Genomic DNA, 72089 nt, shown 5'->3' with positions numbered 1-72089 from the left:
ACAGGAATCGCAATGCCCGTTATACATTATGCTATACACTGCAATGCCCCTGATACATTATAGCACATACAATGCCTGTGACACATTATGACACACACCGCAATGACCTTGTGACATTATACCACAATGCCCGTGATATAGTATACCATACACCGTAATGCCTGTGACACATACCGCAATGCCCTGCCCGTTATACCCTATGCCACACACCGCAATGCCCGTTATGTATTATGCCACACTGCAATGACCCTGAGACATTATACCACATACCACAATGCCCGTGATATAGTATACCACACACCGTAATGCCTGACACATTATGACACACACCGCAATGTCCGTGATACATTATGCCACACACTGCAATGACCCTGAGACATTATACCACATATCACAATGCCCGCAATATAGTATACCATACACCGTAATGCCTGTGACACATTATGACACACACCGCAATGTCCGTGATACATTATGCCACACACCGTAATGCCCATTACACATTAAGTCCTACAGTAAGGCTTCTAATTACTTTTCAATTACCTTCTCGTTGTCAGGGGTTTCATGCACTGGGTGTCATGCTCGTTGCCAGGTGTTTCATGCACTGGGTGTCATGCTCGTTGTCAGGTGTTTCATGCACTGGGTGTCATGCTCGTTGCTAGGAGGTAGTCCTTGTTGCTAGGGCTGTGCTCCCAGTGCCACATATGACCCCAGTGCCAGATATTCCCCCACGGTGCCAGGTACTCACATGCCCCCGGTGCCAAATATAGCCCCCCCCATGTGCCAGGTACACATATACCCCCCCCAGTGCCACATATGCCCCCAGTGCCAGATATTCCCCCCCAGTGCCACATATGCCCCCAGTGCCAGATATGCCGCCAGTGCCATATATTCCCCCCCAGTGCCACATATGCCCCCGGTGCCAGATATTCCCCCAGTGCCAGATATCCCCCCTAGTGCCAGACATCCCCCCCAGTGCCATATATGCCCCAGTGCCAGACATCCCCCCCCCAGTGCCAGACATCCCCCCCAGTGCCATATATGCCCCCCAGTGCCAGACATCCCCCCCAGTGCCATATATGCCCCAGTGCCAGACATCCCCCCCAGTGCCATATATGCCCCAGTGCCAGACACCCCCCCCAGTGCCAGATATCCCCCCCAGTGCCAGATATCCCCCCCCCAGTGCCATATATGCCCCAGTGCCAGATATCCCCCCTAGTGCCAGACATCTCCCCCCCCCAGTGCCAGATATCCCCCCCCAGTGCCATATATGCCCCAGTGCCAGATACCCCCCCCAGTGCCATATATGCACCAGTGCCAGACATCCCCCCCCAGTGCCAGATATTACACACCATAATGTCTGGCACCCCAGTGCCAGACATCCCCCCCCCAGTGCCATATATGCCCCAGTGCCAGATATCCCCCCTAGTGCCAGACATCCCCCCCCCAGTGCCAGACATCCCCCCCCCAGTGCCATATATGCCCCAGTGCCAGATATCCCCCCTAGTGCCAGACATCTCCCCCCCAGTGCCATATATGCCCCAGCGCCAGACATCCCCCCCAGTGCCAGATATCCCCCCCAGTGCCAGACATCCCCCCCCAGTGCCAGACATCCCCCCCAGTGCCATATATGCCCCAGTGCCAGATATCCCCCCTAGTGCCAGACATCCCCCCCCCAGTGCCAGACATCCCCCCCCCAGTGCCAGACATCCCCCCCCCAGTGCCATATATGCCCCAGTGCCAGATATCCCCCCTAGTGCCAGACATCTCCCCCCAGTGCCATATATGCCCCAGTGCCAGATATCCCCCCCAGTGCCAGACATACCCCCCCCCCAGTGCCAGACATCCCCCCCCCAGTGCCATATATGCCCCAGTGCCAGACATCCCCCCCCAGTGCCAGATATTCCCCCCAGTGCCAGATATTCCCCCCAGTGCCGCCGCCGCTTGTTGGAGGGACACAGACGGCACAGCCTCTCCTGTGTCCCTCCTGCATCATCTCCGGCGGCCGCGGGTCTAATAGGGGGAAGTGCCGTCCGTGAGCCAATTAGAGCTCACGGACGGCACTTCCCCCTATTAGACCCGCGGCCGCCGGAGATGATGCAGCAGGAGGGACACAGGAGAGGCTGTGCCGTCCGTGTCCCTCCAACAAGCGGCGGCGGGAAGGAGAAAGCAGACTGACATGCGGGCACTCGTCCGCATGTCAGTCTGCTGTAATCAGTGGCGCCCCCGCAGCCCCTCGCCCCCAAGCCACCGCGAGGACTGCGGGGGCAGGAGTTACGCCACTGTGTGTAATAGGCATTACGGTGTGTAATAATGTGTAATGGGTATAACACTGTGTAATAATGTGTAATGGGCATACGGTGTGTAATAATGTGTAATGAGCATTACTGTGTGTAATAATGTGTAACGGGTATTACGGATGTGTAATAATGTGTAATGGGCATTACGGTGTGTAATAATGTGTAATGGGCATACGATGTGTAATAATGTGTAATGGGCATTAGAGTGTATAATAATGTGTAATGGGTATTACGGTGTGTAATAATGTATAATGGGCATTATGGTGTGTAATAATGTGTAATGGGCATTATGGTGTGTAATAATGTGTAATGGGCATTACGGTGTGTAATAATGTGTAATGGGCATTATGGTGTGTAATAATGTGTAATGGGCATTCCGGTGTGTAATAATGTGTAATGGGCATTATGGTGTGTAATAATGTGTAATGGGCATACAGTGTGTAATAATGTGTAATGGGCATTCCGGTGTGTAATAATGTGGAATGGGCATTATGGTGTGTAATAATGTGTAATGGGCATTCCGGTGTGTAATAATGTGTAATGGGCATTCCGGTGTGTAATAATGTGGAATGGGCATTACAGTGTGTAATAATGTGTAATGGACATTACGGTGTGTAATAATGTGTAATGGACATTACGGTGTGTAATAATGTGTAATGGACATTACGGTGTGTAATAATGTATAATGGGCATTATGGTGTGTAATAATGTGTAATGGGCATTATGGTGTGTAATAATGTGTAATGGGCATTACGGTGTGTAATAATGCGTAATGGGCATTACGGTGTGTAATAATGTGTAATGGGCATTACAGTGTGTAATAATGTGTAATGGGCATTACGTTGTGTAATAATGTAAAATGGGCATTATGGTGTGTAATAATGTGTAATGGGCATACAGTGTGTAATAATGAGTAATGGGCATTACGGTGTGTAATAATGTGTAATGGGCATTACGTTGTGTAATAATGTAAAATGGGCATTATTGTGTGTAATAATGTGTAATGGGCATACAGTGTGTAATAATGAGTAATGGGCATTATGGTGTGTAATAATGTGTAATGGGCATTACGGTGTGTAATAATGTGTAATGGGCATTACGGATGTGTAATAATGTGTAATGGGCATAACGGTGTGTAATAATGTGTAATGGGCATTACGGTGTGTAATAATGTAAAATGGGCATTATGGTGTGTAATAATGTGTAATGGGCATACAGTGTGTAATAATGAGTAATGGGCATTACGGTGTGTAATAATGTGTAATGGGCATTACGTTGTGTAATAATGTAAAATGGGCATTATTGTGTGTAATAATGTGTAATGGGCATACAGTGTGTAATAATGAGTAATGGGCATTATGGTGTGTAATAATGTGTAATGGGCATTACGGTGTGTAATAATGTGTAATGGGCATTACGCTGTGTAATAATGTGTAATGGGCATTACGGTGTGTAATAATGTGTAATGGGCATTACGGATGTGTAATAATGTGTAATGGGCATTACGGTGTGTAATAATGTGTAATGGGCATTACGGTGTGTAATAATGTGTAATGGGCATTCCGGATGTGTAATAATGTATAAGGGCATTATGGTGTGTAATTATGTGTAATGTGCACAATGGTGTGTAATAATGTGTAACGGTGCTGGATATGGGTCAGCTGGGAGCTCATAATTCAAGTTGCTGTTTGTGTGTTACTATACAGGTTGTATGACACAGGTGTGTACATTACACTTGTACTTTGTAGTTAAATTGTGTTGAGTATTTTTCCCACAGATATGTCAGCAGAGGAAAATCACAAATTTTGGTCTGGATTCATTGAATTGTATCACGAGAATGAGTGTCTGTGGTGTGTAATAAGCGTGGACTATGCCAACAGGAATCGGGCATAAGAACAGATTATCAGATACAGTAGAGCCAGGAACAGTGAACAGCGTTTTTATAGGAGCAGAATAAGTACATGGAATCACAACATTCTGGAGCTGGGACAGATGAGGGTTACAAGCCAAAGCTGTGGTATTATGACCTCATGAAAATCACTTTGGAGCAAGAGCCAAGGATAAGGTCACGGTGTAATCTGGATCCGGATTCTCCCACTCTTGTGGAAGAGGAGGCATTGTAGAGTCTGGATCTGTTAAGTACACACACATTTGTATTGTATTGTACACACACATTTTTACATGGAGTTCATTTTTGTTTTATATTGCAGGATATTACACCGGAGCTGGAAGTGGAGCCTTCCATGAGCGAGGTAACTGAAGTGGACGACCCAACCCCACAGCCACGACCCCCGACACAGCAGAGGTCATCCGGAAACCCACTTCTGCCCCGCCCAGCTCACAACAGTTTTTTACTCTCGCCGAGGAGGTTCTTAATAGGCCCCCGGACTTGGAGCAATCGTTTGGCAATTACATCGTGGTGGAAATGTGACAGATGGAGGAGGATCAAAAGAAGATCTACAAGCGTCTGGTTCTTGATGCTACCTCATGCACATGACGACTCTCTTGTTGAGGTGCGTGAGATAACACTTGGGGTAAGGTTGGTTTATTATCCTCCCTGCGCTATCGCCCCTCGGTGTCTGATGCCGGTACTCTGGCTTGTTAAAGCCTTTGTTGTGTAATGAATGACGTCTGCCAATGAAATGCAATATCCTGAACCGGTTCTGGAACCTTTACTTATGATGATATGAAATGGAGTAGGCATACATATACAGTGCATTAATGCAGAAATCAATATTGTATGAATCAAATATATAGGGGTATATGCAATCACGGACGAATTGCGCCTTTTTTTCGTCCATTTTAAAATTCGCCTGCACTCGACAGCTGCAGCCCTGCCGCCGGGAACATGAATTCACCATATGCAATGCAAAACGGATTCGACGCACCCCTTGGCGGATAACGGCCAATCGGCGAGTAGTGGGCGTCCCGAATTCGACTTCCCGCCGTTTGCAGCCCTTTATTAGGGCTTGTTTGCTGCATGCTCTGCAGCCATTTTGTGAACCTGCAGAGAGGTGTGAGAGGAGGTTCAGAGCTAGCAAATTGGTTGTTTGCTGTGGTATCGTTTGGACACCCCAGCAGGCTTTATTCCAGGACAGTCAGGAGGATACCTGTTACCAGGGCCGGCGCTTCCATTAGGCAGCTTTAGGCAGCTGCCTATGGGCGGGGGATCTAAAGGGGCGGCCCGCTGAGTCTGCCTGGAGAAAACACTGCATAATTGACAGTAGAGGGTGATCCGCGGCCATGGGACAGAATGGTGTCATAACAAGGTTGGGACAGCATTGGGGGTGTAGGGGGCACAGCTCGGAGTGCACTGTGTCTGTGCATAGTCATACCGATCGCCCACGACTCCTGTGATGCAGCATAGAACCCGCTGTCAGGCAAACCCGAGTCTCCGTTCAGCCAAGCTCATGTGGCTGGTCCCTCCCTCAAGAGCAGCCACCAATGAGCTGAATCTCTTTCTAGCAGACCTGCCCCCCTCAACCCCTTGTAAACGTTCTTCCTCCTAAACGACGTGCAAGCCGCCAAGCCTGAAACACCAACTGCCCCGGGCCAGAGACTGATGTATATCTGGTGCTGGTCTAGCCGCGGATCCCTTGTGCATTATAGTGATGTGATGTGAGTTACAGTATGCTGCAGGATGAGGGTAAAGTTGATGTGTGACAGTGTGATTCCCCCCCACACACTGGGTTAGACTGTAAATTCCTCTGATCGAGTCTCATTCTGCTGCTGCCACTGTCTCCTTATCTGTACTCACCCCTCAGGCGCCTTTCATGTAAGGACAGATCAGCTCATTTTCATGATTAAGCTGCTGTTCTGTGAACGGAGATCAGAGGTCAGAGGTGGTGCAGACGGCTGCAGTATCTGGAGAGTTATTTCTACTGTGAAGCCAGCTCCGATCCTAAAACTACTGAGCTAAGAGCACACCAGGGACGTGCAGTCAGGGGAGGCAGGGGAGGCAGTGCCTCCCCTGTCAATAATGAATAAAATAATACAAAGAACATACTTTAGCCATAGTATTATTTTATTCAAATTTTACCTACTAGAAACTATTTTAAATGTGTTTTGGAGGCACCGCTCTCGGTGCCTCCCGCTATCAATGAACTAAGGCCGGAAGAGGGGGGTGGGGTCAGGCATCGGGCAGCAATAGCCCATTAAAAAAACTACCATAAGTGGCACCTCTAGAAGTGCCGCTTCGCATGCTGACAGCAGTGGCGTAACGCGGGTGGGTGGGGCTAGTAGGGTGCGTGCACTCGTGCAGGTCCCTCCTCCAGCACATCCAGCATGTCATCAAGGCCACAGGAGTCCCAACGCTCTCCCTCCTCCAGCAGCCGATATGCCCCCGGCGCTCTCCCTCCTCCAGCGGACGATGTCTCCGCGGCGCCCTCCCTCCTCCAGCAGCCTCTGACCCCCGGCGCCCTCCATCCTCCAACAGCTGATGTCTCCGCGGCGCCCTCTCTCCTCCAGCAGCCTCTGACCCCCGGCGCCCTCCATCCTCCAACAGCTGATGTCTCCGCGGCGCCCTCTCTCCTCCAGCAGCCTCTGACCCCCGGCGCCCTCCCTCCTCCAGCGGACGATATCCCCCCCGGCGCTCTCCCTCCTCCAGCGGACGATGTCTCCGCGGTGCCCTCCCTCCTCCAGCAGCCCATGCTCCTGTGGCCTTGGCGACGTGCTGGAGGAGGGAGGGCATTGAGGGTCACTGGCTGCTAGAGGATGGTGGGCGCCGCGGCTCCTGTGGCCTTGGCGAGGGTCGCAGCTTTCCAGCTCACCAGACCTGTCCCTGTATGTCCCCATGGCAGGCAGGGCTGTTTCTTTTGGAGGACGTTTAGAGGAAGCAGGGCTCTGCCTCCTGTAGCATAGTACAGTTCCCCGTGGTGTCTCGCCATTAGCCAGTGAAGGCCCGTACCTGGTTCCGCGGGTCCCCCTCTTACCCTTCAGCTCACCTGAGGTGGATTGGAGCTCAAGTGGTGAGTGCCCGAGGAGCCCTGTACCCCCCTACCCATGTGTGTGTGACACCCTGTACCTCCCCGATCTGCGTATGTGACACCCTGTGCACCCTTCCTACCCATGTGTGTGTGTCTGACACCCTGTACTACCTTACCTCTGTGTGTGTGCGTGTTTGTGTCACCCTTTACCCCCATACCCGTGTATGTGTGACACCCTGTACTCCCCCCTACCCATGTGTGTGTGAGAGACACCCTGTACTCCCTTACCCCTATGTGTGTGTGTTTGTGACACCCTTTACCCCCATACCCGTGTGTGTGTGTGTGTGTGTGTGTGTGTGACACTCTGTACCCCCCCTACTCCTGTGTTTGTGGGTGTGACTCATTGTATCCCCCTACCCCTGTGTGATTGTGAAACACCCTGTACCCCTCTACCTTTGTGTGCATTACACCTAGTGTCCCTTTCCCCAGTGCATGGCAACCTGTATCCCCTACCGCTGTGTGTTTGACACACTGTACACACCTATCCCCTGTGTATGACACACTGTACACACCTTCCCTCTGTGTATTACACACTGTACACACCTTCCCTCTGTGTATTACACACTGTACACACCTTCCCCCTGTGTATGACACACTGTTCACCCCTTAACCCTGTGTATGTCTCCTTGTAGCTCCCTGCTGCTGACCTGGTGGACACTGGTTTGAATTCAGAGGACCCTTTAGCTTCAGGGAGCCACACGCAGCTGACCCGACGGTGGATGCACAATATCAGAGAGAGATACTGCTTCCATACACTCAGCTGCTCCGGTTCACGGTAACCCCGCAGCTAATATTTTTTTGTATATATTTATATTGAGTATATACTCATTTTTATTGATAAATCTAAATGTGATTTATTAATAAATGTAATATATTTTTATGACTCCCCCCCCCCTTCTCCCCCTCTCTCCTTCTCTTCCTCCCTCTCTTCCTCTTGTCATTTCTCTTTCTTCTCTTATTCCTCTCTTCTCCTCCTTTCTCTTTCTTTTATTCCTCTCTCCTCCTCCCTCTCTTACTCTTCTCCTCTCCTCCTTTCTCTTTCTTATCTTATTCCTCTCTCCTCCCTCTCTCCCTATTTCTTCTTATCCTCCTCCCTCCTCCCTCCTCCTTCCTTCTCTTCAGCCTCTTCCGCCTCCTCTTCCCTCCTTATCCTCCTCTTCCTCCTCCTCTACCCTCTTTATCCTCTTCCTCCTCCTCATCCCTCCTTATCCTCCTCCTCTTCCCTCCTTGTCCTCCTCCTCCTCTTCCCTCCTTGTCCTCCTCCTCCTCTTCCCTCCTTGTCCTCCTCCTCCTCTTCCCTCCTTGTCCTCCTCCTCCTCCTCTTCCCTCCTTGTCGTCCTCCTCCTCCTCTTCCCTCCTTGTCCTCCTCCTCCTCCTCTTCCCTCCTTATCCTCCTCCATCTCTTCCCTCCTTATCCTCCTCCCTCCTCTTCCCTCCTTATCCTCCTCCATCTCTTCCCTCCTTATCCTCCTCCATCTCTTCCCTCCTTATCCTCCTCCAGCTCTTCCCTCCTTATCCCCCTCCTCCATCTCTTCCCTCCTTGTCCTCCTCCTCCTCTTCCCTCCTTGTCCTCCTCCTCCTCCTCTTCCCTCCTTGTCCTCCTCCTCCTCCTCCTCCTCTTCCCTCCTTGTCGTCCTCCTCCTCTTCTTCCCTCCTTGTCCTCCTCCTCCTCCTCTTCCCTCCTTGTCCTCCTCCTCCTCCTCCTCTTCCCTCCTTATCCTCCTCCTCCTCTTCCCTCCTTATCCTCCTCCTCCTCCTCCTCTTCCCTCCTTATCCTCCTCCTCCTCTTCCCTCCTTATCCTCCTCCATCTCTTCCCTCCTTATCCTCCTCCCTCCTCTAACCTCCTTATCCTCCTCCCTCCTCATCCTCCTCCATCTCTTCCCTCCTTATCCTCCTCCATCTCTTCCCTCCTTATCCTCCTCCATCTCTTCCCTCCTTATCCTCCTCCTCCTCTTCCCTCCTTATCCTCCCCCTCTCTCTCTTCTCCTCTTGCCCTGGGTGCCAAAAACCCTTGTTATGCCTCTAGCTGTCAGTCCAAATGCAAGCACGCTCCTGTCACTGAGTCTTATGTGATTGGGCGGCGGGGGTCTGCACAAAGTATATTTTTTAATAATTGGACTGAGATGCGAATTAGCAGTAGGGCTGTCAGGGTGGCTGATGGTGGCAATTTGTAGGACATTGGTCGGGGCGGCCATTGGCGTGAGCAGCAGCCATTAGTTGCGGTGGTAGTGGGCATTAGCTTGGGGGTGGTAGCAGGCATCGGCTCCGCTGTGTTAGGGGTCATCGGTGGGACTCGATGGACATTATGGCTGCAGTGCCTCACCAGCCACTGACCTCACCGCACGCCACTGGAGCACACAGCTCCTGTACAATGCAGAGTTAGATATGTAATAGCAGCATCAGACATGACCCTGTCCCCTCTCCCTGGTCACGCTACATCTTTGCTAATCTGCACACACCACCAGGCAGCATGTACTCCCTGCCCTGCCTCACCCAGGTAAGTGGCTGGAGAATTGGGTACCAGGTTGTGCCTGGCACATGGCTATTGGCACCTTACTGTACCAACTTTCTGCATGGTCTGGCGCTGTTTGACCCAAGCATTGTGCAGGGTGAACTGTCTGCATGTTTGTTGGAGGCAGATGACAAGAAATGGGTGCCTTACAATTCACCAGGCACCGCAGCTCTAGTCTCATCAGGTGGTATTCATGAGATCGACGGTCAGGAGACCGACGGTCACATGACCTCCCCCAACATCCCACCCCCTCACTATCCCAATGGTCAGCATGCCGACCAACAGGGACTATTTCCACTCATGGGAATAGAACCCAGGGTGACCACAAGGGGCTTGCTGCACTCCCCCCCCCCCCTTCGCCGGGATCCAGGGAAACTAAAGGGGAGGAGTCAGGATACACCCTTAAATCACCCCCTCCCCCTTAAAGAAAAGTCTCCTGCTGAGGGTATAGCAGGTTTGTGATTAAGAAAGGGGGTGGATGATCTGCGCACTGTGGTAAATTAAATTGTCGGGATAAGCTGCTAGTTAAGGGTTGTCCAAACCCTTTTTGTTTAAATAGAATTGTAGGTACCTACCTTACAACTGCGCTCAACCCCTGTATATCGTGATGCATTTGTTTGTACCACCTGTATTCTCTGAAGAGTAACACTAGAATGCCGTATTCCTTCTATATGCTTAACTTGTTTTTGCAACCTTCTATGATAGTTTTTGTTTAATAAACTAGAGTAAAATGCAGGATATGCTTTATATTGTGCAGAATTAGCGAAATTAGCACAAAACGGAGAAAGGAAAACAAGAAAAAGATACGTGAAATAAATTTGCAACAAATGTAACTTTGTAACAAACTCCACTTGGATAAGTCCTTCTTAGCATCTCTGTGCAATGAATGAGATCTAGTGGAATTAGTTGCTGGATGGTAAGTCTTATTTCAAAATAATCTCTCTGGACGAAAGTATATTGATACAGTACCAGATTGCGGTGTCCCGCACTTCTGTGTAGTGAGCGTTCTAACTTTGAGAGTTTGGAATGGGATTGGCGTGGGGACCTTCACGGTGTCTGCTCGTGTATGCTGCAAGGAGTAGACAAAGTTGGGGGCTCCGGACTTGTCCTCTTTCCCTTACACTGTCCTACAGTGGTGCGTCCGGGTTCAGACGCTCCCCTGAAGGCCAAAACCTTACCATCCAGGAACTAATTCCACTAGATCTCATTCATTGCACAGAGATGCTAAGAAGGACTTATCCAAGTGGAGTTTGTTACAAAGTTATATTTGTTGCATATTTATTTCATGTATCTTTTTCTTTTTACTTTTCTCCCTGTTTTGTGCTAATTTTGCTAATTCTGCACAATATAAAGCATATGTTTAACACTGCATTTTACTCTAGTTTATTAAACAAACAATAACTATCATAAAGGTTGCAAAAACAAGTTAAGCATATAGAAGGAATACGGCATTCTAGTGTTACTCTTCAGGTTGGTGATTATAATCCCACCCCATCACTGTTTACATGAGGGCTCTTCCTCATCTCTAGGTCTGCCAATCCTATTGCTTGTTCTCATCATTCTAGATTGAAAGCTTTTATGTTTACAATCTTATTTTTCAGTTCACTGCAGGGAAGAGGGTGTTGGGGGTGGTGCTGGCATAATGTGTAAGGGGCACTTCTGTGTGGTATAATGTGTAAAAGGGGCTCTAGTGTGAATGTTAATGTGAGCAACGGACACTACTGTGAGGTGTGATGTAAATAACGGACACTACTGTAGCAGTGATGGGGAAGCCGTCTTCTCTCCCGGGTACAAGTTACACTTCCCCACTGAGCTCTCCCTGTGCCACAGGCGACGTTCAGCACGGTCTTGCAGTCATGCCTCTGCAGCAGGGACAAGATCCACTTGGGATACTTATCGATGCAACTTCGCTTGTCTCCGATGTAGTAATGCCAGACCGAGCTGCTCGGCCATCCACGTCCTGATCGGGAGCCCCTTGGCTGCCATCCCCGGGGAGCCGGTCCAGTACAAACTATCCACCATGGTCCCCTGCTACGCATCTGGAATTAGAGTCATCAGCAGCTGCGCCCACTGTACACACTGCACCCTGCAGATACACTGACCAATGACAGTGTCAGCAGCTGCGGGAGGTCCCGAACTGTGCACAGGAACAAGTTCACCATCCGGCCAAATACAGGTCACCATGCAGTGCCAGCATGGTGCGGTGGTGCTAAACCCTAACACAGATCTATCTCCTTCACGATTTTTCACCTTAGAGGGAGGTGTATGTGTATGGGGGGAGGGGGCCTAAGTTTTGACTAGGGTGCCAAATTGCCTTGCACCGGCCCTGCCTGTTACCCTGAAGGAGAGACATTTTTGGAGCTTTTACTACATTTGTAAGTAAGTACCACATGTGGGTCTGGTGTTGCATGTATGTGTTTGTGTAGTGGGGGTTGCCATGAGGTGTACATGGGGTGTTTGGGTATGTGTGCAGGTATGTGTATAGCTCCTGCTTGTTTTGCTGCATTTTTTTTGTGGAGTTTTGTGTTTTGGGGTAGTTTTTCACATTTTTTTTATCTTCTTAAAATTACTTTTTGGGTCATGCTTTTGCATTGGTGTGCCTCTAGAGTGTGCAGGGATGCTTTTTGGCTAGTTTGGGGTGTTTTGGAGCAAGTTTGTGTCTTACATGTGGTCGACATGTGGTGTTGGTTGTTTACCAAACATGTTTTTTCCCTCCTATTTTAGCACTGGTGTACCTCCAGAGTGTGCAGGGATGCTTTTTGGCTAGTTTGGGGTGATTTTAGTGTGTGTCTGTATCAATGTGGTCGACATGTGGTGTCGGTTGTTTACCAAACATGTTTTTTCCCTCCTATTTTAGCACTGGTGTGCCTCCAGAGTGTGCAGGGATGCTTTTTGGCTAGTTTGGGCTGATTTTAGTGTGTGTCGGTATCAATGCGGTCGACATGTGGTGTCGGTTGTTTGACAAACATGTTTTTCCCTCCTATTTTAGCACTGGTGTGCCTCCAGAGTGTGCAGGGATGCTTTTTGGCTAGTTTGGGGTGTTTTGGAGCAAGTTTGTGTCTTACATGTGGTCGACATGTGGTGTTGGTTGTTTGCCAAACATATGTTTTTTCCCTCCTATTTTAGCATTGGTGTACCTCCAGAGTGTGCAGGGATGCTTTTTGGCTAGTTTGGGGTGATTTTGAGCCAGTTTGTGTGTATCAGCCATTTTGTGTGTCAGCCATTTTGTGTGTGTCAGCCATGGTTAATTTCCAGTATGTGCAGGGATGCTTGAACGGGGTTTTTTTTTATTTATTTTTTATTTTTTTTTGTTTTGTGTTTGGTCCTGCTTGAGAACTGGGGTCCCAGCAGCATGACATGTGATTGCATGTAATTATGTAATGTGTGTTAAATTTGTAAATATATATTTATATATTTTTTTTGTTCTTTTTAAACAGAGATGTCCAGGGACAAGCGGACCCAATCCCCCCCCTTCCCCCACCCACTCAGAACTATCCCTGCGTAACAACGAGGAGTGGGAGCCGACCCAGGAGGAGGATACGACCGACCAGGCATGCAGTGACCAGCCGCGGTCGTCAAGGGCCCATGAGAAGTCTAAGAAAAAGCCTAGTAGAAAGGTACTGACAACACCTGCAGACACAAATAGAATCCAACTTGACACACCCTAGTTTGCGCACTGCCATGCACACCTACAGGTATATGTGCGCAATGCCAGGAATACTGACACTCACAGGTACATACCGATCTTATTAAATGCATGGTTTTTTTTAATCCCTAAAGGCAAGAAGCCAGCCAGAGGAGCAGTCGGAGGAGGAAGCCTCTGGTGAAGATGCAGGACAGAAAAAGCTGCGTGGACCCAGATACACTGAAGCGGAAAACTGTACCCTAGCCTAGTGGATGGCGTCGACAGGTCCTACGACATTCTGTATGGACCAAGGGCACAGACCACAGCAGCTAAAACAAAGCGAAGCATCTGGGATGCCATTGCGAGCCAAGTCACTGCAGTATCTGGAAACCGCCGGAGCACCAGAAACTACATGAAGCGGTACAGTGATTGCCGCAGACAGACCAAAAAGAAGATGGGGATTCAGCGCCGACATGAGACAGCTACAGGAGGTGGCCCGGCTCTCAATCTGAAGTGTCTACCCTGGGAGAACGTTATTAGAAGGCGCATGAACCCTGCCATGGTCGAAGGAGTTCGCGGAGGTGTGGACTCCAGCCATCCGATGGCTTTCCCGAGGAGGAAGAACCGCCAAGAAGACGGAAGAAGGCGGGAGACAAGCAGTCCAAAAGGAGGCCTGATGGTAAGAATACATTCAGATGAGCTGTACTAACGAAAAAAATTTTTTGTATTTGCTAATGTGATTTTTTTTTTCAGACAGGCCTGCCCAGAGGACATCACCTGTGCGCAGGACATCGCCAGCGCGCGGACCAACACCTGTGCAGCAGGCATCGACAGAAGCACGCGGACTGTCACCTGCGCAGCAAGCATCAGGAGCACGCAGATCGTCACCTGTGCGCCACAGATCATCATCGCGCAGTTTGTCACCTGTGCACCAGACGACGTCGGCGCGCAGACTATCACCTGTGCGCTAGACATCAGCGCACAGAACTTCACCTGTGCACCAGACACCGTCGGCGACCACACCACAAGATGGGCGCCAAACTACAGCTCCTGCGCGCAGGCCATCACCAGATCGTCGTCTCTCCAGGAGCTCTGAGACTGTGACTGAAGAGCCACAAGACACTACCCTTGTGGACCCATCACCCGATCTGTTTGAGTCTACAGGGTTAACGGACAAGACTTTTCTTGGGTTTGAAGACAGCCGTGCAGACGTATCCAGCCAGACCCTTGAGAAGTCTCCAGAAATGAGGACAAGTGAAGCTCCTGGAGCAGCGGCACCACAGGATGGAGAAGGTTTGTATTTAATTTTTGGGGGTGTGGGGGGGGGGGGGTGCAGCAGTTTTGTATAGTTTATTAACTTAATTTTTTTTTCTTTTGCAAACAGTGGTGCCACAGACCAGCAGCGGACTAGCTTCGGGGATTGGTTCCTACTACAGGCCGGATCTCCTCCTACAGGAGTCGTCAGAGGATGACGAGGTGCAAGTGCAGCAGCCTGCAGTTGCTACATCCCTGTGTGAGTAAATATAGAATTGTGAGCCTTCAAACAAATGTATGATGAATGTGTATAATATTTTCTAATTTTCTTTTCAGCTGCCCAAATGCAAGTGGTGGCAGACGTCCAGGAAGGGCAGAATCCCTCAAATGTTCAGAGGGTTCACACCCTGGCATCCGAGATTACTTCCCGCCAGGATACTTACACAAATGTCGTTGGAAGCAGACTGGACGCCATTGAGAGGACAATGGATAACATGTTAAACAGTCTGCTTGAAATGCAGAAGGCTCATGCCGACAGCACGGCCAAAATGCTACAGGCCAGAATAGACAATCATAGGGAGACGATGGACATCCTTCACATTCTGGCCCAATCTATGAACCGGCTCGTGGAGAACACATCATGCCTGGCATACAGCAATAACAACATGTCTGAGAGCCATCGACAATCCTCATCCAGCCAACAGCTCATCGCAACAACACTGCAGATGATCTATGATAAGCTCCCAGAACCAGCTCATCAACACGCTGGTGATCCACTATTTCCGCCATCACAAGCCACAAGGACGCCTCGTTCCCTTCCTCCACTACCATCCCGGTATAGACAGTCACAGATGTACCAGGGATATACAGGGATGTACCCCACCCACCAGATGCCTCCACCACCGGCCGCAACATCTACAGCCGCACGGGCACAGAGGCCCAGTCAACACACTACCCAGCCTCCCAGGACATCGACGTCCCATCAGGAGGAAGCAGAGGATCCGGACAGACTTCCACCATAAGCCAGGTCGTATTGTTTTATTTACTATATATGTTTTTCATGTATCCCTTTCTTCCCCTCCCATTAGTTTTTTTTTTTCTTCTTACTATTGTTTTATCTGTGTTGGGCTTCCCCACCCGTGACCGGGTACTACCAAGAAGCTTTGTGTAGGCATACATGCGCGGGCATGTATGCGGGCGCGTGTGGTAACGGATGAAAGCTCCTTGTGGCTACATGTATGATGGGCCAAAGAGCTATTCTGATACCACTTTTTTACCCAAAAAATCCTTTTTGTAATGGTGTACAATAGGCTTTCACTGTTGTGTGAATTTACTATTCACTAGTGTTTGTTTTTGTTATGCACACCAGTGCCTGCAGGAAAGTACTGGTGTCAGAACTGTTATGCACTCCAGTGTCTGCAGGAATGTACTGGTGTTTGAACTGTTATGCAAAACAAATGGACTTACAGACAAACTGGGGAATATGACATAACGTACACAGGAGGTAATAGGGTAACAAAATACACACAAAGTGAACAGAGAAGCCCAGAGGCTAAGGAACTGGGTATCTCCCTTGTATTAGAACTGCACAGATGGAAAAAGCAAGATGTTGTGTTTTAATACGTAGAGAACCCGAAATGCTGTTGCTAAGGGCAACAGCAAAACCCTAAAGGGTTACCAACGGGTGTGGCAGTAAACTCCTTGGTCAGAGATGGAATGATAGACACAAGGAGAGTCTCCACAATCCTATTTCTCACTTGCAGTGCACAGGTTTTAGCTTACTGCCACTAAACTGACCCCTGACACCTAGCACAGTGAGACAGGATTAGACAGGCAAGTCTTAGAATACAGCCGCAAACTTGCTAAGTTCACAGAGTGGTAACAGAACACCAGCAAGCTACACGACTGACTCCAGTCTTACTGCTAGGTCTGGATTGGCAGAGTGTAATACCAAATCCCCAGGCCTATTTGCAGTAAGCAACAAACAAATACAAAGCTACACAGTACTGGCTAACTTTCATGAACTGACTAACCAACAAAGATTCAGCAGCATCTGCTTACCCTGAGAAGAGGCCTTATAAAGTAGGTGCTGTCCACGCCCCACTCAGACCTCACAGACTGTGAGCACAAAAACCAGCACCGGATCCCCTGCCGTGCACAGAGCCTATAACCACTGCACAGCAAAAGACCCGAACCGGAGTATCAGCTGCGCTCAGGTTACTCCACTAGCACTTGTCTCCCTGTTGCCATGATGACGTGGCAGCACAGGGCAGGAGACCCTAACAGTACCCCCCCTCTGACGAGGGGTCAAAGAACCCCTACCACCGGGTTTATCGGGGAACTGCGAGAAGAAAGAGCGTATCAGTCTGGGGGCATGAAGATCACAACTGCGCACCCACGACCGCTCCTCCGGGCCATACCCCTTCCAGTGCACCAAAAATGACAGCCGACCCCGAACCACCTTGGAGTCAAGAATCCTTTCAACAACAAACTCCCTCTGGCCACGTATCAGAAGAGGGGAAGGTCTTCCACTGGAAGAAGGATTACTAATCGCCCGTTTTAAAAGGGAACAATGAAATGTTTTATTGATACCCAAAGAACGGGGCAGATCTAACTGAAATGCCACCGGATTGATAACCCTGGTGATCTTATAAGGGCCGATGAACCGGGGCCCTAACTTATGAGATGGCTGTCTCAACTTCAAATTCTTGGTAGACAACCAGACGAAGTCTTCTAATTTGAAGCTGCGGGGTCTTTTCCGCTTATCAAAAACCCTTTTTGTCACTAATGACACAGACACAAGGGCTTTCTTCACTTTCCGCCAAATACCTCTAAGGACCGAAACCACAGAGGAACCACCAGGCGTGGAGTCCAGGGGGTCAAAAGAATTGGCCTTAGGATGATGCCCATACACACAAAGGAAGGGAGAGATCCCTGTAGCAGAGTGAGCCGCGTTGTTATAGGCAAACTCCGCCATGGACAGATGAGCAACCCAGTCAGTCTGACACTTGGAGACATAACACCTGAGGAACTGCTCCAAGGACTGGTTCACCCTTTCAGTCTGCCCATTAGACTGCGGATGGTAACCTGATGACAAGCTGACAGAAATCTGGAGATCGGAACAAAATGCCCTCCAGAATTTGGCCACAAACTGGGATCCGCGGTCAGAGACCACATCAAGTGGCAACCCGTGGAGACGCACAACATGCAGCATAAATAATTCAGACAGGCGTCTGGCTGATGGCAGCCCAACCAGTGGAACGAAGTGCGCCATCTTCGAAAACCTGTCAACGACAACCCAGATGGCTGTCATCCCCGAGGATTTGGGCAAGTCCACCACAAAATCCATTGAAATGTGGGTCCATGGCTTAGATGGGATAGAGAGTGGATGTAATGGCCCAACAGGAACCCCTCTAGGAGTCTTATTTCGGGCACAGATGTCACATGCCCGAACCCACTGATCCACATCCTTAGCCACCGAGGGCCACCACACCGCCCTAGATAGCAACTCCCGAGTTCTGGCAATACCCGGGTGACCTGCCGACTTCTTGGCATGGAATTCCAGGAACACTCGCTGTCTTAACCTAGGAGGCACAAACAAAAGACCTACCGGAAGGTCTGGAGGAGCCTGCTCCTGTGCTCTAAGGACTAATGATAATAGGTCCTGGGTAATGCCCACTTTAATACATGATGGGGAAACAATGGGCAACGGCTCCTCGGTGGTCTCCTGGATTGGAGCAAAACTCCGCGAGAGCGCATCAGCCTTGATGTTTTTTGACCCAGGGCGATATGTTATCAAAAAATTAAAGCGAGCAAAAAACAAAGCCCATCGTGCCTGCCTGGCATTGAGACGCTTCGCTGACTCTAAATATGCCAGATTCTTATGGTCAGTGAGAATTGAGACCACAAACTTAGCCCCCTCAAGCCAGTGTCTCCACTCCTCGAGTGCATCCTTAATAGCCAACAATTCCCGGTTACCCACGTCATAATTCATCTCGGCAGGCGAAAATTTACGGGAAAAGTAAGCACAGGGATGAAGGCGATTATCAGACACTCCCATCTGAGAAAGCACTGCCCCAATACCCATCTCAGAGGCATCCACCTCCACCACAAAAGGACGCTCTGGATCTGGGTGTCGCAGCACCTTGGCCGAAACAAATGCCCTTTTGAGACGGGCAAAAGCCGCTTTAGCCTCACAAGACCAGTGAGCAACATCCGCCCCTTTCTTAGTGAGTGCCACCAAGGGCGCCACTATAGACGAAAATCCAGCGATAAATCGTCTATAAAAATTCGCAAAGCCCAGGAAACGCTGAAGCGCCTTCAAACTAGTGGGCTGCACCCAATCCAGGACTGCCTGTACCTTGGAACCCTCCATTTGGAAACCTTCTGGGGAGATAATATATCCTAGAAATGCGATTTGCTGAACTTCAAATTCGCACTTCTCCAGCTTCGCCCCAAGCCGGTGGTCTCTGAGTTTCTGGAGGACTAAGCGTACATGCTTCCGATGTTCCTCCAGGGAATGGGAGAAGATTAGGATGTCATCTAAGTATACAACTAAGAATCTATCCAAATATTCCCTGAGCACATCATTCATGAAATCCTGGAAGACTGCCAAGGCATTACAGAGCCCAAAAGGCATCACCAAATATTCATAATGATCTGAGTGGGTATTAAAGGCAGTCTTCCATTCATCCCCCTCTCTTATTCGGATTAGATTGTACGCACCGCGTAGGTCAATCTTAGAAAAAATGGTGGCAGTACGAAGCTGGTCAAACAAGACCGAAATGAGAGGCAGTGGGTATGAGTTTTTAATCGTGATACGGTTCAATTCCCTGAAGTCGATGCAGGGTCGCAACGAACCGTCCTTTTTACCCACGAAAAAGAACCCCGACCCAACTGGAGACTGTGAAGGTCTGATAAATCCCTTAGCCAAGTTCTCCTGAATGTACTCTGCCATAGCCTGAGTCTCAGGACGTGACAGGGAGTACAACCTGCTCTTGGGAAGCTTAGCATTTGGCAACAAATCAATGGCACAGTCATAGGGGCGATGGGGAGGTAGTACCTCTGCAATTTTTTTGGAGAACACGTCCGCAAAATCTGCATAATACCCTGGCAATCCTGGCAAACTTAGCTGCGAGAGCCTGACTGGAAGGCTCAAGCAACTCCTGAAACAATCAGTACCCCAACTAAGAATCTCCCCAGAGACCCAGTCAAATTGAGGATTGTGGGCCCTTAACCAGGGTAACCCCAACACCAATGGGGCAAAAGTACAGACAGTCACATAAAAGGACAATTTTTCAGAGTGTGTGGCTCCAATAAACAAAGAAATCTGGCTAGTGCAAGAGGTAATTTTACCTTGGGATAATGGTTCCCCGTTTAACCCACAAATCTCAATTTCCGATGCCAATGGTACTAAGGGAACAGAGTGTTTCAGGGCGAATTGGCGGTCCATAAAAACCCCGTCGGCCCCACTGTCCACAAAGGCCTCAGTCTTGACAGTTTGACCGAGGATCTTCAAGGTCACCGGAATGATAAAAGTCTTCTTGGGAAATTCTGACTTCTGGCCTGACAGGATATTTCCCATCACCCTCAGGCCCTGAAGTTTTCCGGCTTTTCTGGGCATGATACTACCACATGACCTTTATTCCCACAGTACAAACACAACCCCTGCTGTCTCCTCCGCGTCTTCTCACGCGAGGAGAGGCGGGTAGCCCCAATCTGCATAGGCTCCTCAGAAAATTCCTCAGAGTCTGAGGTTCCCTTGGGAAGGAAGGAAATCTCAGTCTCCCTTTCAAGCCTACGCTCTCTCAGCCGTCTATCCACCCGGATGGATAACTGCATGAGCTGATCCAAGCTATCAGGCAAGGGATATTGTACCAGTTGGTCCTTTATCTGGTTAGAAAGACCTCTTCGGTACTGGTGTCTCAGGGCTGGGTCATTCCACTGGGTATCATGGGCCAACCTCCGAAACTCCGTACAGTAAACCTCAACTGGCCTTCGCCCTTGCTTAAGGATCGAAATCTGAGCCTCGGCTGAGGCCGTCTTGTCAGGGTCATCATACAACAAGCCCAGTGCCGTAAAAAAAGCATCAACACTTTTAAGCGACGGACAGTCAGGCTGCAACCCATATGCCCAGACCTGTGGGTCTCCTTGTAGCAAGGAAATCACTATGCCCACCCGCTGAATCTCCGACCCAGAAGACTGAGGCCTAAGCCGGAAGTATAGCTTGCAGCTCTCCTTGAAAGAAAAGAACTGCGAGCGATCTCCAGAAAAACGATCCGGGAGATTTACTTTCGGCTCCTTAACCCCTGCAGGTGCTGCTGCTGCGGGAGCTCCGCCAGCAGCCTGGGAGGTGTGCATTTTAATGGACAAATCATTAAATTGTCGAGTCAGGACCTGCACCTGATCGACCACCTGTTGCAACGTATTTTGAGGGGTATGCTCCATATTCCCACAAAATTTCAACAGGAGTATTAGGCTGCTGAATATGTTATGCACACCAGTGCCTGCAGGAAAGTACTGGTGTCAGAACTGTTATGCACTCCAGTGTCTGCAGGAATGTACTGGTGTTTGAACTGTTATGCAAAACAAATGGACTTACAGACAAACTGGGGAATATGACATAACGTACACAGGAGGTAATAGGGTAACAAAATACACACAAAGTGAACAGAGAAGCCCAGAGGCTAAGGAACTGGGTATCTCCCTTGTATTAGAACTGCACAGATGGAAAAAGCAAGATGTTGTGTTTTAATACGTAGAGAACCCGAAATGCTGTTGCTAAGGGCAACAGCAAAACCCTAAAGGGTTACCAACGGGTGTGGCAGTAAACTCCTTGGTCAGAGATGGAATGATAGACACAAGGAGAGTCTCCACAATCCTATTTCTCACTTGCAGTGCACAGGTTTTAGCTTACTGCCACTAAACTGACCCCTGACACCTAGCACAGTGAGACAGGATTAGACAGGCAAGTCTTAGAATACAGCCGCAAACTTGCTAAGTTCACAGAGTGGTAACAGAACACCAGCAAGCTACACGACTGACTCCAGTCTTACTGCTAGGTCTGGATTGGCAGAGTGTAATACCAAATCCCCAGGCCTATTTGCAGTAAGCAACAAACAAATACAAAGCTACACAGTACTGGCTAACTTTCATGAACTGACTAACCAACAAAGATTCAGCAGCATCTGCTTACCCTGAGAAGAGGCCTTATAAAGTAGGTGCTGTCCACGCCCCACTCAGACCTCACAGACTGTGAGCACAAAAACCAGCACCGGATCCCCTGCCGTGCACAGAGCCTATAACCACTGCACAGCAAAAGACCCGAACCGGAGTATCAGCTGCGCTCAGGTTACTCCACTAGCACTTGTCTCCCGGTTGCCATGACGACGTGGCAGCACAGGGCAGGAGACCCTAACAGTTTTTGGCTTATTCATAGGATTGGGTGGAAAATTGAAGTGGACGGCATAAGTTCGTGTTGTGCGTACCAAGGTGAGTAGAGCCATGTTTCAATGTATATATTCAAGAAACTTTGGACCGCCAGCCTTTGTGGAACCACACAGCCCAGCAATGGGTCATGCTGGGCTGTGTGGTTCCACAAATGTTAGCGTGCCAAAGTGCTGACCACTGACACCACTATTGCACTTTGGACTGCCAGCCTTTGTGGAACCACACAGCCCAGCAATGGCTCATGCTGGGCTGTGTGGTTCCACAAATGTTAGTGTGTCAAAGTGCTGACCACTGACACCACTATTCCACTTTGGACCGCATGCCTTTGTGGAACCACACAGCCCAGCAATGGGTCATGCTGGGCTGTGTGGTTCCACAAATGTTCTTGGGAAAGAAATTAACATGACTTTAGTGTCTTTACTTAATATAGTTTTCTTTTCCCCACAGATATCTATCTACACAAGAAAAGAATGTAAAGAAGAACAAACTACTTTTTTGTTTTATTAACTTTCAATTTTTATTTCAAAAATAAAATACAATTTTTCTTCAATTAATTTTTAAAAATAGAAGTTTTCTGTGGTTTTTATTAAAATTATTTGATATGCAGTTGAATTGTACACAAGTAGGTCGCCCATGGAACATCAGGAGAAATGGCGTGTCTCTTCACATCCACGCCACTTGGGAAGGATACACCGCAAGACTCGTGGAAGAGAACAGTATGAGGTTCCAGCTATTGGTAATAGTGTCACCCTGGTACTGAAAAGAAGAGGTACAATCAACACGACACAAGCGGGGTACAGTGGGCCCAAATGTAACCCTCCGGCACTTGCGTAACTACACATCCAAACATTCCCTGACAAGCATTGGTGTATCAGGGAAAGTTTGGATGTGCAGTTTTGCAAATGCCGGAGGGCTGCACTTTGGGCATGCCGGGGTGACTTGGACAAAAGGGAGTTTTGGGCAATACATCTCACCTGAGGGGGGTTGTCTGCTACATGGCGGAGGGTCAGGTCCACATCACAAGTAGGTCGCCCATGGTAGAGTTGGATAAAAGGGTCCAATATTTGCGGAAACCCAACAGGAGAAAACGGGGTAACGAGTCGTCAACTGGACTAAACTTTAAAAACAGGCCTGGGAAGGTACATCAACAGGACGTAAAACTGTGAAATACATGAAAAATATTTTTTTTTTTGAATATTACAATGTCTGTTTACACGATAATACAAATGTTATAAGTATACTCACAGGCAACAGAAAAAAGTTTTGGATCACTGTCCGCCGGGAATCATCTCCTTCGTCCATACCCACTGGTAGAGCAGAAGAACAGTTCCCGCATCGGAAAGCACTGCAACAAAGAGTCACCGGCAAACGGTTTGCGACACATATGTTGTGTAAAATACAACATGCATTTACCATGCCGCAAACCTTCGCCGGGTGACCTCACCGCTAACCGCAAAGTTCCCACCATTGAATATAATGGAGAGGCTTTGTGATGCGCTGTCTGACAGCTCAGAAGTGCAGCAAATCAGCAGGACATTGTGCTCGCTGATTGGCTTAAGAGACCTTTCAGTGACAGCAGTCACGAAGGGGTCTCTCTGCATTCGGGGAAAGGGGTCCCATGTGTAAACATGGGTCCGCTTTCAGTCTGCTGGTCCGGGTTTGTCGTGTTATTCTTTTGCCAAGTACATGGATTTATCTCTGGACACTGGATCAGGTGAGTGTAATTTTTTTCACAGGTACCCTTGATCGACGGAGACTGTGGCAGTCGGCGGGTCAACATAGGTAAGTATGTGTGTGTTGGCAGTTGTGTAATAAAGTTTTACTATCAAGGTGTGTGTCTCCTGTTTTTATTTGGGTATTTTTTTTTCAGTAGAACTACAGGTACCAGCGGGCCCGTTTTTCTCCCACATGCTGGTACTTGTGGTTCTCCAAGTACCAGCTTGATTGAAGGGGTCCCCACTCCCCCAGGGTACCCCGGCCAGGGGTGACTAGTTGGATATTTAATGCCACGGCCGCAGGGCACTGTATAAAAGTGACCCCCGGCTGTGGCATTATCTGCCCAGCTAGTGGAGCCCGATGCTGGTGTAAAAAATACGGGGGATCCCTACTCTTTTTGGCCCCGTATTTTGTGCACCAGCACCAGGCGCAGAGCCCGTTGCAGGTTTTAAAAATACGGGGGATCCCCTGTCCAATTTTTCCCCGGATTTTTAGAACCAGGACCAGCTCGAAGAGCCCGGGGCTGGTTATGCTTTGGAGGGGGGACCCCACGCCATTTTTTTTTTCATTTTACCATTCCATCTAAAAATATATAAATAAATATTATTTTAAAAAATATATAAATAATACTTGTGCCTCCAAAACAGACAAACCAAGTACCTAATCCCTTCTAATATAAATAGATATGCTATTACCAAAAAAAAAAAAAACACCAAAAAAAACATGTTTGAATTTTTTTTTATTAGTTTCACCCACAAAAGTGTGGCGGATTGAAAATGACGAATTTACTGTCTAAAAGCACTGTTGTCGAATTTCCAAACTTGAATTGAATGTACTTTTGTCAAATTGCAGCATTTGTACTATTGCAGAAAAGTCGAATTTGACAAAAGTCGAATTTCAAAAAGTCGAATTTTGAATGTCCGTTTTTTTGACGGAAAGTACTGTATTGCATTGTCGATTTTTTTTTGGGGGGGGGGCGAAAAAGTCCCAAAATTCGACAATTTCGGGAATTCAACCGCAATTGCATATACCCCATAAAGTACCGTGGTGCAAAAATCATTCAGTTCTTGTGAAAGTTCTGTGCACTCAACATCTAATGCGGAGATGAATGAGATATCCAATGATCACTATCGGTGATAGAGACTGGCGTCCCGTATCTCTACAGTGGCTACAAGTCTGTGTAGTTTTGAGCGCTACCGTTGCGGCCATTCATCTCAGACGGTGAGACTCGGGCATTGTTCAGGATGAACACAGGGGCTCCGGGCTGACTCCGCTCTGGCTGCCGTGCCTGCGTCCTTGGTTGGTCTTGTTCCAGACTTCCCTGGGAGCTTGTGTCCTACACCTGGCTCGTCATTGCCTGGGGAGGGAATGTCCTGGCTCAGGCTCTGCAGAACCTTTTGCCGGACACCCCCCCCCCCCCTCACTTGCAGAGACTCACCTTTTGTTCTCCTTTGGATGCCACCCATCTGTCCTTTCCGCTTGCGATGTTCCTTGCTGTCCTGGTTCCATTTTTATGCACCTGGCACCAGGGCTTCTTGGGCGTATCAGTGTCCTTAATATCTGTTCTTCTGGGTGACTTTGTGTCTGTATCCCCAACGTGTTTCAGCTTGCTGGCCTTCCTCTGGGGGTCTGTGTGAGTCACTGATCTCTGGCATAAGTGGGGTTAAGTAGCCATCTTGTGGGTGGGAGAATTTACTGTTGGTAGTTCATACTTAGATTGTGATTGGTTTTTCTAAGTGTCAATCAATGGTTCAAACTGTTTGCTACTAGATGTCACATGTTAAACATAAATCCCTGGTGTTCTTGCAGTCTGGGTTGAACATTGCATGTGACTATGTAACAGAAGACTATATTATGTTCCTCCAATAAATGTGAATTGAATAAAATAGTCTCATATTGTGCCTGTATTCTGTATAAATGTATTATTCCTATCAGAAAGGTGTTACCTAGTTGTTATAAATATATTTACTTGCATACTAGTGGGCTTAGAGAGAGTGTTTGATCCCAGGATGTAAATATATTGGCCCTCATTCCGAGTTGTTCGCTCGGTATTTTTCATCGCATCGCAGTGAAATTCTGCTTAGTGCGCATGCGCAATTTTCGCACTGCGACTGCGCCAAGTATCTTTGCTATGAAGAAAGTATTTTTACTCACGGCTTTTTCTTCGCTCCGGCGATCGTAGTGTGATTGACAGGAAATGGGTGTTACTGGGCGGAAACACGGCGTTTTAGGGGCGTGTGGCTGAAAACGCTACCGTTTCCGGAAAAAACGCAGGAGTGGCCGGAGAAACGGGGGAGTGGTTGGGCGAACGCTGGGTGTGTTTGTGACGTCAAACCAGGAACGACAGGCACTGAACTGATCGCACAGGCAGAGTAAGGTTGAAGTTACTCAGAAACTGCAAAGTAGTTTGTAATCGCAATATTGCGAATACATCGGTCGCAATTTTAAGAAGCTAAGATACACTCCCAGTAGGCGTAGGCTTAGCGTGTGTAACTCTGCTAAATTCGCCTTGCGACCGATCAACTCGGAATGAGGGCCATTATCTTCATATACAAATTATGGATCGTACTTCATTGTCCTGGTTGAGGCCTTTGGGTGTTCGGGTCACCATGTGGATTATCATAAGCAGTTCCTCCCTGTTGATGGTGTATATGTAGTCACCCTCTCCAGAGGCAAACGCAGGATTTGCAAGGGGGGGTTTCCAGAACTGGGTGGAGCCACTCACGGGGTTGGGGACTGAGGTGACCCAGTATATGCTGGGTCCGTAAAACTAGTGTGTCTGTGTGTGTGTGTGTATATATATATATATATATATATATATACATACATATATCTACACATATATATATATATATATATATATACATACACACACACATACATATACATGGGTGGTCTTCAGTATGCCGGTGGTCGGGCTCCCGGCGACCAGCATACCGGCGCCGGGAGCCCGACCGCCGGCATACCGACACTTATTCTCCCTCGTGGGGGTCCACGACCCCCTTGGAGGGAGAATAGAATAGTGTAGCGCGTAGCGCGCCACCGTGCCTGTAGCGTGGCGAGCCCGCAAGGGGCTCATTTGCGCTCGCCACACTGTCGGTAAGCCGGCGGCCGGCCTCCCGGCGCAGGTATGCTGGTCGCCGGGAGATCGTAGTGAACCCATATACACATATACATAGCATATTAAACATGCATACATATATATATATATATATATATATATACACACACATACAGTACACATATATACACATGTATATATATATGTATATATGTATATCATGTGTGTTTATATGTATGTATGTATGTATGTATGTGTATATATGTATGCACATGGATATATATGTACTATAATTAAAATAAAGTAAACTTTTATTAAGCACTTACAAGTGACACCAGGAAGAAGACAGCAGGCTGCAGAGGACGCTAGACAGTCATTAATAATACTCATGCAGCTATAAAAAAAAAATACCGGCTTCTTCTTAATGTCTGGTGCGTTCAGGAACACTACTTTTGGTTTTGGAGGTATGATATCTGCTAGTGTGTCAACTTGAAGTATCGGCAAGTGTTTATCTTTTTAATCTGATTTTCTTGTTTTGTGTATTGTGTTATGAAAAGGATCTCTTCTTTGTCTGTTTTCTGTTCTGGTCTTTTTGTATTGTAGGGGGGGAGGTCTATCATTTCCCTTAACCATGGTATATGCTGTCTGTACCTTTTCTGTATCGTACTGTTTCTCTCTAAATTTTAAACTTAGTTCTTGTCCTTGTGTCTCATAATCGCTGACTCGGGAGCAGTTCCTTCTGAGTCTTTTGAATTGGCCTACTGGGAACTGTTCAACCAGTTTGGGTGGTGGCAGCTGGAGGTTAGTATGAAGCTACGGACGTCCACTGGTTTGTTGAACGTGTTAGTATGTATTTTGTTAACTGTGATGAATATGTAAATATGTCATTAGTACCACAGCGTTGGTTTCTTGACCTCATTGTCCCAGACTTCTGATCATTGTGATCTATGCACTTATGTTCCTTCTAAAATCTGCACTTTATCTGCTAAAAAGGCTCTTGTTCTCGTGATAGAGTCAATGAGTCCAGACCTGAATTGGTGATTTTCTTCTATTTTTTTTATATATGTTTTTTGTAAAAAAAATAAAAAAAATTCTTGTTTAATTAATGGTTGTTAATGCAAAAGTCATTTTGTGTAACATGTTTGTAAAAATCAGAGGGTCAGCGAGATGCTATGGAGCCAATGTATCATTTACTATTTGCTGCTAATTCCCCCAAAACAACCGGACCTCCCAAATGTAAGTAGAAGGGACTGCAGCAGGTATCTCCCATACCTTCATACATGGACGTTTCCAGGCAAAGGTCAGGCAAGTTTATTTATTTTTTTCAAATACAACAACCCTAATTCACCTACAAGTGAAAACAACATTTGAACAGACATCATTTATTTAAAACCAACAAATAATAACACAGAAAGAGACCCTGCCCCAGTAATATCATACCACCATTCAAATGCGCTGTCAAAATCAGACATAGCCAAAATCACACCAGAAATCTTTTGCTTTTAAACTGCTTTATTTCATATCTTTAATACACGTATTTTATCTATATTTTAAACTTAAAAAATACTCTACTCTGCACAACAGCCTATGGGGTTCATTCAGACCCAGCCGCAATAGCGGCCCGCAGCAGTTTGCTGGTGGTGACAAAATGCACATGCGCAGCGGCAGCGTGGACACACATTTCGGCGGCATCCCTGAGGGAGAACGCGGGCGGGCCGGGACCATTTTCCAGGGGCTGTGTGATGTAACATCTGCCTTTTTCTGATTAACCCCCTATAAGCTTCATATCTCATCTTTTCCAAGTTACTACAAATGATGAGATCGGTAGCAGCACTACTTTCAGGATTATTACACAGAACACACATAAAGGCTGACACAGCAAATAACAGTAACACATACAAGGGATTAATTAGAAATAAGGAAGCATAATCATCATTAAGTCTAATTAGCAACTGGTTCTGTGCGGGACCCATACAATTTTTTACTGTCTCCAGCAGCCCCTGGTACTGCACTACTGCCACCGCCCTGACTCTCCCCACTGCCACCCACCTGTCTCCCGACATCCAAGCACTAGTTGGGGATTTATGGTACTATGAACAGTCCTTCATCTGCAGATGGAAGTAACCAGAGCAGTAAGGAGGCAGAAGCTACTTCTGGTACATGGACCCTGGTCATGTAGGGCTGGGAGAGTCAGTAAGATTCTGTAATAGGGGCCTACAGTAAGTCAGTAAGGAGGCAGAAGCTGCTTCTGGTACATGGACCCTGGTCATGTAGGGCTGGGAGAGTCAGTAAGATTCTGTAATAGGGGCCTACAGTAAGTCAGTAAGGAGGCAGAAGCTGCTTCTGGTACATGGACCCTGGTCATGTAGGGCTGGGAGAGTCAGTAAGATTATGTAATAGGATGCCTACAGTAAGTCAGTAAGGAGGCAGAAGCTGCTTCTGGTACATGGATCCTGGTCATGTAGGGCTGGGAGAGTTGGTAAGATTCTGTAATAGGGGACTACAGTAAGTCAGTAAGATTATGTAATAGGGGCCTACAGTAGTCAGTAAGGAGGCAAAAGCTGCTTCTGGTACATGGACCCTGGTCATGTAGGGCAGGGAGAGTCAGTAAGAGTGTGTAATAGGGGCCTACAGTAAGTCAGTAAGGAGGCATAAGCTAATTCTGGTACATGGACCCTGGTCATGTAGGGCTGGGAGAGTCAGTAAGATTCTGTAATAGGGGCCTACAGTAAGTCAGTAAGGAGGCAGAAGCTGCTTCTGGTACATGGACCCTGGTCATGTAGGGCTGGGAGAGTCAGTAAGATTCTGTAATAGGGGCCTACAGTAAGTCAGTAAGGAGGCAGAAGCTGCTTCTGGTACATAGACCCTGGTCATGTAGGGCTGGGAGAGTCAGTAAGATTCTGTAATAGGGGTCTACAGTAAGTCAATAAGGAGGCAGAAGCTGCTTCTGGTACATGGACCCTGGTCATGTAGGGCTGGGGGAGTCAGTAAGAGTGTGTAATAGGGGCCTACAGTAAGTCAGTAAGGAGGCAGAAGCTGCTTCTGGTACATGGACCCTGGTCATGTAGGGCTGGGAGAGTCAGTAAGATTGTGTAATAGGGGCCTACAGTAAGTCAGTAAGGAGGCAGAAGCTGCTTCTGGTACATGGACCCTGGTCATGTAGGGCTGGGAGAGTCAGTAAGATTCTGTAATAGGGGCCTACAGTAAGTCAGTAAGGAGGCAGAAGCTGCTTCTGGTACATGGACCCTGGTCATGTAGGGCTGGGAGAGTCAGTAAGATTCTGTAATAGGGAACTACAGTAAGTCAGTAAGGAGGCAGAAGCTGCTTCTGGTACATGGACCCTGGTCATGTAGGGCTGGGAGTCAGTAAGATTGTGTAATAGGGGCCTACAGTAAGTCAGTAAGGAGGCAGAAGCTGCTTCTGGTACATGGACCCTGGTCATGTAGGGCTGGGAGAGTCAGTAATATTATGTAATAGGGGCCTACAGTAAGTCAGTAAGGAGGCAGAAGCTGCTTCTGGTACATGGACCCTGGTCATGTAGGGCTGGGAGAGTCAGTAAGATTGTGTAATAGGGGCCTACAGTAAGTCAGTAAGGAGGCAGAAGCTGCTTCTGGTACATGGACCCTGGTCATGTAGGGCTGGGAGAGTCAGTAAGATTGTGTAACAGGGGCCTACAGTAAGTCAGTAAGGAGGCAGAAGCTGCTTCTGGTACATGGACCCTGGTCATGTAGGGCTGGGAGAGTCAGTAAGATTATGTAATAGGGGCCTACAGTAAGTCAGTAAGGAGGCAGAAGCTGCTTCTGGTACATGGACCCTGGTCATGTAGGGCTGGGAGAGTCAGTAAGATTATGTAATAGGGGCCTACAGTAAGTCAGTAAGGAGGCAGAAGCTGCTTCTGGTACATGGACCCTGATCATGTAGGGCTGGGAGAGTCAGTAAGATTATGTAATAGGGGCCTACAGTAAGTCAGTAAGGAGGCAGAAGCTGCTTCTGGTACATGGACCCTGGTCATGTAGGGCTGGGAGAGTCAGTAAGATTGTGTAATAGGGGCCTACAGTAAGTCAGTAAGGAGGCAGAAGCTGCTTCTGGTACATGGACCCTGGTCATGTAGGGCTGGGAGAGTCAGTAAGATTCTGTAATAGGGAACTACAGTAAGTCAGTAAGGAGGCAGAAGCTGCTTCTGGTACATGGACCCTGGTCATGTAGGGCTGGGAGAGTCAGTAAGATTATGTAATAGGGGCCTACAGTAAGTCAGTAAGGAGGCAGAAGCTGCTTCTGGTACATGGACCCTGGTCATGTAGGGCTGGGAGAGTCAGTAAGATTATGTAATAGGGCCTACAGTAAGTCAGTAAGGAGGCAGAAGCTGCTTCTGGTACATGGACCCTGGTCATGTAGGGCTGGGAGAATCAGTAAGATTCTGTAATAGGGAACTACAGTAAGTCAGTAAGGAGGCAGAAGCTGCTTCTGGTACATGGACCCTGGTCATGTAGGGCTGGGAGAGTCAGTAAGATTATGTAATAGGGGCCTACAGTAAGTCAGTAAGGAGGCAGAAGCTGCTTCTGGTACATGGACCCTGGTCATGTAGGGCTGGGAGAGTCAGTAAGATTATGTAATAGGTGCCTACAGTAAGTCAGTAAGGAGGCAGAAGCTGCTTCTGGTACATGGACCCTGGTCATGTAGGGCTGGGAGAGTCAGTAAGATTATGTAATAGGGGACTACAGTAAGTCAGTAAGGAGGCAGAAGCTGCTTCTGGTACATGGACCCTGGTCATGTAGGGCTGGGAGAGTCAGTAAGATTCTGTAATAGGTGACTACAGTAAGTCAGTAAGGAGGCAGAAGCTGCTTCTGGTACATGGACCCTGGTCATGTAAGGCTGGGAGAGTCAGTAAGATTATGTAATAGGTGCCTACAGTAAGTCAGTAAGGAGGCAGAAGCTGCTTCTGGTACATGGACCCTGGTCATGTAGGGCTGGGAGAGTCAGTAAGATTATGTAATAGGGGACTACAGTAAGTCAGTAAGGAGGCAGAGCTGCTTCTGGTACATGGACCCTGGTCCTGTAGGGCTGGGAGAGTCAGTAAGATTATGTAATAGGGTGCCTACAGTAAGTCAGTAAGGATAGCAGATGCTGCTAATTAGCAATCCTTTTTCTAGCGTGCTGGGGGCTGCCCATCGCAGGGCGAGGCAGCCTAGTATGCTGACTGGCGCCTCCCCCCTTTATGAAGCAGAAATTGCGATCGCTCCACAATTTCTGCTTCATCTTAGAAACTAGTGAAGCATCCTGCCAGCTTAGCTGTGCCTGCAGGATCCCCACCACGTTCTTCTAGATTGCGATGGCTGCGTGTGATGTCATGCAGCCACAGTGAACATGACCGTTTGTCCGCCTCCTTTTCTCGCAACACCGCACTTGTAACGCTCCATCTTCTCACTGGAAATGGAGCTTTACCCCCCACCCCGTGACAGCCTCTACCTGATTAACAAGAAGCAATCACATTTCCTACAGCCCCCTGTAGAGAATGCAGGTGCATACGCAGGACGGGCGCTGCGCATGCGTCTGCAAGTTTTTCTCAATAATTCCGTTTGGATCACACACTGTAGTCCAACCTGAATTAGGCCCAGAGTCACCATCTTACAGGGAGCCGGTGAAGGGAGCAGAGAATGGGTGTTATGTTGCAGGAACGGGCTGGTTAGGTAACAGCCAGGCTGCTGTATTCTGTACAAGCTACAAGCGGTGCAATTCTTTTGCTGGGAGACCCAGGTAGAGGACATTGCAGTAGTCTATGTGTGATGATACAAGTGCATGTATGACTGTAGGTAGATTTTCTGAGGGAATAAAGTGCTGGAGTCTGACTATGTTCCTCAGATGAGGATCTGAGTGTGGCTGATACCTGATGTCTAAGTGTCACTCCACCATCCAGGACACCAAGATTCTGCACAGGATCAGCATTATGTAAACCTGAACCCCCAAGCGTAAGTCTGGTTGGTAACAAAGCTGAGCTGTAGCCCTGTCCTTTGTTGGTGAGCTTCTATCATAAAGACCTGTTTCACCAGGACTGAGTCACAGCCAACTGGCATCACCCACACCTGGAGCTCAGCTAGACATTTAGGATTGGTACTGGGTTCTCAGTACCCAGAACAAAAGACAGACCATCTGCATAGCAGTGGTAGATGAGGGCATGACAGCCGATTATTTCACCCAGTGGTTGCATGTATATTGCAAAAAGCACAGGACATAGGATAAGAACCTTGAAGAACAACGCATGGCAATAATAAGTATACTCCAGAAGATTAAAATGGCTTCTCACCTGTGTGATTTCTCTGGTGTGTAACAAGATATAATTTCTGTCTAAAACATTTCCCACACTCAGAACATGGAAATGGCTTCTCACCTGTGTGACTTCTGTGATGTATAACAAGATATGAGTTCTGTGTAAAACATTTCCCACACTCAGAGCAAGAATATGGCTTCTCACCTGTGTGACTTCTCTGATGTTTAACAAGATCTGATTTCAGGGCAAAACATTTCCCACACTCAGAACATGGAAATGGCCTCTCACCTGTGTGACTTAGCTGATGTCTAACAAGTTGTGATTTCCGGTCAAAACATTTCCCACACTCAGAGCAAGAAAATGGCTTCTCACCTGTGTGACTTCTCTGATGTATAACAAGATGTAATTTGTCTGCAAAACATTTCCCACACTCAGAACATAGAAATGGCTTCTCACCTGTGTGACTTCTGTGATGTATAACAAGATATGAGTTCTGTGTAAAACATTTCCCACACTCAGAGCAAGAATATGGCTTCTCACCTGTGTGACTTCTCTGATGTTTAACAAGATCTGATTTCAGGGCAAAACATTTCCCACACTCAGAACATGGAAATGGCCTCTCACCTGTGTGACTTAGCTGATGTCTAACAAGTTGTGATTTCTGGGCAAAACATTTCCCACACTCAGAGCAAGAAAATGGCTTCTCACCTGTGTGACTTCTCTGATGTCTAACAAGATGTAATTTGTCTGCAAAACATTTCCCACACTCAGGACATGGAAATGGCTTCTCACCTGTGTGACTTCGCTGATGATCAACAAGATGTGATTTCTGTGAAAAACATTTCTCACACTCAGAGCAAGAAAATGGCTTCTCACCTGTGTGACTTCTCTGATGTCTAACAAGCTCTGGTTTGTCTGCAAAACATTTCCCACACTCAGAACATGGAAATGGCTTCTCACCTGTGTGACTTCTCTGATGTCTAACAAGCTCTGGTTTGTCTGCAAAACATTTCCCACACTCAGAACATGGAAATGGCTTCTCACCTGTGTGACTTCTCTGATGTCTAACAAGCTCTGGTTTGCCTGCAAAACATTTCCCACACTCAGAACATGGAAATGGCTTCTCCCCTGTGTGAGTTCTCTGATGTCTAACAAGTTGTGATTTCCGGCCAAAACATTTCCCACACTCAGAACATGGAAATGGCTTCTCACCTGTGTGACTTTGCTGATGTGTAACAAGACATGATTTCCAAGTAAAACATTTTCCACAGTCAGAACATGGAAATGGCCTCTCACCTGTGTGACTTCTCTGATGTCTAACAAGAGCTGATTTGTATGTAAAACATTTTCCACACTCAGAACATGGAAATTGCCTCTCAGCTGCCTTAGCTGGCTGATGGGTAATAAGCTTTGTGTTCTGTGTAAAACATTTGGCATCTATAGAACAGGGAAACACTGTATCTACTGTCAGAGCTGTAACAAATGCTCCAATATCAGAGTGATCAGGAGAACATTTCCCAGGATCAGGGGGATCAGCTGATAGAGCTGGATGTATAATTGGGGTAATGGGATTATTTCCTGGAGAATCCTGTCTACTGTCATTATCTTTTATGTCACAATCCAGGGATAACATTAGATGTCCTTCTGAGATATTCCTGCTTGTGTGTCCATCTGCTGGAAATAAAATACATTATGGAAATACAAAAATGAGAACACACAATAACAAATGTAATATTATAATAAGACTTAGATATCCCTCTCTCTTGTACTTGTAACTAACCATGAAGTATAAATGGAGATGTAGTCACTCGCCAAGTCCTATGTCAGCACCAATGTAAAACAATGGATGGGGAATATATCGTATGAATTGGAGATTCTAGCTGAACAATAACATCAGTCATATGAGCTGATGGATCAGAGAAATGTCTCCTAACGTTACTCCTGGAAGCATTGGTAAGGTAGCATTCCTTTATGTGTGTGCGCATACACTGGTAAGCCTGTACAAGTGTTACTCGCCCTTATATAAGGTATATTGCTACAGCAGAGTACGTGTGGAACAAGGTACCTTACATGCAATACACCATATAATACCCTGTAATCATCATCATCTTCCAGGTTATAATCCACTTTTACACCCCCCATCATCAGTGTCTTACCTCTATTCTCTCAATAGTAATAAGAATGATGTGTGTACAGTAAGTATGATATAGAGAATTACATATCAGGATCTATACAGCTGCCGCCATACTTCTGCTTCTCATACGTGTGCTACTGGCAGCAGTGAACATCTGAGTGAGAGTGCAGGGAAGACAGCAGAGTCTGATGAGAAAGAGATTGGATCTGCCTTTGCAGGGATGTACCACACCTGTCACCCCTGTTAGTATATAAAATAATAAATAAGAGGGGCCTGAGTCCATCCAGACATGCTTTCTGGAGCTTTTATTACTACGTGGCTTCTTATCTACCCTACCTGATAGCTGTCGGCCACCACTGGAACCAAGAAACAATCTATTAAGTCCCCCACTTCTCCTGCCCTAAAGCCGCTCACTCCGGGCACCGTTCACTGCCGCAGCCTAGTGACGCAGCTGAAGCCACGGGCTGTATTCTGGAGCTAAGTGTGCCCAGTCTTTCCTGCACACTCCGGATAGCTGACTTGGAGGCACTTTTGCCTCAGGTGGGAGCACTGGCTCTTCCGCTACTGCTGGGGGCAGAACAGGCTGCGCACAGTCACCGGAGCCCGGCAGTGATATTGGGAAGTGAGGTGATGATCAAGCACTCTTGCTCCGTTGCCCTTTCTCCGAATTCCACTAGCCGATCTGCTAAGGTATCCGTGTCGCCCCACCTGGGACGTTGGACCTCCGACCCTGCTAGGTATGAAACATGGCTGCTGCTAATAGAGAGGCTGGGGCTTGTGGGTCTCACCGGTTCTGTACAAAGGTCCACTGGTAGGCCACCCTCTTCAATGCCAACGCCCTTAGTACTCTACCTCCGCCCAGCGGGACTCCTCCAAGCTCACGAGTGCCGCCCTCATGATGCTTCTGGACACATTGAAAGGGATATCCACACCCTTCTCCTGATACACGATCTCCAGATCGTCCTTTGACATTCCACTGAAGACCGCCATCTTGTGCGTTCTCCTGCACTGCAGTTACTCCTCTCCTAACTCGGCTTCTCCAATCAGGTGACCGAAAAGCCACCTAGGATTATCCCACCGCTATGCCAGCAATTTCTGTGACTGGATGGTTCTGTACGAAAGCCCTCACCCTGCCTTGCGTCCTGCTCCAGTCACAGAATGGATGTTTAGGTCACACGGGATCTGGCCAATTAGGGGATTCCCAATTACCATTAGTAACTGCCTATTACTGACTCCACCCACTGCGTAATGGGCAGGTACTACACTGCCACCACCAGACTCCTTGTCGCTATGGAGTCTGGAACCATGGTACTGCTCTGTATGTGTCTACACGCTATCTTACCACACCTGTGTGGTGTCGACGAATCACCACTAGTCGCTGGACTTGGCCTCTGCACAGTAGCTGGCGGGAGGCGAAGCTTGGAGACGCTGAGTGCACCCTGGACAGCCGGAAAACGGAACTATGTTTGGCATAGCACTGCAGATCACAAGATGAAGCGGTCATCTTGAGGCATATGTTTATTCACCCAGTCTTAAAAACACTGTTCCCTATTGCTAGTGGCAACAGCAATACAGCAAGATGTTTACAGCAGAGTGAAAATAGTATAATACCTCTGGAGGCTAACAGGCCTCCTCTTTTTATCTTACGCCAATACACAGACCACAGGGGGCAAGTCCACCGTGCTGTTCTCAACCAATCATTGTTTACCCATGTGATGTGCATGCCTTGGCCACATGCACAGCTATCATTGTCCTCTACGGACGGTGGGGAGTAGTCGCTCTCCTTTGACCGTCCCATCCTGGAGGGTTGGTATCCACCCTGGTGACGCTCAGTCTAGGCTGGGGGAAGTTTTCCCATCTAAACTACTTCCAGGAATCTGCCCGGGTACCCAGCTCACCATCTCCAGTCTAAAATTGGGCTCCAGAGATGGGCAGCCTAGATCCCAGGTCAGGCTTTCCTGCCCATCAAAGGTGATCCCCAAGGAGCTCCAGAAAACCACTCAGCTTGTTTTAAAGCTGAGCTGCTCCTCTCTCTCCTCATGATACTTCCATGTGGGAGGCTAGAGAGGAAGGCATTCCATTTTGGGGGGAAAGTACTGGGGGAATCCACCAGCCTACACCAGGCATGTCCAAATTGCGGCCCTCCAGCTGTTGTGAAACTACATATCCCAGCATGCCCTGACAGTTTTGCTGTCAGAGAATGCTAAAGCTGTGTCAGGGCATGCTGGGATGTGTAGTTTCTCAACAGCTGGAGGGCAGCAGTTTGGACATGCCTGGCCTACACAGTAATGGATTCCCCCCTCCTGGGACACACAAACAAGTGCATTCCACCTTAAATACAATTCAAATACACTATACACATTGGCCCTCATTCCGAGTTGTTCATTCGCTAGCTGTTTTTAGCAGCCGTGCAAACGCTAAGCCGCCACTCTCTGGGAGTTTATGTTAGCTTAGCAGAAGTGCGTTCGAAAGGAACGCAGCACGGCTACAATATTTTTTTGTGCAGTCTTAGCTTGCGATCACTTCAGACTGTTCAGTTCCTGTTTTGATGTCACAAACACGCCCTGCGTTCGGCCAGCTACACCTGCATTTTTCCTGGCACGCCTGCGTTTTTTTGAACACTCCCCGAAAACGGTCAGTTGACACCCAGTAATGCCCTCTTCCTGTCAATCACTCTGCGGCCAGCAGTGCGACTGAAAAGTGTCGCTATACCTTGTGTGAAACGACATCAATCGTTGTTAAAGAACGCCGTGCGTGCGCATTGCACTGCATACGCATGCGCAGAAGTGCCGATTTTTTTGCATGATCGCTGCGCAGCGAACGAAAGCTGCTTGCAAACAACTCGGAATGACCCACATTGTTGCTTAATAAATAAATAAATATATATATATATATATATATATATATATACACACACATACATATATATATATATATATATATACACATACATACACACACACACACACATATACACAGTGTTTGCAAATACGCACTGTAGCGCGTATTTTACCCAGATCGGAGGACGGGGACTCACTTTTCAAAAACGTGTGGATCCCCGAGGACGCGCTCCGCTGCAGCCAATTCCTGGCTCTCAATTAACTGCACTTCCTGCCTGTAAAAAGGAGGTGGAGCCTTACCACTACCAGTCTTCTGGCGGTGCCTCCCCCTCCTGGTCACATGCAGCCGCGGATTCACACGGGGGCCGGGCAGAAAGTGAAGACGGCTCTACGGCTGCTCTACGCTGTGCTGCGGGCGGGAGGTGAGCGCCGGTAACAGCGTAAGTGCTGTGGGGTAGGGTAAGTAGCCTAGGAGCGGGTGGCTGAACTTGGGTGGTGGCTTTCCTTGCATGCCTTGTGTGTCTTCTGGGAGTGTCATGGGCTTGTAGCCCGACCTCAGTGGTTGTTTCAGGCATCCACTACAGTAAGTTTCCCTGATATTCCCAGCGCCATTCACAAATAAGCTAAGGATCTATGAGACTATAACATGAATCAATTGTGCAGGCACTGCTGCTACCTGTGGTGCACCCGCTACTTCTTCAGTCAAAAGCATTTATACAAGTGATCTGAGCCCGGGCAACATCATATAAGGCTAGAAATGAGAAGACACACCGGCATCCCAATCGCAGCACTGCCGACGCCTAACCCTCCCACTCACAGCCTAACCGTAACCTCCACCCAGCAGTGCCAAAACCTAACCTCCCTTACCCACAGCCTAACCCTAACCTCCCCCCAGCAGTGCCTAACCCTAACCTCCCTTACCCACAGCCTAACCATAACCTACCCCCAGCAGTGCCTAAACCTAACCCCCTTACCCACAGCCTAACCCTAACCTCCCCCCAGCAGTGCCTAAACCTAACGCCCCTTACCCACAGCCTAAACCTAACCTACCCCCAGCAGTGCCTAAACCTAACGCCCCCTAACCCACAGCCTAACCCTAACCTCTCCCCAGCACTGCCTAAACCTAACCCCCTTACCCACAGCCTAAATCTAACCCGCCCCCCCTAGAGACTAACCCTATCCCCCCTCTCTGCAGCCTAACCCTAACCTCCGCCCAGGAGTGCCTAAACCTAACCCCCTTACCCACAGCCTAACCCTAACCTCCACCCAGCAGTGCCAAAACCTAACCCCCTTACCCACAGCCTAACATTAACCTCCCCCCAGCAGTGCCTAAACCTAACCCTCCCACTCACAGCCTAACCCTAACCTCCCCCCAGCAGTGCCTAAACCTAACCCCCCTTACCCACAGCCTAACCCTAACCTCCCCCCAGCAGTGCCTAAACCTAACTCCCCTTACCCACAGCCTAACTCTAACCTCCCCCCAGCAGTGCCTAAACCTAACCCCCCTTACCCACAGCCTAACCCTAACCTCCCCCCAGCAGTGCCTAAACCTAACGCCCCTTACCCACAGCCTAAACCTAACCTCCCCCCAGCACTGCAGACACCTAACCCTCCCACTCACAGTCTAACCATAACCTCCCCCCAGCACTGCCTAAACCTAACCCCCCTTACCCACAACCTAACCCTAACCTCCCCCCAGCAGTGCCTAAACCTAACCCCCCTTGCCCAGAGCCTAACCCTAACCTCCCCCCAGCAGTGCCTAACCCTATCCCCCCTTACCCACAGCCTAACCCTAACCTCCCCCCAGCAGTGCCTAAACCTAACCCACTTACCCACAGCCTAACCCTAACCTCCCCCCACCAGTGCCTAACCCCAACCTCCTCCCAGCAGTGCCTAAACCTAATCCCCCTTACCCACAGCCTAACCCTAACCTCCCCCCCAAGCAGTGCCTAACACTATCCCCCCTTACCAACAGCCTAAACCTAACCTCCCCCCAGCAGTGCCTAACCCTATCCCCCCTTGCCCACAGCCTAACCCTAACCTCCCCCCAGCAGTGCCTAACCCCCCTTACCCACAGCCTAAAACTAACCCCCCTTACCCCCAGCCTAACCCTAACCTGCCCCCAGCAGTGCCTAAACCTAACCCCCTTTTCCCACAGCCTAACCCTAACCTCCCCACAGCAGTGCCTAAACCTAACCCCCGCCTTACCCAAAATCTAACCCTAACCTTCCCCCAGCAGTGCCTAACCCCCCTTACCCACAGTCTAACCTCCCCCAAGCAGTGCCTAACCCTATCCCCCCTTACCCACAGCCTAACCCTAACCTCCCCCCAGCAGTGCCTAACCCTATCCCCCCTTACCCACAGCTTAACCCTAACCTCCCCCAAGCAGTGCCTAACCCGCCTTACCCACAGCCTAACCCTAACCTCCCCCCAGCAGTGCTTAAACCTAATCCCCCTTACCCACAGCCTAACCCTAACCTCCCCCCAGCAGTGCCTAAACCTAACCCCCCTTACCCACAGCCTAACCCTAACCTCCCCCCAGCAGTGCCTAACCCTAACCTCCCTTACCCACAACCTAACCCTAACCTCCCCCCAGCAGTGCCTAAACCTAACCCTCCTTACCCACAGCCTAACCCTAACCACCCTTACCCACAGCCTAAACCTAACCCCCCTTACCCACAGCCTAAACCTAACCCCCCTTACGCACAGCCTAACCCTAACCCCCCTTACCCACAGCCTAACCCTAACCCCCCTTACCCACAGCCCAACCCTAGCCCCCCTTACCCACAGCCCAACCCTAGCCCCCCTTACCCACAGCCTAACCCTAACCCCCCTTACCCACAGCCTAACCCTAACCCCCCTTACCCACAGCCTAACCCTAACCCCCCTTACCCACAGCCCAACCCTAGCCCCCCTTACCCACAGCCCAACCCTAGCCCCCCTTACCCACAGCCTAACCCTAACCCCCCTTACCCACAGCCTAACCCTAACCCCCCTTACCCACAGCCTAACCCTAACCACCCTTACCCACAGCCTAACCCTAACCACCCTTACCCACAGCCTTTTCAGGACACTATAGTGTGTATAATAGCGTCTCTCCCCCTTATTTACACCCCTGTACCAGTTTCCTGTGTATCCTGAGTGTCTGGAGGGGCTGTGTGTCCTTTCTGCTGCAGCTGTAAGCAGAGGAAGGCGCCAAAACGCCACTGGTCTCGCTCTAAGGAAGCTCCGCCCCCTGTAATGGCGCCGGAGCTATACATTTATTTATACTGGCAAATGTCTCCTAACAGGTGTAAAACGTAACATGAATCCCTGTTTCCACCACCGCTGCCAGTGTACACAGGGGGGCTATAGCGTCCGTATGCCGCTCCTGTGATCGCGCTGCAGCAAGAGCCGGGGGACCCCCCTAGCGGGGCCCCCGGTTTGTACTCACCACTCTTCTCACCTCCCGGCATTGTTAGGGGTGTGCGGCGTGCTGCGATTGCATTTGCTAATGCACAATGCCCTGCGGTACCAACAACCTCTCAGTACGGTGGTCCTGCAGCGGGGAAGCGGCTCTGACGCCTGAAGAGACCGGTAACCGCCCCCACCCCCCCAACTCCCTCAGTGCAGGTATACTGTTATACTGTTGCCCAAACAGTATACTGACAATAACAACGTTTAAAATAAACTGAAGAAAATCCTCTGGAGCTCCAGAGTGGCATCCTCTCCTGAGGGCACACTGTTCTAAACTGGCTGCAGGAGGGGGCATAGAGGGGAGGAAGAAAGCACACCCAGTGGAAGAAATCTAAAGTACACCGGCTCCTTTGGACCCCCTCTATACCCCATCTTACAAAGTCCCCAGTATCCCTTGTGGATGTTAGAGAAAATAGGATTTTAATACCTACCGGTAAATCCTTTTCTCTTAGTCCGTAGAGGATGCTGGGGTCATCATAGAACCATGGGGTATAGACGGGATCCGCAGGAGACATGGGCACTTCAAGACTTTGAAAGGGTGTTAACTGGCTCCTCCCTCTATGCCCCTCCACCAGACTCCAGTTATAGGAACTGTGCCCAGGAAGATGGACATTTCGAGGAAAGGAATTATTGTTAAACTAAGGTGAGATTCTTACCAGCTCACACCTCAAGTATGCCGCAGAACGTGGCATTCAACAGAACACAAGCCAACGGCATGAACAATTGCAGCAACATGCTGACAATAACGTAACACAACATTTGTGTAACCACAACTAATAACTGCAGATAAGGTACGCACTGGGACGGGCGCGCAGCATCCTCTACGGACTAAGAGAAAAGGATTTACCGGTAGGTATTAAAATCCTATTTTCTCATACGTCCTAGAGGATGCTGGGGTCATCATAGAACCACGGGGTTATACCAAAGCTCTAGAATGGGCGGGAGTGCGCGGATGACTCTGCAGCACCGACTGACCAAACTTAAGGTCTCCATTGGCCGAGGTGTCAAACTGTAGAACTTTGCTAATGTGTTTGACCCCAACCAAGTAGCTGCTCGGGAAAGTTGCAATGCCGAGACCCCCCGGGCAGCCGCCCAAGATGAGCCCACCTTTCTAGTAGAATGGGCCTTTACAGATTCCGGTAACGGCAATCCAGCAGTGGACTGAGCATGCTGAATCGTGTTACAGATCCAGCGTGCAATGATCTGCTTGGAAGCAGGACACCCAATCTTGCTGGGAGCATACAGGACAAACAGAGCCTCTGTTTTCCTAATCTGAGCCGTTCTGGAGACATAAATCTTCAAAGCTCTAACCACATCCAGAGATTTTGACTCAGTGAAGGCGTCAGTAGCCACAGGCACCACAATAGGTTGTTTCATGTGGAAAGAGGAAACCACCTTCGGTAGAAATTGTTGAGGTGTCCTCAATTCAGCTCTATCTTCATGGAAGATCAAATAAGGGCTCTTGTGAGACAAGGCCGCTAACTCAGACACCCGCCTTGCAGATGCCAAGGCCAACAGCGATGACCACTTTCCAGGTGAGGAATTTCAACTCCATCGTCCGTAAAGGTTCAAACCAATGTGATTGAAGGAACTGCAACACCACATTAAGATCCCATGGTGCAACTGGAGGCACAAATGAAGGTTGGATGTGCAACACGCCTTTCACGAAAGTCTGAACTTCTGGAAGGGAGGCCAATTGTTTCTGAAAGAAATCCGATAAGGTCGAAATCTGTACCTTAATTGAGCCCAATTTTAGGCCCGCATCCACACCTGCTTGTAGAAAATGGAGAGAACGTCCTAGCCGAAACTCTTCCGTAGGAGCCCCCTTGGATTCACACCAAGAAACATATTTTTTCCAAATACGGTGGTAATGTTTAGACGTTACCCCTTTTCTGGCCTGAATAATTGTGGGAATGACTTCACTGGGAATACACTTACGGTCTATGATTTTGCGCACAACCGCCATGCCGTCAAACGTAGCTGTGGAAAGTCCTGATACACGCACAGCCCCTGTTGTAACAGGTCCTCGCGCAGAGGAAGAGGCCAGGGATCTCCTATGAGTAATTCCTGAAGATCTGGATATCAAGCCCTCCTTGGCCAATCTAGGACAATGAGGATCGCCCGGATCTTTGTTCTTCTTATGATCTTTAGAACCTTTGGAATGAGAGGAAGTGGAGGTAATACATACACCGACTGAAACACCCATGGTGTCACCAGTGCATCCACTGCAATTGCTTGAGGGTCCCTTGACCTGAAACAATATCTCTGAAGCTTCTTGTTGAGACAAGATGCCCTCATGTCTACTTGAGGAACTCCCCAACGACTTGTCACCTCTGTGAAGACTTCCTGGTGGAGGCCCAACTCTCCTGGATGGAGATCGTGTCTGCTGAGGAAGTCTGCTTCCCAGTTGTCCACTGCTGGAATGAAGATCGCTGACAGAGGGCTTGTATGCTTTTCCGCCCAGCGGAAAATCCTTGTGGCTTCTGCCAATGCCGCTCTGATTTTCGTTCCGCCCTGATGGTTTATGTACGCTACTGCTGTTACATTGTCCGACTGGATCAGTACAGGCAGATCTCGAAGATGTTCCGCTTGCAGAAGGCCGTTGTAAATGGCCCTTAACTCCAGAACATTTATGTGGAAACAAGTTTCCTGACTTGACCATCTTCCTTGGAAGTTTTCTCCCATTGTGACTGCCCCCCCAGCCTCGGAGGATTGCATCCGTGGTCAGCAGGATCCAGTCCTGTATCCCGAACCTGCGCCCCTCTATGAGGTGAGAGCTGTGCAGCCATCACAGGATTGATACCCTGGTCTTGGAAGACAGGATTATCCTCCGGTGTATGTGTAGGTGGGACCCGGAACACTTGTCCAACAGGTCCCACTGGAACACTCTGGCATGGAACCTGCCAAACTGAATGGCCTCGTAGGCCACAACCATCTTCCCCAGCCACCAAATGCATTGATGGATTGACACTCTTGCTGGTTTCAGAATTTGTTTGCCCAGACTCTGAAGTTCCAGAGCCTTGTCCACTGAAGAAAGACTCTCTGTAGTTCTGTGTCCAATATCATTCCCAAAAACGACAACCGCATCGTCTGAATCAACTGCGATTTTGGCAAGTTTAGGGGCCAACCATGTTGCTGAAGAACCGTCAGGGAGAGTGCAACGTTTTGCACCAACTGGTTCCTGGATCTCGCCTTTATCAGGAGATTGTCCAAGTATGGGTCCTTGCTTGCGAAGGAGAACCATCATCTCCGCCATCACTTTGGTGAAAATCCTCAGAGCCGTGGACAGACCAAACTGCAACGTTTGAAATTGGTAATGACAATCCTGAATTGCAAACCTCAGGTAAGCCTGATGCGGAGGATAAATGGGAACATGTAAGTAGGCCGGAACCATGATTTCCTGATTAAGGTGGAAAGAGGACACCACCTTCAGTAAATACCCGGGACGTGTTCTAAGAACCGCCCGATCACGGTGAAAAATCAGATAAGGTAACCTACAAGACAAGGCACCCAAATCCGACACCTGTCTAGCAGAGACAATAGCCAGCAGAAACAATACCTTAAGGGAAAGCCACTTAAGGTCTGCAGATTCAAGAGGCTCAAACAGAGACCCTTGCAACGCCTCCAGAACCACCGACAGGTCCCAAAGAGCCACAGGCGGGACATAAGGAGGTTGAATCCGCAACACACCCTGAGTGAACGCATGCACATCAGGTAAGGTCGCAATTTTTCTCTGGAACCAAACCGACAAGGCAGAAATATGAACATTGATGGAGGCCAGACGAAGGCCCAAGTCCAGATCCTGTTGTAGAGGGGCCAAAAGTTTGGCCGTACTAAACTTGTAAGCATCATAATTGTTAGATGCACACCTAGCAAAGTAAAAATTCCAGACCTTATGGTAAATCCGAGCAGAGGTCGGTTTCCGGGCCTTCAACATGGTTTGAATGACCGCCTCAGAAAATCCTTTGGCCTTCAAGACGGAAGCTTCAAGAGCCACGCCGTCAAAGCCAATCGGGCTAAATCCTAATATACACAGGGGCCCTGAACGAGGAAATCTGGACACTGCGGAAGTAGAAGGGGATTCTCTATCGAGAGACCCTGAAGGTCTGAGAACCAATGCCATCTGGGCCACGCTGGAGCGATCAGAAGCAGGATTCCTCCTTCTTTCTTGAACTTCCTTATTACTCTGGGCAGGAGTGACACCGGAGGGAACATGTATGGCAGCCGAAAGTTCCATGGAATTGCCAGTGCGTCCACGAACGCTGCTTGAGGATCCCTTGTCCTTGCTCTGAAGACCAGAACCTTGTGATTGTGTCCAGATGCCATCAGGTCCACATCTGGAAGGCCCCACTTGTCCACAAGGAGTTGAAACACTTCTGGATGGAGGCTCCACTCTCTGGCATGTACGTCCTGACGAATGAGAAAGTCCGCTTCCCAGTTTAGGACCCCCGGAATGAACACTGCCAATATGGCTGACAGATGACGTTCCACCCACTAAACAATCCGTGATACTTCCCTCAATGCCATGTGGCTTTGAGTGCCGCCTTGATGATTGATGTACGCCACCGTGGTGGCGTTGTCCAACTGTACTTGAACAGGTCTAATCTGTATTAAATGAGGGCCAAGTTCAATGAGTTGAACACCGCCCGCAATTCCAGAATGTTTATCAGGAGGAGAGACGACTCCTTGATCCACAAACCCTGAAGGGAGTGTTGTTCCAACACAGCACCCCAACCTCTCAGACTGGCATCCGTCGTCAGAAGGACCCAGCTGAAGATCCAGAAGGGACGAACCCTGCTAAATCGTTGGTCCTGAAGCAACCAGCTCAGTGACAGATGGACCTCCGGAGACAAGGAGATCATTTGAGACCTGATCCGGTGAGGCAAGCCGTCCCACTTGGTAAGAATTAGCTTCTGCAGAGGGCAGGAATGGAATTGAGCATACTCCACCATGTTGAAAGCAGACACCATGAGACCTAGCACTTGCATTGCCGAATGTATCGACACTTGCGGACAAGATAGGAGGCAACGAATCCTGTTCTGAAGCTTCAGGACTTTCTTCTGAGACAAAAACAACTGCTGGTTGTGAGTGTCCAACAACGCCCACAGGCAGGAGCAGATTGGGAACAAAAAGCATCCCTGGAAAAAATAAGAATTTACTCACCGGTAATTCTATTTCTCGTAGTCCGTAGTGGATGCTGGGAACTCCGTAAGGACCATGGGGAATAGCGGCTCAGCAGGAGACTGGGCACAGATAAGAAAGCTTTAGGACTACCTGGTGTGCACTGGCTCCTCCCCCTATGACCCTCCTCCAGACCTCAGTTAAGATACTGTGCCCGGAAGAGCTGACACGATTAAGGAAGGATTTTGAATCCCGGGTAAGACTCATACCGGCTACACCAATCACACCGTACAACTTGTGATATTAAACCCAGTTAACAGTATGATAACAAGTGGAGCCTCTGAACAGATGGCTCTCAACAACAACCCGATTAGTTAACAATAACTATGTACAAGTATTGCAGCAATCCGCACTTGGGATGGGCGCCCAGCATCCACTACGGACTACGAGAAATAGAATTACCGGTGAGTAAATTCTTATTTTCTCTGACGTCCTAGTGGATGCTGGGAACTCCGTAAGGACCATGGGGATTATACCAAAGCTCCCAAACGGGCGGAAGAGTGCGGATGACTCTGCAGCACCGAATGAGCAAACTCAAGGTCCTCCTCAGCCAGGGCATCAAATTTGTAAAATTTTGCAAAAGTATTAGACCCTGACCAAGTAGCCGCTCGGCAAAGTTGTAAAGCAGAGACCCCTCGGGTAGCCGCCCAAGATGAGCCCACCTTCCTTGTGGAATGGGCTTTCACTGATTTAGGATGCGGCAGTCCCGCCGCAGAATGCGCAAACTGAATTGTGCTACAAATCCAGCGAGCAATCGTCTGCTTAGAAGCAGGAGCACCCAGCTTGTTGGGTGCGTACAGGATAAATAGCGAGTCAGTTTTCCTGACTCTAGCCGTCCTTTTCAGGGCCCTGACAACGTCCAGTAACTTGGCATCCTCCAAGTCCCTAGTAGCCGCAGGCACCACAATAGGTTGGTTCAAGTGAAAAGCTGATACCACCTTCGGGAGAAACTGGGGACGAGTCCTCAATTCTGCCCTATCCATATGGAAGATCAGATAAGGGCTTTTACAAGACAAAGCCGCCAATTCTGACACACGCCTGGCCGAAGCCAGTGCCAACAACATGACCACTTTCCACGTGAGATATTTCAGATCCACGGTTTTAAGTGGCTCAAACCAATGTGATTTCAGGAACCCCAAGACCACATTGAGATCCCAAGGTGCCACTGGGGGCACAAAAGGGGGCTGAATATGCAGCACTCCCTTGACAAATGTCTGAACTTCAGGCAATGAAGCCAGTTCTTTCTGGAAGAAAATCGACAGAGCCGAAATCTGGACCTTAATGGACCCCAATTTGAGGCCCATAGTCACTCCTGCTTGCAGGAAATGCAGAAATCGACCCAGTTAAAATTCCTCCGTTGGGGCCTTCCTGGCCTCACACCACGCAACATATTTTCGCAAAATGCGGTGATAATGTTGTGTGGTTACATCCTTCCTGGCCTTGATCAGGGTAGGGATGACTTCCTCCGGAATACCTTTTTCCTTCAGGATCCGGTGTTCAACCGCCATGCCGTCAAACGCAGCCGCTGTAAGTCTTGGAACAGGCAGGGTCCCTGTTGGAGAAGGTCCCGCCTTAGCGGTAGAGGCCATGGGTCCTCTGTGAGCATCTCTTGAAGTTCCGGGTACCAAGCTCTTCTTGGCCAATCCGGGACCACGAGTATCGTTCTTACTCCTCTCCTTCTTATAATTCTCAGCATCTTGGGAATTAGAGGCAGAGGAGGGAACACATAAACTGACTGGAACACCCACGGTGTCACTAGAGCGTCCACTGCTATCGCCTGAGGGTCCCTTGACCTGGCGCAATATCTTTTTTGTTTTATTGTTGAAGCGGGACGCCATCATGTCCACCTTTGGCCGTTCCCAATGGTTTACAATCATTTGGAAGACTTCTGGATGAAGTCCCCATGGAGGTCGTGCCTGCTGAGGAAGTCTGCTTCCAAGTTGTCTACGCCCGGGATGAACACTGCTGTCAGTGCTAACACGTGATTCTCTGCCCATCGGAGAATCCTTGTGGCTTTTGCCATTGCCCCCATGCTTCTTGTGCCGCCCTGTCTGTTTACATGGGCGACCGCCGTGATGTTGTCTGATTGTATCAGTACCGGCTGGTTTTGAAGCAGAGGTCTTGCCTGGCTTAGGGCATTGTAGATGGCCCTTAATTCCAGAATATTTATGTGAAGAGAAATCTCCTGATTTGACCACAGTCCCTGGAAATTTCTTCCCTGTGTGACTGCCCCCAGCCTCGAAGGCTGGCATCCGTGGTTAACAGGACACAGTCCTGTATCCCGAATCTGCAGCCCTCTAGGAGATGAGCACTCTGCAGCCACCACAGGAGCGACACCCTGGTCCTTGGTGACAGGGTTATCCTCTGATGCATCTGAAGATGCGATCCGGACCACTTGTCCAACAGGTCCCACTGGAAGGTTCTTGCGTGGAATCTGCCGAATGGAATTGCCTCGTATGAGGCTACCATCTTTCCCAGGACTCTCGTGCATTGATTCACTGACACCTGTCCTGGTTTTAGGAGGCTTCTTACTAGAGACGACAACTCTTTTGCTTTCTCCTCCGGAAGAAACACTCTTTTCTGGTCTGTATCCAGAATTATCCCCAGGAACAGAAGGCGTGTCGTAGGAACCAGCTGTGACTTTGGGATATTGAAAATCCAGCCGTGCTGTTGTAGCACTTCCTGAAATAGTGCTACCCCCACCAACAACTGCTCCTTGGACCTCGCCTTTATCAGGAGATCGTCCAAGTACGGGATAATTAAAACCCCCTTCTTTCGAAGGAGTATCATCATTTCGGCCATTACCTTGGTAAAGACCCTCTGTGCCATGGATAACCCAAACGGCAGCGTCTGGAACTGGTAGTGACAGTCCTGTACCACAAACCTGAGGTACTCCTGGTGAGGAGGGTAAATTGGGACATGCAGGTAAGCATCCTTGATGTCCAGTGATACCATGTAATCCCCTTCCTCCAGGCTTGAGATAACCGCCCTGAGCGATTCCATCTTGAACTTGAACCTCTTTATATATGTGTTCAAGGATTTCAAATTTAAAATGGGTCTCACCGAACCGTCCGGTTTCGGTACCACAAACATTGTGGAATAGTAACCCCTTCCTTGTTGAAGGAGGGGCACCTTGATAATCACCTTTTGTGAATACAGTTTGTGTATAGCCTCTAACACTGCCTCCTTGTCGGTAAGGCAGATTTTAGGAAACGGCGGGGGGGAGGCGTCTCGAATTCCAGTCTGTACCCCTGAGATACTACCTGAAAGATCCAGGGATCCACTTGTGAGCGAGCCCACTGTGTGCTGAAATTCTTGAGACGGGCCCCCACCGTACCTGGGTCCGCCTGCGAAGCCCCAGCGTCATGCTGTGGACTTGGCGGAAACGGGGGAGGACTTCTGCTCCTGGGAGCTGGCTGTCTGCTGCAGCTTTTTTCCTTTACCTCTGCCTTTTGGCAGAAAGGACGCGCCTCTCGCTCGCTTGCCCTTATGGGGCCGAAAGGACTGTGCTTGATAGTAAGGTGCTTTCTTTTGTTGGGGGGCAGCTGTCGCCGTGGAAACGAGGTCCGACAGACCTTCCCTAAATAACTCCTCCCCTTTATAAGGCAAAACTTCCATGTGCCTTTACGAGTCGGCATCACCTGACCACTGCCGAGTCCATAACCCTCGCCTGGCGGAAATGAACATTGCACTTACTCTTGATGCCAGCCGGCAAATATCCCTCTGTGCATCATACATGTATAAAAGCGCATCTTTTATATGCTCTAGAGTCAGTAATATAGTGTCCCTATACAGGGTATCAATATTCTCTGTCAGGGAATCTGACCACGCAGCCGCAGCACTATACATCCATGCTGAGGCAATAGCTGGTCGCAGTATAACACCTGTATGTGTGTATATATACTTTAGGATAGCCTCCTGCTTTCTATCAGCAGGTTCCTTTAGGGCGGCCGTATCCGGAGACGGTAGTGCCACCTTCTTTGACAAACGTGTGAGCGCTTTATCCACCCTAGGAGGTGTTTCCCAAAGTGCCCTATCCTCTGGCGGGAAAGGGTACGCTAACAATAACCGTTTAGAAATTACCAATTTCTTATCTGGGGAAGCCCACGCTTATTCACATACGTCATTTAATTCCTCAGATGCAGGAAAAACTACGGGTAGTTTTTTCTCACCAAACATAATACCCTTTTTAGTGGTACCTGGGGTAATGTCAGTAATGTGTAAAACATTTTTCATTGCCTCAATCATGTAACCGGTGGCCCTATTGGAAGTTCCATTAGTCTCCTCGTCGTCGACACTGGAGTCGGTATAAGTGTCGACGTCTGTATCTGCCATCTGAGGTAGCGGGCGTTTTAGAGCCCCTGATGGCCTTTGAGACGCCTGGACAGGCACAAGCTGAGTAGCCGGCTGTCCCATGTCGTCAAACCTTTTGTGTAAGGAGTTGACACTTTCACGTAATTCCTTCCATAAGTCCATCCACTCAGGTGTCGATCCCGCAGGGGGTGACATCACATTTACAGGCATTTGCTCCGCCTCCACGTAAGCCTCCTCATCATACATGTCGACACAGCCGTACCGACACACAGCACACACACAGGGAATGCTCTGACAGAGGACAGGACCCCACAAAGCCCTTTGGAGAGACAGAGGGAGAGTATGCCAGCACACACCAGAGCGCTATATATACTGGGATATCACTATACAGAGTGTTTTCCCTTATAGCTGCTTTTATATCATACACTGCGCCTAAATTGAGTGCCCCCCCCTCTCGTTTTTACCCTTTCTGTAGTGCAGGACTGCAGGGGAGAGCCAGGGAGCGATCCTTCCAGCAGAGCTGTGAGGGAAAATGGCTCCGGTGTGCTGAGGGAGATAGCTCCGCCCCTTTTTCGGCTGACTTTTTCCCGCTTTTTCTGGAAATCTGGCAGGGGTTAATTTACACCTATATAGCCCTTTGGACTATATATGGTGTATATTTGCCAGCCAAGGTGTCTTATTGCTGCTCAGGGCGCCCCCCCCCCAGCGCCCTGCACCCATCAGTGACCGGAGTGTGAGGTGTGCATGAGGAGCAATGGCGCACAGCTGCAGTGCTGTGCGCTACCTTGTTGAAGACAGAGTCTTCTGCCGCCGATTTTCTGGACCACTTCTTGCTTCTGGCTCTGTAAGGGGGACGGCGGCGCGGCTCCGGGAACGGACATCGAGGTCGGGCCCTGCGTTTGATCCCTCTGGAGCTAATGGTGTCCAGTAGCCTAAGAAGCCCAAGCTAGCTGCAAGCAGGTAGGTTCGCTTCTTCTCCCCTTAGTCCCTCGCTGCAGTGAGCCTGTTGCCAGCAGGTCTCACTGAAAATAAAAAAACCTATTTAAAACTTTCTTTCTAGCAGGCTCAGTAGAGCCTCCTAGTGTGCATCCAGTTCGGCCGGGCACAAAGATCTAACTGAGGTCTGGAGGAGGGTCATAGGGGAGGAGCCAGTGCACACCAGGTAGTCCTAAAGCTTTCTTATTTGTGCCCAGTCTCCTGCGGAGCCGCTATTCCCCATAGTCCTTACGGAGTTCCCAGCATCCATTAGGACGTCAGAGAAATATGTACTAGTGGCCCCACATGGGCAGCACCAGAGGTGTAAGGTCTAGCCATGGGCCATGGCAGCAGCTCCCTCCCCCCAAGACTTTCCAGATAGTGGGCATGTCCAGCATCAAGGGGGAAGATAAAAAGAAATAACATTAAATATTAGGAGCACATTATATGATACACCTTCAGAATTTAGGAAACTATATAATTCTTTAGGTAGATATATTTTCTTGCTTATTACACCAACCGTATCCCAATCACTATTCACTCAATCTTATATGTCAGCCAAGCAGGCAGACAGAGCATACACTAGATCATCTGCAATCACAGGCTAAGTGGCAAAGTCATTTTCATATATGCTAATTATTCTGTATCTTATTCGTTATGCCTATAAATAGGACCGCATGTCCTCAAACAAAACAGGCCCCACAGGTGCGTCGGCCTACCGGGAGTCTTCCCTGCAAGCCCTATGGCCAATCCGCCTCTGCCCATAGGTGCACCATGCTCCAAGCAGGGACCAGGGAAGATTTCTTCCAGTTGATGAGCCACCCGTGGGCTTGCAGAAACTGGATAGTCAGATCCAGATGGCGTAGGAGAGTTTCTGGGGAATTTGCCAGTATCAACAAGTCGTCCAGGTACGGTAGGATCCTGACCCCTTGACGGCGGAGCACAGCCGTCATGACCACCATAACCTTGGTGAAGACTTGCGGAGCCGTGGTCAAACCAAAGGGTAACGCCCAAAATTGGTAATGGAGGTTGCCAACCGCAAACCTCAGGTATTGCTGATGCGACATTGCAATGGGAATATGCAGGTAAGCATCCTGTATGTCCAGGGAGACCATATAATCCCCAGGTTCCAATGCCAGAACAATAGAGCGAAGAGTTTCCATACGAAACTTGGAGACCTTCACAAATTTGTTCAAGGACTTGAGGTTGAGAATGGGCCGGGAAGACCCATTCGGTTTCGGGACTAGGAACAGCGGTGAATAGTACCCCTTGCCTCTCTGAGCCAGAGGTACCTGTACTACCACTCTTGTGTCCAGTAGGGACTGTACCACCGAATGAAGAGTTTTTGCCTTTACCTGATGCGAAGGGATGTCTGTCAGGCAAAATCTATGAGGGGGGTGATTTTTGAAGGATACGGTGTAACCTCAAGTGACGACTTCCCGTACCCATGCATCGGATATGGTCTTCAACCATTCCTGGGTATACCCTAGAATTCGCCCCCCCCCACCCTGGGATCCCCCATGCGGCAGGCTTTTTAGTTTTGGAAGCAGGCTGATGGGTAGCCCAGGCCTGTTTGGGCTTATTTGGTTTGGCAGTGCGTACCTGTTTCGAGTACGCCTGACCCTTTGCTTACCCTGAAGGACAAAAGGGAGTACTCTTAGCCTTCGGCACCGAAGGGGCAGTACTAGGTAAACACGTTGTTTTAGCAGAAGCTAAGTCAGCCACTATCTTATTGAGGTCTTCTCCAAAAAGAATGTCTCCCTTAAACAGGAGTACCACCAGGGTTTTCTTAGAAGACAGATCCACAGACAAGGACTGCAACCATAGAATCCGGCGAGCCAGTATGGACGTAGTAGAAACCTTGGCCGCCAGAATACCTGTATCCGAAGCCGCTTCCTTAATGTAATGACACGCTGTGACAATATACGACAAGCATTGTCTAGCATGATCAGAAGCGTTGGACGGCAACTCCGCCTCCAGCTCCTGAGCCCACGCTTCCACAGCTTCTGCAGCCCATGTCGCGGCAATTGTGGGCCTATGTGCAGCACCTCTTAGAGTGTAAATTGCCTTTAAACAACCCTCCACACGCTTATCCGTCGGCTCTCTCAGGGACGTGACAATAGTTACGGGCAGAGCTGAGGATACCACCAGCTGCGCCACCTGCAAATCCACTGGCGGGTGTGATTCCCAATTTTTACTTAGCTCCGCAGCGAGGGGGTAGCGAGCCAGCATCTTCTTGTGAGGCGTGAATTTCTTTAAAAATCTATTTCCTAGGGCTACAGCCCCCGTGTTGTATGCCTGCTTACTGCATGGCACCAACTACAAAACTGAGCTTCTGTGCACAAAGGTGGGGTTATAGAGGAGGCGGCGCTATGCATTCTGGGAAGAAGGTCAACGCTTTGAGCCTGTTGGTGCATCGGATCAAGCGCCTACTCTACATCCCAATGTCATTCCCTGTGGAGCCCAGTGTACCCAGCAGCAGAAATACATATTCCACATTAGTCTGTACTGACAGAGGAGGGTGTAGGATAAGAGATTGCTGTAGTGACTGAGGAAGGAGAATATGTGACTTCTGTAATAAGTGTTTATTACTCACCTGTGTTGATATCTGTAGGGATTTCCTCCTCCTTACACTGCTGATCACCTCTCACATACGTCTCTTCTTCTTCCTCTGTATCTTCTGCCTTTATATCAGTCACATACGTCTCTTCTTCTCCCTCTATATCTTCTGCCTTTATATCAGTCACATACGTCTCTTCTTCTCCCTCAATATCTTCTGCCTTCATATCAGTCACATACGTCTCTTCTTCTCCCTCTATATCTTCTGCCTTTATAGCAGTCACATACGTCTCTTCTTCTCCCTCTATATCTTCTGTTTTAATATCAGTCACATACGTCTCTTCTTCTCCCTCTATATTTTCTGCCTTTATATCAGTCACATACGTCTCTTCTTCTCCCAATGTATCTTCTGCCTTTATATCAGTCACATATGTCTCTTCTTCTCCCTCTATATCTTCTGCCTTTATATCAGTCACATACATCTCTTCTTCTCCCTCTATATCTTCTGCCTTCATATCAGTCACATACGTCTCTTCTTCTCCCTCTATATCTTCTGCCTTTATATCAGTCACATACGTCTCTTCTTCTCCCTCTGTATCTTCTGTTTTAATATTAGACAGACGTTCTACCTACAAATAAAAAAACAAAACCTATAATGACATTTGCATACAGTCAGGTTAAACTGAGGTGAAACAATATAATATCAGTGCATAAGACACACAGCTCCTCTACAGATCATATAGTGATGGTCACTTTGGTATATTGGATGAGACCCTAAATACCGCCTACCTGATTCTCCTGTGGGATCCTGTGATTCTCCTCTGTACAATCCTGGTAATACAGGGGACGGGGACATCTCTCTGGGGTATCTCTGTTACTGGGCCCATCTATAGGAGACACACAGTGACTGAGTACAGTGTATATATGTGATTATCAGGTGATGTGTGTATATAGGGGGCCCCATACCTGCTCTCCCCTGTACAATACATGACAGTCTCCTCTTACCCAGTGATGTGAGGGGCCGGTGATTCTCCATCATCATGTCCTTGTACAGACCCCTGTGTTCCTCTATATATTCCCCCTCCTGCATGGAGACATAGACAGTGACATCCTGACACCTTATATGAACCTGACACACACAATGATACAGTCATCACCCAGACACCCCCCCCCCCCGGTGTTACTGTATAATGCCCCATTCCCAGCAGTCACCTATCCAGTCATCACCCAGACACGTCCCCTGGTGTTACTGTATAATGTCCCATTCCCAGCAGTCACCTCTCCAGTCATCACCCAAACACGTCCCCCGGTGTTACTGTATAATGTCCCATTCCCAGCAGTCACCTCTCCAGTCACCACCCAGACACGTCCCCTGGTGTTACTGTATAATGCCCCATTCCCAGCAGTTACCTCTCCAGTCATCACCCAGACACATCCCCTGGTGTTACTGTATAATGCCCCATTCCCAGCAGTCACCTCTCCAGTCATCACCCAGACACATCCCCTGGTGTTACTGTATAATGCCCCATTCCCAGCAGTCACCTATCCAGTCATCACCCAGACACGTCCCCTGGTGTTACTGTAGAATGTCCCATTCCCAGCAGTCACCTCTCCAGTCATCACCGAGACACGTCCCCCGGTGTTACTGTATAATGCCCCATTCCCAGCAGTCACCTCTCCAGTCATCACCCAGACACATCCCCTGGTGTTACTGTATAATGCCCCATTCCCAGCAGTCACCTCTCCAGTCATCACCCAGACACATCCCCTGGTGTTACTGTATAATGCCCCATTCCCAGCAGTCACCTATCCAGTCATCACCCAGACACGTCCCCTGGTGTTACTGTATAATGTCCCATTCCCAGCAGTCACCTCTCCAGTCATCACCGAGACACGTCCCCCGGTGTTACTGTATAATGTCCCATTTCCAGCAGTCACCTCTCCAGTCACCACCCAGACACATCCCCTGGTGTTACTGTATAATGTTCCATTCCCAGCAGTCACCTCTCCTTTCAGCAGCTGAATGATCTTGTTGGTGAGTTCCAGGATCTTCTGGTCACTGTGTCTCTCATGTATTAGTGAGTGAGGTGGAGGCACTGTGATGGGGCTGTGGGTCCTGCTTAGTCCGCCTGACACAAGAGGATGGCTGCTGGGTGTCTCACACTCACCAGATATCTTCTTCACAACTGTGTAACCCTGCAAAATGGGGAGACATCAATATCGCTGCAAATACTCCCAGATCCCCTCACTTCCCCAGTCACGTCCCTGTATTATTACTATAGATATAAGTGATGTCATAGTGACACTCCCAGATCCCTTCACCTCCCCAGTCATGTACCTGTACTACAACTATAGATATAAGTGACATCACTGTGATGGTCCCAGATCCCATCACCTACCCAGTCATATTCCTGTATTATTACTATAGATATAAGTAATGTAAATGTGACGCTCCCAGATCCCCTCACCTCCCCAGTCATGTCTCTGTATTATTACTATAGAGAGAAGTGGTCACTATGATGCTCCCAGATTCCCTCACCTCCCGTCATGTCCCTGTATTATTACTATAGATATAAGTGATGTCACTGTGATACTCCCAGATCCCCTCACCTCCCCAGTCATGTTCCTGTATTATTATTACAACTCCCAGGAGTCTGATATACATTTGCTTCATACTGCTCCAATTATCATCTGTTACACATGCCAGGGATATTACGGTCTCTGCTTTAATACATCCTATACTTTGAGCAATATTTCCAATCCCCACAGTATCCCTTATCCAAAATGCTTGGGACCAGAGGTATTTTGGATATTGGATTATTCCGTATTTTGGAATAATTGCATACTATAATGAGATATCATGGTGATGGGACCCAAGTCTAAGCACAGAATGCATTTATGTTACATATACACCTTATACACACAGCCGGAAGGTAATGTTTGCTAATATTTTTTTAGAACTTTGTGCATTGAACAAAGTTTGTGTACATTGAGCCATCAAAAAGCAAAGGTTTCACTATCTCACTCTCACTCAAAAAAGTCTGTATTTCGGAATATTTGGATATGGGATACTCAACCTGTAGTAATAATAATAACGACACTAAAGGCTGCACCCCAGTATAAAAATAACAGATGTATTTAAAAGCAGGACACCACAGACCATTCCTCCAGTATTGTAGGACATCACCATCACTCCCAATGTATAATAATAATACCAGGGCACCACAAGCTGCTGTCCCTGTATAATAATAACCGTACACAAAAACCTGCTCCCCCTGTATAACACTAATAACAACACACCCCATTCTGCTCTCCCTTTATATTAATAATAAAATTACACAATAGGCTGCTCCCCCAGAAAAAATATAATAGGACACTACAAGTCGCTCCCCCTGTATAATAATAACAGGACACCACATGCCGCTCCCCTGTATAATAATAATAACAGGACACCACAGGCTGCTCCTCCTGTATAATAATAATAATAATAATAATAATAATAACAGGACACCACAGGCTGCTCCTCCTGTATAGTAATAATAACAGGACACCAAAGGCTGCTCCTCCTGTATAATATTAATAATAACAACAGGTCACTACAGGCTGCTCCTCCTGTATAATAATAATAATAATAATAACAGATCACCACAGGCTACTCTCCCGTATAATAATAATAATAACAACAGGACACCACAGGCTGCTCCCCCTGTATAGTAAGGCGCCATTACCTGATCTCCACGGACACTGGGAGGCAGCAGCAGTCGATGAAAACTCACTTCCTGTATGTGGAACGCACAGTCCGGAAGTAAGGTGGAACGCACAGTCCGGAAGTAGGTCATGATTGGCAAAGGCTGCTTTCTGGTTATTGGCCCTTCCCCGCTACACCACGCCCGCACCTCCGCCCCAGTAATATTTGAACCATAGATGTCCTCAGTGCAGGAGGCCGGCGGCCATTTTCTTGTAGACCAGACCGGCTGCAGCAATAGGTCCCCAGGCCGAGTAGTGACGTCAGGAGCGGCGGCCATTTTCCCCTGGTCTGAGCTCCGCCTTCCTTCTATCATTCCCACAAGGCAGCAGGAGCAGAGAGCAGCCATTGCTGTGTCTGGCAGCAGGTAATGATATTATTATTATTATTATTATTCTATAGGCTGAGCAGCTCTGGTGTCAGGTTCTGTACTACAGGGGGAGCAGCCTCTGGTGCCTTGTTATAGTGCAGCTGGAGCAGCCTCTGGTGCTGCACTATCCCTGTACAGGTGACTGACACTCTAGTGTCCTATTACCGTAATACAGGTGTCGCAGACCCCGCCGTTACCGTAATACAGGTGGCGCAGACCCCGCCGTTACCGTAATACAGGTGGCGCAGACCCCGCCGTTACCGTAATACAGGTGGTGCAGACCCCGGCGTTACCGTAATAAAGGTGGTGCAGACCCCGGCTTTACCGTAATAAAGGTGGCGCAGCCCCTGCCGTTACCGTAATAAAGGTGGCGCAGCCCCTGCCGTTACCGTAATACAGGTGGCGCAGACCCCGCCGTTACCGTAATACAGTGGCGCAGACCCCGCCGTTACCGTAATACAGGCGGCGCAGACCCCGCCGTTACCTTAATACAGGTGACGCAGACCCAGACGTTACCGTAATACAGGTGACGCAGACCCCGCCGTTACCGTATTACAGTGGCGTAGACCCTGCCGTTACCGTAATACAGGTGGTGCAGACCCCGGCGTTACCGTAATAAAAGCGGCTTAGACCCCAGAGTTAAAGACCCCGGCGTTACCGTAATACAGGTGGTGCAGACCCCGGCGTTACCGTAATACAGGTGGTGCAGACCCCGGCGTTACCGTAATACAAGCGGAGCAGACCCCGGAGTTAAAGACCCCGGCGTTACCGTAATACAGGTGGCGCAGACCCCAGCTTTACCGTAATACAGGTAGCGCAGGCCCCGCCGTTACCGTAACACAGGTGGCGCAGAGACCGCCGTTACCGTAATACAGGTGACACAGACCCCGCCGTTACCGTAATACAGGTGGCGCAGACCACGCCGTTGCCGTACTACGGGTGGAGCAGACCCTGCCGTTACCGTAATACGGGTGGCGCAGACCCCACCGTTACTGTATTTCCATAAATGGAACATTACAGGTGTTGTGTGTTGTGTCCTTTGGCATTGTACAATACAGGGGGAGCGACCTGTGTTGTATTAATATTCAGGGGAGCAGCATGTGTTGTCATAATATACAGGGGTAGCGGCCTGTACTGTCATAATATACAGGTGGAGGGTCCTGTGGTGTCTTATTATTATTATATAGGGTGAGCGGCATGTATTGGCTTTCTATATTAGCATCCTGTGCTGTCCTAGTATACAGGGGGAGCGGCCTGTGTTGTCATAATATACAGGGATAGCATCCTGTGCTGTCATAGTATACAGCGGGAGCGGCCTGTGTTGTCATAATATACAGGGGTAGCATCCTGTGCTGTCATCGTATACAGGGGGAGCGGCCTGTATTGTCATAATATACAGGGGTAGCATCCTGTGCTGTCATAGTATACAGGAGGAGCGGCCTGTGTTGTCATCCTGTGCTGTCATAGTATACAGGGGGAGCGGCCTGTATTGTCATAATATACAGGGATAGCATCCTGTGCCGTCATTGTATACAGGGGAGCGGCCTGTTCTGTCATAGTATACAGGGGCAGTGGCCTGTGTTGTCATAATATACAGGGATAGCATCCTGTGCTGTCATAGTATACAGCGGGAGCGGCCTGTATTGTCATAATATACAGGGGTAGCATCCTGTGCTGTCATCGTATACAGGGGGAGCGGCCTGTATTGTCATAATATACAGGGGTAGCATCCTGTGCTGTCATAGTATACAGGAGGAGCGGCCTGTGTTGTCATCCTGTGCTGTCATAGTATACAGGGGGAGCGGCCTGTATTGTCATAATATACAGGGATAGCATCCTGTGCCGTCATTGTATACAGGGGAGCGGCCTGTTCTGTCATAGTATACAGGGGCAGTGGCCTGTGTTGTCATAATATACAGGGATAGCATCCTGTGCTGTCATACTATACAGGGGGAGCGGCCTGTGTTTCATAATATACAGGGGTAGCATCCTGTGCTGTCATCGTATACAGGGGGAGCGGCCTGTATTGTCATAATATACAGGGGTAGCATCCTGTGCTGTCATAGTATACAGGAGGAGCTGCCTGTGTTGTCATCCTGTGCTGTCATAGTATACAGGGGGAGCGGCCTGTATTGTCATAATATACAGGGATAGCATCCTGTGCCGTCATTGTATACAGGGGAGCGGCCTGTTCTGTCATAGTATACAGGGGCAGTGGCCTGTGTTGTCATAATATACAGGGATAGCATCCTGTGCTGTCATACTATACAGGGGGAGCGGCCTGTGTTTCATAATATACAGGGGTAGCATCCTGTGTTGTCATAATATACAGAGGGAGCAGCCTGTGTTGTCATAGTATACAGGAGGAGCGGCCTGTGTTTCATAATATACAGGGGTAGCATCCTGTGCTGTCATACTATACAGGGGGAGCGGCCTGTATTGTCATAATATACAGGGGTAGCATCCTGTGCTGTCATAGTATACAGGAGGAGCGGCCTGTGTTGTCATCCTGTGCTGTCATAGTATACAGGGGGAGCGGCCTGTATTGTCATAATATACAGGGGTATCATTCTGTGCCGTCATTGAATACAGATGGAGCGGCCTGTGCTGTCATACTATACAGGGGGAGGGGCCTGTGGTGTCTTGTTACTATTATTATATAGGGAGAGCAGCATGTATTGGCTTTCTATACAGAAGGAGTGGCCTGTGCTGTCATAGTATACAGGGGGAGCAGCCTGTGTTGTCATAATATACAGGGGTAGCATCCTGTGCTGTCATAGTATACAGGGGGAGCGACCTGTGTTGTCATAATATACAGGGATAGCATCCTGTGCTGTCATAGTATACAGGGGGAGCGGCCTGTGCTGTCATAATATACAGGGATAGCAGTCTGTGTTGTCATAGTATACAGGAGGAGCGGCCTGTGTTGTCATAATATACAGGGGTAGCAACCTGTGCTGTCATAGTATACAGGGGGAGCGGCCTGTGCTGTCATAATATACAGGGGTAGCAGTCTGTGTTGTCATAGTATACAGGAGGAGCGGCCTGTGTTTTCATAATATACAAGGGTAGCCTAATGTGCTGTCATAGTATACAGGGGGAGCGGCCTGTATTAACATAATATACAGGGGTAGCATCATGTGCTGTCATAGTATACAGGGGGAGTGGCCTGTGTTTTCATAATATACAAGTGTAGCCTAATGTGCTGTCATAGTATACAGGGGGAGCGGTCTGTATTAACATAATATACAGGGGTAGCATCATGTGCTGTCATAGTATACAGGGGGAGTGGCCTGTGTTTACATAATATACAGGGGTAGCATCATCTGCTGTCATATTATACAGGTGGAGCGGCCTGTTTTGTCATAATATACAGGGGTAGCATCCTGTGTCGTCATTGTATACAGGGGTAGTAGCATAATATACAGGGGCAGCGTCCTGTACTGTCATAGTATACAGGAGGAGCGACCTGTGTTGTCATAATATGCAGGCGGAGGGGCCTGTGGTGTCTTGTTACTATTATTATATAGGGAAAGCAGCATGTATTGGCTTTCTATACAGAAGGAGCGGCCTGTGCTGTCATAGTATACAGGGGTAGCATCCTGTGCTGTCATAGTATACAGGGGGAGCAGCCTGTGCTGTCATAGTATACAGGGGGAGCGGCCTGTGCTGTCATAGTATACAAGGGGAGCAGCCTGTGATGTCTTGTTACTATTATATAGGGTGAGCAGCATGTATTGGCTTTCTATACAGAAGTGGCCTGTGCTGTCATAGTATAGAGGGGTAGCATCCTGTTCCGTCATTGTATACAGTGGGAGCGGCCTGTGCTGTCATAGTATACAAGGGGAGCAGCCTGTGATGTCTTGTTACTATTATATAGGGTGAGCAGCATGTATTGGCTTTCTATACAGAAGTGGCCTGTGCTGTCATAGTATAGAGGGGTAGCATCCTGTGCTGTCATAGTATACAGGAGGAGCGGCCTGTGTTGCTGTAATATACAGGGGTAGCATCCTGTGCTTTCATAGTTTACAGGGGGAGCGGCCTGTGTTTTCATAATATACAGGGGTAGCATCCTGTGCTGTCATAGTATACAGGGGGAGCGGCCTGTATTGTCATAATATACAGGGGTAGCATCCTGTGCTGTCATAGTATACAGGGGGAGCGGCCTGTATTGTCATAATATAGAGGGATATCATCCTGTGCCATCATTGGATACAGGGGGAGCAGCCTGTGCTGTCATAGTATACAGGGGGAGGGGCCTGTGGCGTCTTGTTACTATTATTATATAGGGTGAGCAGCATGTATTGGCTTTCTATACAGAAGAAGTGGTCTGTGCTGTCATAGTATACAGGGGTTGCATCCTGTGCTGTCATAGTATACAGAGGGAGCAGTCTGTGTTGTCATAATATACAGGGGTAGCATCCTGTGCTGTCATAGTATACAGGGGGAGCGGCCTGTATTGTCATAATATAGAGGGATATCATCCTGTGCCATCATTGGATACAGGGGGAGCAGCCTGTGCTGTCATAGTATACAGGGGGAGGGGCCTGTGGCGTCTTGTTACTATTATTATATAGGGTGAGCAGCATGTATTGGCTTTCTATACAGAAGTGGTCTGTGCTGTCATAGTATACAGGGGTTGCATCCTGTGCTGTCATAGTATACAGAGGGAGCAGTCTGTGTTGTCATAATATACAGGGGTAGCATCCTGTGCTGTCAAAGTATACAGTGGGAGCGGCCTGTGTTGTCATAATATACAGGTCTAGCATCCTGTGTCGTCATTGTATACAGGGGTAGTGGTATAACTATAGTTTTTTCATTGGTATGCTACACTGGGCTTTCTGGCTTATGCTGGTGTTTTGGGGTGCCACACCCTGCACCTAGATATAGCGCTAGGGACCCCAAATATACAGAGACGCCTTGATGCGGCTTTGGGGCTTATTCACACATTTGCGCAAATATGTGTAACGAAGATCTCTGAATTCTATTATCATGTGGGATTTATATCTGGTTACGTTTATCATTCAGGGTTCTGGGGGAAACCAATTGCCTTTCTTTCTTGCTCAGAAATACCCCTCCCTTTCGAGCACCTGAATGATAACACTAAGCTAATTGAGCATCTACCAATATATATGTTTGTAGTGGAATAATATACAGGGGTATCGTCCTGTACTGTCATAGTATACAGGAGGAGCGACCTGTGTTGCCATAATATACAGGCGGAGGGGCCTGTGGTTTCTTGTTCCTATTATTACATAGGGTGAGCGGCATGTATTTTCTTTCTATACAGAAGGAGTGGCGTTTGTTGTCATAATATACAGGGGTAGCATCCTGTGCTGTCATAGTATACAAGGGGAGCGGCCTGTGTTGCTATAATATACAGGGGTAGCATCCTGTGCTGTCATAGTATACAGTGGGAGCGGCCTGTGTTGTCATAATATACAGGTCTAGCATCCTGTGTCGTCATTGTATACAGGGGTAGTGGCATAAGTATAGTTTTTTCACTGGTATGCTACTCTGGGCTTTCTGGCTTATGCTGGTGTTTTGGGGTGCCACACCCTGCACCTAGATATAGCGCTAGGGACCCCAAATATACAGAGACGCCTTGATGCGGCTTTGGGGCTTATTCACACATTTGCGCAAATATGTGTAACGAAGATCTCTGAATTCTATTATCATGTGGGATTTATATCTGGTTACGGTTATCATTCAGGGTTCTGGGGGAAACCAATTGCCTTTCTTTCTTGCTCAGAAATACCCCTCCCTTTCGAGCACCTGAATGATATCACTAAGCTAATTGAGCATCTACCAATATATATGTTTGTAGTGGCATAATATACAGGGGTATCGTCCTGTACTGTCATAGTATACAGGAGGAGCGACCTGTGTTGCCATAATATACAGGCGGAGGGGCCTGTGGTTTCTTGTTCCTATTATTATATAGGGTGAGCGGCATGTATTGTCTTTCTATACAGAAGGAGTGGCGTGTGTTGTCATAATATACAGGGGTAGCATCCTGTGCTGTCATAGTATACAAGGGGAGCGGCCTGTGTTGCTATAATATACAGGTGTAGCATCCTGTGCTGTCATAGTATATAGGGGAGCGGCCTGTGTTGTCATAATATACAGGAGGAGTGGCCTGTGTTGTCATAATATACAGGGGTAGCATCCTGTGCTTTCATAGTGTACAGGGGGAGCGGCCTGTGTTGCTATAATATACAGGGGTAGCGTCCTGTGCTGTCATAGTATATAGGGGAGCGGCCTGTGTTGTCATAATATAGAGGGATATCATCCCGTGCCATCATTGGATACAGGGGGAGCAGCCTGTGCTGTCATAGTATACAGGTGGAGGGTCCTGTGGTGTCTTATTATTATTATTATTATTATTATATAGGGTGAGCGGCATGTGTTTGCTTTCTATATTAGCATCCTGTGCTGTCCTAGTATACAGGGGGAGCGGCCTGTGTTGTCATAATATACAGGGATAGCATCCTGTGCTGTCATAGTATACAGCGGGAGTGGCCTGTATTGTCATAATATACAGGGGTAGCATCCTGTGCTGTCATCGTATACAGGGGGAGCGGCCTGTATTGTCATAATATACAGGGGTAGCATCCTGTGCTGTCATAGTATACAGGAGGAGCGGCCTGTGTTGTCATCCTGTGCTGTCATAGTATACAGGGGGAGCGGCCTGTATTGTCATAATATACAGGGATAGCATCCTGTGCCGTCATTGTATACAGGGGAGCGGCCTGTTCTGTCATAGTATACAGGGGGAGGGGCCTGTGTTGTCATAATATACAGGGATAGCATCCTGTGCTGTCATAATATACAGGGGGAGCGGCCTGTGTTGTCATAATATACAGGGGTAGCATCCTGTGCTGTCATCGTATACAGGGGGAGCGGCCTGTATTGTCATAATATACAGGGGGAGCATCCTGTGCTGTCATAATATACAGGGGGAGCATCCTGTGCTGTTATAGTATACAGGAGGAGCAGCCTGTGTTGTCATACTGTGCTGTCATATTATACAGGGGGAGTGGCCTGTGTTGCTATCATTTACAGGGGTAGCATCCTGTGCTGTCATGGTATACAGGGGGAGCGGCCTGTGTTTTCATTATATACAGGGGTAGCATCCTGTGCTGTCATAGTATACAGAGGGAGCGACCTGTGTTGCTTAAATATACAGGGGTAGCAGCCTGTGTTGTCATAGTATACAGGAGGAGCGGCCTGTGTTTTCATAATATACAAGAGTAGCATAAGGTGCTTTCATAGTATACAGGGGGAGCGGCCTGTATTGTCATAATATACAGGGGTATCATTCTGTGCCGTCATTGAATACAGATGGAGCGGCCTGTGCTGTCATAGTATACAGGGGGAGGGGCCTGTGGTGTCTTGTTACTATTATTATATAGGGAGAGCAGCATGTATTGGCTTTCTATACAGAAGGAGTGGCCTGTGTTGTCATAATATACAGGGGTAGCATCCTGTGCCGTCATTGTATACAGGGGGAGCGGCCTGTGCTGTCATAGTATACAGGGGGAGCAGCCTGTGGTGTCTTGTTACTATTATTATATAGGGTGAACAGCATGTATTGGCTTTCTATACAGAAGGAGTGGCCTGTGCTGTCATTGTATACAGGGGTAGCATCCTGTGCTGTCATAGTATACAGGGGGAGCGACCTGTGTTGTCATAATATACAGGGATAGCATCCTGTGCTGTCATAGTATACAGGGGGAGCGGCCTGTGCTGTCATAATATACAGGGGTAGCAGTCTGTGCTGTCATAGTATACAGGAGGAGCGGCCTGTGTTGTCATAATATACAGGGGTAGCAACCTGTGCTGTCATAGTATACAGGAGGAGCGGCCTGTGTTGTCATAATATACAGGGGTAGCAACCTGTGTTGTCATAGTATACAGGAGGAGCGGCCCGTGTTTTCATAATATACAAGGGTAGCCTAATGTGCTGTCATAGTATACAGGGGAAGCGGTCTGTATTAACATAATATACAGGGGTAGCATCATGTGCTGTCATAGTATACAGGGGGAGTGGCCTGTGTTTACATAATATACAGGGGTAGCATCATCTGCTGTCATATTATACAGGTGGAGCGGCCTGTTTTGTCATAATATACAGGGGTAGCATCCTGTGTCGTCATTGTATACAGGGGTAGTAGCATAATATACAGGGGCAGCGTCCTGTACTGTCATAGTATACAGGAGGAGCGACCTGTGTTGTCATAATATGCAGGCGGAGGGGCCTGTGGTGTCTTGTTACTATTATTATATAGGGAAAGCAGCATGTATTGGCTTTCTATACAGAAGGAGCGGCCTGTATTGTCATAATATACAGGGGTAGCATCCTGTGCCGTCATTGTATACAGGGGGAGCGGCCTGTGCTGTCATAGTATACAAGGGGAGCAGCCTGTGATGTCTTGTTACTATTATATAGGGTGAGCAGCATGTATTGGCTTTCTATACAGAAGTGGCCTGTGCTGTCATAGTATAGAGGGGTAGCATCCTGTGCTGTCATAGTATACAGGAGGAGCGGCCTGTGTTGCTGTAATATACAGGGGTAGCATCCTGTGCTTTCATAGTTTACAGGGGGAGCGGCCTGTGTTTTCATAATATACAGGGGTAGCATCCTGTGCTGTCATAGTATACAGGGGGAGCGGCCTGTATTGTCATAATATAGAGGGATATCATCCTGTGCCATCATTGGATACAGGGGGAGCAGCCTGTGCTGTCATAGTATACAGGGGGAGGGGCCTGTGGCGTCTTGTTACTATTATTATATAGGGTGAGCAGCATGTATTGGCTTTCTATACAGAAGAAGTGGTCTGTGCTGTCATAGTATACAGGGGTTGCATCCTGTGCTGTCATAGTATACAGGGGGAGCAGTCTGTGTTGTCATAATATACAGGGGTAGCATCCTGTGCTGTCAAAGTATACAGTGGGAGCGGCCTGTGTTGTCATAATATACAGGTCTAGCATCCTGTGTCGTCATTGTATACAGGGGTAGTGGCATAAGTATAGTGTTTTCACTGGTATGCTACTCTGGGCTTTCTGGCTTATGCTGGTGTTTTGGGGTGCCACACCCTGCACCTAGATATAGCGCTAGGGACCCCAAATATACAGAGACGCCTTGATGCGGCTTTGGGGCTTATTCACACATTTGCGCAAATATGTGTAACGAAGATCTCTGAATTCTATTATCATGTGGGATTTATATCTGGTTACGGTTATCATTCAGGGTTCTGGGGGAAACCAATTGCCTTTCTTTCTTGCTCAGAAATACCCCTCCCTTTCGAGCACCTGAATGATATCACTAAGCTAATTGAGCATCTACCAATATATATGTTTGTAGTGGCATAATATACAGGGGTATCGTCCGGTACTGTCATAGTATACAGGAGGAGCGACCTGTGTTGCCATAATATACAGGCGGAGGGGCCTGTGGTTTCTTGTTCCTATTATTATATAGGGTGAGCGGCATGTATTGTCTTTCTATACAGAAGGAGTGGCGTGTGTTGTCATAATATACAGGGGTAGCATCCTGTGCTGTCATAGTATACACGGGGAGCGGCCTGTGTTGCTATAATATACAGGGGTAGCATCCTGTGCTGTCATAGTATACAAGGGGAGCGGCCTGTGTTGCTATAATATACAGGTGTAGCATCCTGTGCTGTCATAGTATATAGGGGAGCGGCCTGTGTTGTCATAATATACAGAGGGAGCGGCCTGTGTTGTCATAATATACAGGGATAGCATCCTGTACTGTCATAGTATACAGGGGGAGCGGCCTGTGTTGCTATAATATACAGGGGTAGCATCCTGTGCTGTCATAGTATATAGGGGAGTGGCCTGTGTTGTCATAATATACAGGGATAGCATCCTGTACTGCCATAGTATACAGGGGGAGCGGCCTGTGTTGTCATAATATACAGGGCTAGCATCCTGTGTTGTCATAGTATACAGGGGCAGCGGCCTGTGTTGTATTTATTTTAATATTTATTTATTAGCAGTTTCTTATATAGCGCAGCATATTCAGTTGCGCTTTACAATTAAAACAACAGTAATAGAACAAAACTGGGTAAAAACAGACAGACATAGAGGTAGGAAGGCCCTGCTCGTTTGCTTACAATCTATGGGGGAATAGGCATTGATACACAAGGATATATACTACCTGTTGCATAATGGTCCACCAGATTGCCAGTTTCTTAATGGGTTGTATGATATGATCACCCAGCAATGAGATGAGGAATAGATTGAGAACAGCAGAGGACCCAAGACTGAGCCTTGCGGTACCCCAACTGATAGAGGTAGAGAAGAAGAGGTAGAATCAGAGAAGTGACCACTGAAAGAGCGATTAGATAGGTAGGATGAGAACCAGAAGAGGGCCGTGTCCTGAAGACCTAGAGATTGTAGTATTTGTATGAGAAGAGAGTGGTCAGCAGTGTCATAAGCAGCAGAGACATCTAGAAGAATGAGTAGTGAGTAATTGCCTTTAGATCTAGTGGTGACTAGATCATTCACTACTTTGGTCAGTGCAGTCTCTGTGGAGTGTTGGGCACGAAAGCCTGACTGAAGTGGGTCCAATAAGTAGTGGGAGTTAAGAATGTGTGTAAGGCGAGTGTAGGCAAGTCTCTCAAGTAGCTTGGAGGGACCTGGTAGCTGAGAAATAGACGGTAGTTAGAGAGTGTGTTTGGGTCAGAGGTGTGTTTTTTTAGACTGGGAGTAATCACTGCATGCTTAAACAGAGAAGGAAAGATACCAGTAGAGAGAGAGAGAAATTACAGATGTTAGTTAAGGTTGGGATAAGCACAGGAGACAACGTTTTACTGACCTGTGAGGGTATAGGATCAAGAGGAGAGGTAGTGTAGTAGGAGGATGGAAAGACTGATGATACTTCATCTTCACTTGTGGGATCAAATGAAGAGAAAGTGCCAGAGGGTTCAGGTAGGGAATTGAGCAGGTCACTGGCTGAGGAAGAGCGTACCATTTCATCTCGGATTTTATCACTCTTATCCTTGAAGTAGGAGGCAAATTCTTGTGCACTGATAGTAGCTAGTGGGGGAGGTGAGGGAGGGTAAAGAAGTGATTTATATGTATTAGAAAGTCGCTTGGGGTTGGTGACATGAGAAGAGATGAAAGATTGGACGTATGTTTGGCAGTGTCCAGAGCCTGATGATAGGAGTGGTAGGTGGTCTTATATGTGAGGAAGTCACTTGGATTCTGAGATTTACGCCACTGACGTTTTACTTTACGTGACAGTTTTTGTAGGTGTCTTGATGATTTAGAGTGCCATGGTTGGCATCTAAGCCTACGTGGAGTGTGATGGGTAGCTGGAGCCACTTCATCAAGGGCACTCTCTAGGGTCTTGTGCAGGTGGGATACAGCAGTGTCAGGTGTGGTAAATGTAGAGATTGGTGAGCGCAGTTGTTGCAGAGAAGTGGAAAGTTGTTGATAATTTGTATTGTTAGTATTTCTGCGGGTTAGAGGAGGCTTGCTAGGTTTTAGTGTCATAGAATTTAGAGTAATAGAAGAGATTGTGAAGGTGATCAGGATGTGATCAGAGAGAGGGTTAATGAATTCAGAAACTGAGCAGAGCCTGGTGAACGCAAGATCAATGCAGTGGCCCTTCTGGTGTGTAGTGATGTCAGACCATTGGGTGAGGCCAAGAGAGGAGGTTAGAGAGAGGAGTTTGGAGGCATGAACAGTTTGTGGAGTGTCAAGAGCTATATTGATATCGACCCATAATGATGGTGGAGATGTCAGAGGATAAGATGTGTGGGAGCCAGGCAGAAAAATCTTCTAGAAATTGTTGTTTGGGTTGCCCAGGAGGGCGATAGATAGCTGCAACACGCAGAGAGAAGGGAGTGAAAATCCTGATAGAGTGAACTTCAAATGATTTGAATGCGAGTGATGGAACCTGAGGTAGAACAGTGTATGTGAAAAGTTGGGACAGTAAGATTCCAACCCCACCACCTTTACTATTACCAGGCCTGGGGGTGTGTGTGTGAAGTGGAAACCACCGTGTGACAGTGCTGCATGGGAAGCCGTGTCTGATTGCGTGAGCCAGGTTTCTGTTATAGCCAGCAGATTAAAGTTGTGAGATATGAAGAGGTCATGGATGGATGTTAATTTGTTACAAACAGAGCGTGTATTCCATAAGCCACATTTTAGTGACTTGGAGGGGGATGGGAGACACATGATATTTATGAGGTTAGATGGAGTTCTATGTTGTTTTGAGATAGCTGTGTGTGAGAGGGACAGGTGGTTGGGGCCTGGATTTGGTGATATGGCACCAGCTAATAAAAGCAGAAGAGTGAGATAAATATTGGTGGATGTTTGCGAGTGTTTATTCTGGTGGCCAATTGTGGTTGTCAAAGTACTTGCAGAGAAGTAAGTATAAAGCTCATGAGTGGTTAGAAGAGGGGAGTGGAGAATAGAAGCTGTAATGTGCACAGAGGGGTGAGTTTTAGGGTGAGTGTAGAATGTGTTACATTTGGTGAGAATTCCATGAATTGAAATAAGAAACAGTAGTTTGATGAACATGCTGTTGTCGTTTGTGAGATAATTTTGGGTTAAGTGTTGTAGGAATAAGTTGTTTAAGTAAGTTACCTTTCCTTGATGGTGCTCAATGTTTGTTCAACTGTTTTTTTAACTATTCGTATAACACACTTCTTAATTCCACACTTATTAAATTCCACGCAAGCTACCCCCAGCAAGCTGACCCCTTGACATTATACAGTAACACCAGGGGATGTGTCTGGGTGATGACTGGAGAGGTGACTGCTGGGAATGGGACATTATACAGTAACACCAGGGAACGTGTCTGGGTGATGACTGGAGAGGTGGCTGCTGGGAATGGTACATTATACAGTAACACCAGGGGACGTGTCTGGGTGATGACTGGAGAGGTGACTGCTGGAAATGGGGCATTATACAGTAACAACAGGGGGCGTGTCTGGGTGATGACTGGAGATGTGGCTGCTGGGAATGGGACATTATACAGTAACACCAGGGGATGTGTCTGTGTGATGACTGGAGAGGTGACTGCTGGGAATGGGACGTTATACATTAACACCGGGGATGTGTCTGGGTGGTGACTGGAGAGGTGACTGCTGGGAATGGGACATTATACAGTAACACCAGGGGATGTGTCTGGGTGATGACTGGAGAGGTGACTGCTGGGAATGGGACATTATACAGTAACACCAGGGGATGTGTCTGGGGGATGACTGGAGAGGTGACTGCTGGGAATGGGGCATTATACAGTAAAACCAGGGGACGTGTCTGGGTGATGACTGGAGAGGTGACTGCTGGGAATGGGACATTATACAG

General features: G+C 48.3%; 1 protein-coding gene across 1 annotated transcript; it reads right to left on the bottom strand.

Moving 5' to 3' along the window:
- Positions 1-23394: 23394 nt before the first annotated feature.
- Positions 23395-58652, bottom strand: LOC134983262 (uncharacterized). Its single transcript, XM_063948986.1, has 7 exons — positions 58356-58652; positions 56632-56823; positions 55633-55711; positions 55417-55514; positions 25281-25490; positions 23571-23721; positions 23395-23471 (listed from the first exon to the last, which is right to left on the bottom strand). Exons 1-7 carry the CDS (start codon positions 58650-58652, stop codon positions 23395-23397), a joined length of 1104 nt encoding a protein of 367 aa, XP_063805056.1.
- Positions 58653-72089: the final 13437 nt, after the last annotated feature.

The sequence above is a fragment of the Pseudophryne corroboree genome (genome assembly GCF_028390025.1).
Source record: "Pseudophryne corroboree isolate aPseCor3 chromosome 3 unlocalized genomic scaffold, aPseCor3.hap2 SUPER_3_unloc_11, whole genome shotgun sequence".
Classification (NCBI taxonomy): Eukaryota; Metazoa; Chordata; class Amphibia; order Anura; family Myobatrachidae; genus Pseudophryne; species Pseudophryne corroboree.
The sequence above is the reverse complement of the archived record's forward strand: the minus strand, read 5'-3'. Positions and strand labels throughout refer to the sequence as shown.

Excerpts from the sequence above, each read along its gene's own strand:
- LOC134983262 (XM_063948986.1), bottom strand. The coding sequence starts at position 58,652 with ATGGCCGCCGCTCCTGACGTCACTACTCGGCCTGGGGACCTATTGCTG. Across the intron at positions 56,824-58,355 it reads CCAGTGTCCGTGGAGATCAG|GGTTACACAGTTGTGAAGAA; the intron begins GTAATGGCGCCT and ends CCCATTTTGCAG. Across the intron at positions 55,712-56,631 it reads TTCAGCTGCTGAAAGGAGAG|GAGGGGGAATATATAGAGGA; the intron begins GTGACTGCTGGG and ends GTCTCCATGCAG.